The 72,089-nt window shown below is 33.8% G+C and overlaps 1 pseudogene; it reads left to right on the top strand.

The window, feature by feature from the left end:
- The first annotated feature begins 26,360 nt into the window (after window positions 1-26,360).
- Window positions 26,361-70,968, top strand: LOC144371247 (uncharacterized; annotated as a pseudogene).
- Window positions 70,969-72,089: the final 1,121 nt, after the last annotated feature.

Genomic DNA, 72,089 nt, shown 5'->3' with positions numbered 1-72,089 from the left:
TTAAGAGAGAGTGTGTGTGTGAGAGAGAGAGAGAGGGAGAGAGAGAGAATTTTTTTAATATTTATTTTTTCATTTTTCGGCAGACACAATATCTTTGTTTGTATGTGGTTCTGAGGACTGAATCCAGGCCATACACATGCCACGAGAGCATGCTACTGTTTGAGCCACATCCCCAGCCCCAACCAACATCAATCTTAAAGGCTAAAGTACACACAAATTAGATCAAAGTCCATGTCAATATCTTGGTACTTATATATATAAAGTTGTTGATAGACCTTCTATTTTATTTACTTATATATGGAGCTGAGAATTGATTCCAGTGCCTCACATGTGCCAGACAAGTGAGCTCCACTAAGCCCCAGCCCCAGCCCCCTGGTACATATTTATGGGGGATATTGGAGATTGAACTCAGGAACACTTGACTACTAAGACGAATCCCCAGGATTTTTTTAAATTATTATTTAGAGACAGGATCTCACTGAGTTTGTTAGCACCTCGCTTCTGCTAAGGCTTTCTTTGAACTTTTGATAATTCTTCCTCAGCCTCTTCAGCAACTGGGATTACAGGCTTGCACCAACACACCCAGCCCCTGATACATTTATAATACCTGTTTTATGTAGATTTTAACCAGTAGGCTTAACTTTTTTTCTAATATATATTTGATTTGAATCCATAAACTAGAAATCAGTGAAACAGAATCTATTTTTTATCTCCAACACTGCTTTTGGTTATGACTTTGTCTGAGTTAAGATTCTCCATTAAAGAATTTATTATGTCTTGTGATCTCATTCTGATCTCCCATAGGACATAGTTCTGAGTTTTAGAATATCTGAAACAAGGTTCTCAGAGATTCCAAATTTTTTGGAGTATTTATAAAACACCACTTTCTGAGTCTCGCCTTCCAGGGACCAGTTTGAATTTTAAGTGTGTAGCTTTTGAAGGGATGGACTAATTGGATGCTTTGCAGCAGGAAGACATTTTCTGATATACTTTCTATCTAAATGATACTTTATTTGTTTTCTTTTATTAGATACTGTGAATAAAGGTAAATTAAAAATAGATGTGTGGCAATAAATTTAGCAAAAGGATTCCTAATTTTTTACATATATACCCAGAGTTATTATTACTAGATTGTATGGCATTTTTTTTGACCTAGAATTATTATTTATATATTTTTTTATTTATTTAAATACTGGAGATTAACCCCAGGGCAATTTACCAGTGTGCTACATACCCAGTCTCCAACACTTTTATTTATTTATTTATTTTTGAGAGAGGGTTTTACTGATTTTCTTAAGACCTTGCCAAGTTCTTGAGGCTGGACTTTAACTTGAGAATGAATCCGTAGTTTTCTACCTCTTATTCTCCTAAGCCACTGGGAGTACAGGTATGTATGATTTTGCACTGCTACCCCAAATTATTACTAGTGGATTATGTGACATTTTTATTTTTGGCTTTTAAAGAACCTTAACACTTTTATAAAAATATATTTATTAAATTTATATTGTCACCAACATTTTTACATATTTGTGTACCCTGGAATCCCTATTAATTATGAGATATTTGCTTGGTTTTGTATGGTTTGGTGCTGAGTATTGAACCCAGAGGTGCATACCACTGAGATACATCCACATTCTTTTTCATGTTATATTTTGAAACAGGCTATCATTAAGTTGATTGTACCCTTGTTATGTGACTGAGGCTGTCTTTGTACTAACAATTTTCCTGTGTCATTTTCCATAGATTCTAGAATTTCAGGCATATGCCACCATACATGACAATTTTTGATTTTTATAATAGCCATTCCAACAGCACTGCATAGGCTGAATAAAATCTATTTGATTAATGCATTAAATCCCTGAGGCAAGTTTATATGAAGTAGCCAGTGTAGGAGTGTTGTGTAAAGATTAGCAAGGATGGTGAAATGTGATAGACATTATTATCTAAAGTGCATATATGGGGATGGGGATGTGGCTTATGTGGTAGTGCACTCGCCTGGCATGCGTGAGGCTGGGGTTCGATCCTCAGCACCACATACAAACAAAGATGTTGTGTCCGCTGAACACTAAAAAAGAAAAATATTAATTTTTTCTCTCTCTCTCTTTAAAAAAGATGAAGTACATATATGAAGACAGGAATTTATATGAACATAGTTTATATACAAACAGAGGTATAAAAAATTGTCCTCTATGTCTAATAAGAACTGCGATGCATTCTACTATCTTGTATTTAAAAAATAAAACAAAAAAAAAACTCTTTATATGTTTTTCTGAGAATCAAACTCAGTGCTTTGCACATGCTAGCAATGTAGTCTACAACTCAGACACAACTCTAGCCCATGTACCCAGCTTTTTATACTCTCTTTGTAGTAATCAGAAACAAATTTAAAAATTAAAATTGCATTTATATCACTTTTCCTAGTACAGTAATGTATTACTAACTAAAATTATTCTTAGTATTTTTTAAAAAATAATCTAATGGATGACTGTTATTTTTTCCAGAGATTAATTTATCACTTCTTTAGGGCTTGGTGAAGGGTCTTTTTTTTCACAATATAGATGTCTTCTATTATCAAATGGTCCATGCTAAGTGTGTTGAAAATAGTGATTCTAAAAGTTCACACAATCTACACATTTCCAAGACTATAGGGGAAAGGGAAAGACAATATTCACAGCCAAGAAATTATTTCCCATGGAAGCATAGTATCAGTGTCCAACTTGGAGTGTAATCCAGATCTTTCAGTAGTAAGGTTGTTTAAGAACCATAATCATAGGTTTTTGAGATCCTCTAAAGTACACTGAATGGCTTTAAATCACTTATTCTTCTTCAAAATAAAATTTCTGCTACCTACTTAAAAAATAAAGCACTATGAATGAGAAAGGTGAATGAGACTTAATTTCTATGGAGGTACTGAGGTTGACCTTTAATTATAGTTTATAATTAGTCAAATAAGAACGGCCTTAGAGTTGTCTCATCTTTTGCAAGACATGATATGGAATCCTTAGATGAACTGACATGAAATAATGAAAATGCATTTCAGGGAAGTGATATCACAGAAATTTTCAGGGTAGAATTTTGGAAATGTGGGAAAAATATATTCATATACATATGCATTTCTATAGAAAAAATAAGTGATAAGTACATGAGTATGAGGGTAAATTCATTGTGCCTTATGCATTGTAGGTTGAAGGTAATGATAAAGTAGTAACTGAGGAGATACAGAACTCTATAATTGTGGGAGACATTAATAGCAAATTAGAAAAAGAAAATATAGTCAAATCCCTTTAGATTTGCCTATGTCCTCTGTTCCTCTTATAAATTTGATTTTTTCAAATGAGATTATGTGGGTATGGTTCTCTCTGAATATATATTTTCTTTTGTTTTTAGGATTATGTCAGGTAGGTCATGTCTTAAACTCACTTTGGGGGCCCTTTTACCTCCTGTTTTGGACTGCAGAGCAGAGACTCACCTCACTCATTCTGTGCAATGAATTGACTTTTGTCAATCTTTGCAAACAATGATTGGAAGAACAAGCATATTGGAGGGTCTTTCATATCCTATAATATGGTTGTCAGACCCTGTGTGTTAAAGAGTAGTTACTTGCTATATTAGAAACATCTTCCCTATGAGAAGGGCTTTGTAGGAGACCAGCTCCAACAGGGGGTCTCAGGAGACAAACGGATGGTGAGGAGTCGGCGAAAAGGGGGGTGGAGAGACAACACAGACACCAAAGTTAAGGTGTTGATTCCAATCTTTACTTGTGAAGTTTATCATATATACTTTTCATTTTGGCAGGTTCACAGTACTTTGTGGTTACAAAACAGGAATCATTGTTCAAAGAAACAAAATATTGCGTAGCTACAATTAGAAGAATGTATCTTGGCTTATGCATAAGCAAGCATTTGTACTTTCAGTTCGAGTTTTGTTTTGAGCTGTTTCTGCTTAGTTAACTTTTAATAATAGTTAGAAATGTCCCAAACTATTGGACTATACCTTGACTATTCTTTCTTGACTTACTGACTGGAACCTGTGTTTTGAATTTACCTATGCCTGGCTATCCCTTACCAGATAACAACCCTCTCTAAAACCTTACTGGTGCCTCATAAATTCTGGCTCCCACTGACCAAATAACAATTCTCTATAAATCTCAGTGGCAGCTCATAAATTCTAATGTCTGGAGCTGAATTTATTTTCTACCTTGAAATGTTAGCCATGTAGATCCTTAACCTGCTATTTGTCTTTGTACTATGATTGTCAAAATCTTGCTACCTGTACGTACCTTAGACACCTACCTCCTTTGTAACATTTTGTGCTGTAAAAACTTTTTCTGAAGATCATGGGGATGATCTCTAGCATAGAATCTTGTAAGAGACAGTCCTGGCCAGCTTTTGAGCACACAATACAATCTTGATTTAATTTGATTTAAAATTTGAGTTGGTGGTGTTTTCTTTGTGTTTTGGTTTAACATTAACCCTTTTTTTTTTAAACTTCACTGTAAATAAAACCAAAGAACACAACAAAACACCTGTAAATGGGCCAGGTGCATACAAATAGTCATTCTTTTACTGAAAGCACAGTATTCATTATAGAAATGATATAAGCTTAAAAATTAAAAGATATCTCAAATATCAAGGGAGTTTAGGATTTAGAATTTTTTTCTTTCAGTATATAGGTAGTAAAATAGGACAAAAGAGAAAATGTGAAGCATAAATATATTAAAGGATATGTGAAAACATCACCAGAATATTTATTACAAAAAATCTCATCTACAGAAATGGTTCAAAAAAGCAGTCTTTTGTCAGGAATAAACATTTGGACAGGAATGGAAGTTTTGGTTCTGTTTTTAAGTAATTTTACTCCTAGTGAATAATCTTTAAACTATTTCTGCATTTTACTGGTTAGAATTAATTATAATTCATGTATCTGCCAAAAAGGTACTGAATGCAGAAAGATATTATTGCTCATGTTTAAATCACCTACATTATCTGATCTTTCTCTTTTTAAACCAAAAATCTGCATAAAACCATCTCTTAATAAATATCTATCTCTCTATATTAGCAGCAACTGAGTTATAAAATTTGCTATGATAACTTGTCTCTTCATATACTTAAAGACTATGAATTTGCTGCTTAGCACTTAGGTATAATTATCTATAATGTTCTCTAGTTATTTATGTCTCTATGGCAAGTTTTATACCAAGCTCTTAGTATGTGCTTTAATTACTCTGTGTATCAATGTAGGATTTATGTCTTATTTGTGACACTTTGTTCCCAGAACTGTGTCTAAAGGGAAATATGTACAAAATGATTATCCAGGAAAAAAAATCTATCTAATATTATATTTTATTTTATATTTATTTATATGTTTATGTATACATATTTTTATTATTTAGAAACACACTTTGGTATGAAACTACTGTGATACTAATGTATTTTAGCTTGAATTGAATGTGAGAATCAAACTAAAAAGACTTTTCTCTGTATTGGTTGGTGATTTCTGTAACCTTAGTAACCTAGTGAATAATAGCAGAAATAAATAAGTAACTATCTAGTTTGAGGCAGAACCACCAAACTAGATGATGTTTTGCTTCTGCTTTCTATCTTGATTATTAGAAACATACTTGTAAATTTACATGGAAAACTTTTGGAATTCTGTTCTGTTAGTTCTTCTAAAAAAAATCAATGAAAGTGAAAAATAATGCAGGAAAGATAAATAATTAATTTCAAACAATTCATTTCTTAAAATAAATAATTTTTTAAAAATCACCAAAAATTCTGAAATGTTAGAAAAGTTAAAAGCTTTGGAAATATTCTAAGACAATTTCTATTTTGCTCAGAAGAGTAGACTATGTCTCCAACTCATTCTTCTCTAGAATTGGACTGTGTGCAAATATGAAAAAAACATTGCTAAGATGCCCTACATGGCTTATAAGTTTTAAAATCCTGACAGGAGCTCAAATCTGCCATTTTTCTACTTTACAAAATACAAAATCTTAAATTTGTATACCTAACAAACATTTGCAGAAGTATAATTCAAAGTGACCTAAAAAAATGAAAAAAGTTATTGAAGGACTGACACACTGAACATGAGGAACTTATAATATTTAATCCCTTATATTAAATGTCTTTTTATTTTTGTCAAAATTTTCCATGTTTATATTATCAATATATTAATCAAAATTTTTATGCATTTAATAACAAATATCTAATTTCCTATTTTATTCAGTTTTTAAAAAAATTAGTAGTAATTAATATTAATAATTTAATTCTCATACTTGTTAAAGTATGCAACACATATTTTAAAAGCTATGGCCATAGCAAGTAAAAAATCCAGCCTAATTTCCTTTTAAGATTTGGAGCCATCTTATCATAAAGGCATGAAAAGTTAATTTCTGCTTCATTATAAATTACTGTGATTTGTAAACTTGCTTGAAATCCCTACCAGTGCCTTGAACTCACCCATGTCTGGTTTTCCCTGATGAGATAACAACTCTCCCTGAAACTTTAGTGATGACTCATAAATTCTGGCTTTCCCTGACCAAATAACAACTCACTCTGAAACTTTAGTGGTGCATCATAAATTCTGATGTTGTGATCTAAATTTGCTCCCTAAGTGCTAAATCATTTAGACCATTAACCTACTACATGTCTTTGTATTATGCTTGTGAAAATCCTGTTGTTCGTGTAAGTTCTCAAGTCACCCCCCTTTTGTAACTTTTTGTGCTATAAACCTACAGTCCTAGAGAACTGGAGTGCTGAATTCTTTTCCCATGGGTTTCAGGAGAGATTGTTATGCTCAAATGGAGGACCCCCAAAAGACCACCAGAGACCAAGATCAATGTAAGGACCAAAGAGGTTTTTATTGCAAGCTAGGTCAGTCCTCCATACACACAGCAACTGGTGGCTTAGAGGACCTGAGCCCAGGGTTTTCAGCAGGTTTATAACTCTTTGGGGAAGGTAGGTACCCCACATAAATTATAGCATCTCTTAGAAAATCATCACACACCTTGGGAAAATCATAAAAAAATCTCTAAAACATGATTAGCACATTCACTGGTGGGAACAAGTTGGTTAAGGATGATTGGTTAGTACAAGACAGGGATTCATTTGAACAGATTGGCTTAGGCCATGAGCGGAGTATATTCTGCACTATATGGTTTCCCAAAATTTTATCAACCACCATAAACTACTACTGGAAGTGTCATTTGGAATTCCAGGAATTTTCCCTGTCTCATGCTGATTGGTGGTGGCTAGGGGGTTGCTATTGATCCCCACTTAGCCTGACTGAGTCAGGGACACCAGGCACAGCAGATATTTCCTGTTATTTGTAGATAAACAACTCAGCAGGGTGGGTATGAGCCTAGGAGTGCTCGGGTGTGTCTTTCCAAGGATAAGAGTCATGCCCCCTTCTTTGGACAGTCTTTGCTCTGAGGTAGAGGCTGGTTTCTCATTTTTACCTTATGTTTTTTATGTTCATTTTAGCTGTAGCTAGACACAATACCTTTATTTCACTTATTTATTTTTATGTAGTACTGAAGATCGAACGCAGGATCTTGCACATGGGAGGTGAGCACTCTGCTGCTCAGCCACAATCCCAACCCCTTTTGTGTTGTTTTTATTGGGCACTTTTTCTTTAGGGGTTTTCTTCCCAGTTCAAAGTTCAACCTGTAACCTAAAAAGAACAGATATCAAAAAAATATATAAAATTTGATAATTATTGTCATTATTTTATATTAAATCCTGAATAATATACAAGCATATATAATCCATAAACTCAAATTACTTTATATGTAAGTTTAAATGAAAATGTTCTGTTGGTTGGGTTAGTTCCCACTTATGAGAAACAACCTTGTCTTAAAATCACAGCAGCCTGAGACTCTGGGTGGGGTACATTTCTCAGATTAAAAAAAAAAAAACAGCACTCAAAGACCTGATATTCTAGCCTTTATTCATGCCTGGATTGGATAATATTCCCTGTCACTCAAAAAATTGTTTACTTCTCTCAGATTCAATGTTCATGATCTGAAGCCTTTTCCAATCAAGAGCATTTTGTGGGAATTGTCCAATCGTGTGTCATCAGGGAGGGTGGGCTTTTCACTTCTTATCTCCTGAGTCCTCCATTTTTGCCATCTGTAGTCTCACACTTCAGAGTCACATGTTGTTCTGCTTTGCAGAAACTGAGGATCCCTAGTAGCCCTACTTCTGAGAACCAGGAAATGGTTAGTGTGCATTGGCCTAGCAAGGGAGGCTGGTGGAGAAAGACTATTGGAACCACAAGACTGGCTGTGTTGAAAACAGGAGCTAGCAGATTGCGACTCTGGGCAGTCTCTGGAGTCTGCAGGCTTAACTCCTCCACTGGGCCACTATTTCTTCAGTCCTACTGGCCAACCAGGTCGGGAACATGTCAGTGGCAGAGACTCTTTGCTGCCTTCCTTATACTCAAAGGGAATCCTCAGAATCTGCATAAAATACTATGTAGCAGGTGTGTTCCTGCATCCCAGTGTCTTACCAGATGCTGGAGATTGACAGGTGGAATAATTATCAAAATCAAATCTCTAACATCCATTTTCCTGCAGGAGAAGAACTGTCATTTTGAGGTACCTAATTTCCTTTTAAGGTAACTAATTTTCATTTTGACATACTTTTATTTTTAATTTGTTCATTTTTATTATTTTGTTAAAGTTAGGTGAACTCAGGGATACTGTACTACTTAGCCATATCCTTGGTAGTGAAGCCAGATTTATAGATAGGTAGTTAGTGTAGTTAGGCAAATTGGGTCTAATATCCAGTAAAATCAAGAATGAAAACCATATTGAGAATGGAGTCCAGGATAACAAGAATTGAAAATGTCCCCAAGGCCCTGAGCCCATCCCTAGGAAATTTTAATGAAGCAGCTCACAGTTATCATAGTGATGCTAATCCAAAAGCCCTTCCAGCCCAGATTACTCCTTCAGGCCACCTGTCCTCCACACTTTGGGTCTTCCCACCTACATTCCAACACTGCAAGATAACAGAACAAAGGACAGAAATGTCACAGGAATGCGGGATAGCTGAAGGAAGACCTTAGCTATAAAAAAGCTAAAAAGACCTTACTTAAAAAAATCCCTTTCATGGATTTTACCTCTTTGGTTCCCTTTTTCTTCTGGGGAGAAGTCTTTTCTACTCTCCTTTAATAAAGCTTCTACTTTCTACTCTAAATGTGCCTTGGTGCACTTCTCTGGTGTTATACTTCAGCATTGGGGAAGCAAGGACTCTTAAACAGCCCTAGCAGGTTTACATTTATTTTGAGAAAGGCCCTAGCTAAGTTGCTGAGATTATTTTTGTTATGGTTTGATTTATCTAGTATTAGCTATTGCAATAAAGCATACTGTTTTTACATACATATGTATTCATATGGGGATCTTATTTATATTGTGATTTTTTTATTATTGCAATATTATAATTTCACACAATATATGAATAGTAGGCCATGATAAGTTCTTTTTTTGCTCTTATAATTGAAAAGGTTTTTGGCTAAAGTTACATATAACTTTGTAGATAAATTTTAAAAATTTATGCTTTGGTTTCTTACTTCATTTAAAGTAAAGCTTGATGATTATTTTATTATTGCATTATTCTTGTATATAATAGTAAGGTTTATTTTGACATAACCATAAAACATGAAATATAATTTGCTCCCCTTCAGTATCCAATAGTTACCCTTTCCCTATTCTCCTATTTTCTTCTATCATATATTTATATATAGTTTTTTGAATTATTGCTTTATAGAATACACATAAAAGTAGTCTTCACTGTTATATATTCATATTTGTACATAGAAGTTTTAGTGAGATATATTGTTGGTTAATTTGGGGGAAAATTATCACCTTTGTAATGTTGAGTTTTATTATTTACATGGGATGTATAATTCAGTCTTCTATGTGCTTTTTGTGACTTTTATTTTCTCATAAGTTCTATATATTTTGTTTCTAAAAATGTACACATGTGAAATACCACTTGCATAAGGCACCTATGTAAAATTTATACATAGTGTTTTATGCTCTTTTTTAAACTGGATATATTATGAAATGTTACTGGCCCCAGTGACCATTTTTCCTACAGATTATTATTTATATCTTCTAAGATGTATATTGGATTGAGCTTGGGCTTCAAGTGTTTGGATGAGTACGTACCATTGCATAATTACATGTTATCATGATCACATATGCTCTAATTTCAGTAAGTCTCTGTGATGGGGAGTATCATGTATATTTAATAGCAAAATAGTTTCTACAAATAGATACTAATTTAAACTCCTTTTGAGTTAATGATCATTAGTTTGTTTTAAATGTTCATCAATATTACTTAATTTTTCTCATGATGGGTTTTTATTTTTTGTTTCTTAAATTTTTAAAGATTTTGAATTTTTATGGTTAATAAACATATCTCATGTATAAATATGAAGTTCAAACTTCTGTCTTTTATATAATTTTGGCTTAAAAGATGAGAAAAGGATCCAAGAAATGCAGCTAGAGATTGATTTCAAATAAATAAAAAAGTTTAAATTATTTTTTAAAATTGACTTTTCTTTAACTCATCATTTATTATAGGTTTCTTGTATAATTGTAAGGGTAGATTATTTAAAGTTGATTCTTGGGCTTTTCTTTGTTAATTACTACAGGAAAAATAAATAAGAAATTTCTCTACACTATGGCTGCCAGAAAATGAATAAATTTCTTTAAAATCATATGGTAATAAAATTGTTAAATGACATTTACTAAACATCCACTCCTTAAAAATTTTTTTTCTGTAATATTTTTGGCAGTGAATCATGAATTCTATTATGTGGATTTTGGAATTTAATATGAAATCATATGGAATAAAATTTTGCCAATCCTAGAAATATTCATACATAATTTGTTGTTTACCTAATGTGGAGATAGCAACTAATGAACATATTTATTTTTAGAAATAGTTACTTTTTTGCTTTTCAGTTTCTTATAAGCCTTTTAGATTTATTTCCTTACTGAGTCACTCAGGGCCACTGATTTTTTTTTTTTTTTTTTTTGTAATCTTCAGGCATTTACCCTTCTAAGAAATCTGTCTTGTGAACTCTGTTTCTGAAGAGTTTCTTAATATGAAAGAGAAAAAAGTATTTATGTTGCCCCTGAAATGTATTCTCAATGCAGTCTCTTCAAAATGCAGGGAAAATAATATTTCCCCAGACTGACATCCCTGTGTCAGGAGGTGAGAATACATTGATGGTCTTTGAAGAAATTTCATACAGTTCTGTATCTGGGTAGTTTTCTGTGGGCTGCTTAATTGCCATTTAGTATCCAGATACCCATGTTTTTTCATCTGTACAATGGGAATAATTTTAGAGGGCACAGATGAATAATGCTCTTCATGAGGCTATGAATACCTGTATGTTCTGTAGTGCACAACTGACAAAGCCCCTGGAATACACTGTGCAGATTCTATTTGGTTAACAATTATCTGCCATTCACATAAATTTTCTTTCAAAAGCTTGTAATAACCTTCTCACTTTAGGCATCCATGTCATCCACATTCCAAAGCATAAAAGTTTGAATCTTTCTTTTCTGAATTCCAGGTTCCATTTCTCTTGTAGTTCAATGTGGTACAAATAATTATGTTTTTTTTTCTTTCTTTTACACTGTGTTTCTAATAAAAATGTTCTCTGCTCTAAACCTATATTTCCCATGTCCAGCTATGTTTAGAAAATGACATAGATAATTGTATTTGATAATTTATAAAGGAGAGTTGAGAATAATTCTTGGTCGTGTTTCCAATCCTTAGAAACTGAACCAGAAGTGTTCTAGGTACTGAAAAGGGAGGGCCATAACCAATCATATATATTTTAAAAAAATGTTGATTAATTGTATATTCTCTTCTAAAAACTCTCTGTTCAGATCCTTGGCCCATTTCTTGATTGGGTTATCATCATCATCATCATCATCATCATCATCATCATCATCATCACTATTAGTATTATTTGCTTAGTCTTTTGAGTTCTTTATGTACCCTAGAGATTAGTGCTCTGTCTGATATGTGAGGGGTAAATTATTCCTCCTAAAATACAGACTTTGTCTTCACCTCACAGATTGTTTCTTTTTCTGAGAATAAACTTTTTTGTATGATTCTATCCCATTTATTGATAATTTGTTTTAATTCTTGTGCTATCAGTGTCTTATTAAAGAAATTGGGGCCTAATCACACATGATGAAGAATAGAGCCTGTATTTTATTCCATTAGACACAGAGTATCTGGGTTAATTCCTAGGTTCTTGACACACTTGGAGTTGAGTTTTGTGCATGGTGAGAGATGGTGGTTTGTTGAAGAGGCTATCTTTTCTCCAGTGCATGTTTTGACACCTTTGTCTAATATATAATAATTATAATTTTGTGGGTTAGTCTCTGTGACCTCTATTCTGTACCATTCATCTGCAGTATTTTTTTTTTCAAATGCAATGCTGTTTTTGTTACCATTACTCTGTTGTATGGTTTACGGTCTGGTATAGTGATGCCACCTGCTTCACTCTTTCTGCTAAGGTTTATTTTAGCTATTCTTGGTATCTTTTATTTTTCCAGATAAATTTCATTGTTGCTTTTTTTATTTCTATGAGGAATGCCATTAGGATTTTGATCAGAATTGCAGTAAATCTGCATAGTGCTTTGGTAGTACTGTCATTTTGATAATATTAATTGTACCTATTGATGAGCAAAGTAGATCTTTCCATTTTTTAAGGTCTTTTTTGATTTTTCTTCATTAGGTTTCTGTAGTTTTTCTTGTATAGACCCTTCACCTCTTTCATTAAGTTGATTCCCAAGTATTTTTTTTTGAAGTTATTGTAAATGGGGTAGTTTTCTTCATTTCTTTCTCAGAAGATTTTTCACTGATATACTGAAATGCCTTTGATTTATGGATGTTGATTTTATATCCTGCTACTTTTCAAAAATTATTTACGAGATCTAGAATTTTTCTGGTGGAGATATTTGAGTCTTCTAGGTATATAATCATGTCTGGCATTTGCAGGTAAATGGATAGCATTGAAGAAGATAATGCTAAGTGATGTTAGCCAATTCAAAGAAAAATGCCAAATATAAGGAGGCTGACTCACAATGGGGTAGGGAGGGGGAGCATGAGAGAAATAGATGGATTCTCAATAAAGAAGAGGAGTGGGAGGAAAAGAAAGGGGACACGGGATTTGCAAAAATGGTGGAAGGTGATAGAGACTATAAACAAAAGTACATGTACGAAGACACAAATTTGTATCACCATACTTTATATACAACCAGAGATATGAAAAATTGTGTTCTATACAAGAAATAAGAATTGTAATGCTTCTGTTGTCATTTCTTTTAAAAAAATTGTAGAAATATGAAAAAAAATTGTTCATAAATTATATACAAAAATATGTTTCTCCTCATATATGTTTATATATAGATCTAGGGAAATGCAAGTCTCTTTCCTGAATTTTTAGAAATCAATTAATTTATTTATTTCTTCTAACTTGCTAATAGAGAAGAATACATTTCACTTCATAGTACACAAATGGAGCACAAACTTTTATTTCTCTTGTTGTACAGAAAGTATAGTTACAAAACCCATGTAACTCTACTTTGGGTACAACAAGATTTTCGTCTCATTGCACCATCTATACCATCTCCCATCACCTCCCTCCCCTTTGTCTTATTCAAAGTTTCTTCATTTCTTCCATGCTACCTCCCACTTCCCTCATTGTGGTTGTGGGTCACCATCCACTTAGCAGAGAAAACCTTAGGTCTTTGGTTTAGGAGGAATGGCTTACTTGCCTTAACATGATATTCTCCAACTCCATCCATTTACTTCCCAATTCCATAATTTTATTCTCTATTAATGCTCAGTATTATTCCACTGTGTAAATAGACCATATTTTCTTTATCCATTCATCTATTGAAGAACATATAGATTGGTTCTATAGTTTATCTATTGTGAATTGTTTTGCTATGAACATTGATGTGGATATGCCTCTGTATTATTCGGTTTTTAGCTCTGGTTGGTCTAAACTGAGGAGTTGGGTAGCTGGGTAAATTTCGGTTTCTTTCCAAGTTTTCTAAGGAATCTCCTTATTTTTTTCCAGATTGGTGTCACAAATTTAGGGTCCTACCAACATTTTTACAGTGGGGCTTTTTTCTCACATCCTCACCAACATATATTTTTGCTTGTATTTTTAATAACTGCCATTCTGATTGGAGTAAGATTAAATTTTGGAGTAGTTTTTATTTGCAATTCTATAATTGCTAGAGATGTTGAACATTTTTTATTGATTTATTGATTGTTTATCTTCTAAAAAGTGTGTCTCTTCAGTTCCTTAGTCCATTTCATTTAATGATTAGAAAATTTGTTTTTTGGTATTAAGTTTTTTAAGTTATTTATATATCCTGGAAATTAGGTTTCTACTTGATGTGCATGTGGTAAAAATTTGCCCCTATCTCTGGTATCACTTTTCGCCTCACCTTTTTTTTTTTTTTTTTTTTTTTTTTTTTTTGCTGAGAAGAATCTTTTCAGTTTGAATTCATCCCACCTAGTGACTTTTGTTTCTATTTCTTGTGCTTTAGTAGTATTCTTAAAGAAGCAAAATTTTAAATCCCCTACCTGGGATTACATGTGTATGACATCATGATAGCAACACAATTCATCTTCATTTCAAGCTCACTTTCTTAAGGGGATTTCATCCTATAAATAAAAAGAAAATGTTATAGACAGGCCATTGGGTCTAAGATCATGTCATAAAAATAAGAATACTCCATTAGTCAACTTAAATAATAGACTAAAATCTTTGGATCTGGGGAAATATATATATATATATATTACAAACATACACACACCATACACTTTCTGGTGAAATCTTGTTGCCCTGACTCAGGGCAGTTTCTCTCTAGTTTTTTATATCTCAGGAGAAATATTGGTTAAAAAGTAAATGTATCATTCACCTGTAGAATAAAAAGAAGTGATCATGTCCTTCATCTTCTTTACCTGAGGACAAGCATAACTCTCAAATATGGTTCTGTGAACTGAGATTTTCTGGACTCCTGACATAGTTTTGAGGGTGCTGTTCCAAAAATACATATACTTTATTAGTAATATTTTAAATACATAATGGTAATTTTCACATAGTGGAAATTATGGGTTATACTATAAAATTCAATTTTACTATTTTTATATGAATTCTAAAAAAATAATTATCTTTCCACATCATATAATTTTAATGTTCAATCTATTTTCATACAAGAGAAGTTAACTGAAATTTTACAGGATTGTCACTGTATTATTTGCATCCATAAATAATATATTTACATACATAATCTACACATTCAAAAGGCCTCATATGCAAGTTTAAATGTAAATGCTTTTCTGGGTTGGCTGGATTTTACTTCTCCAAGGATATGTTGCCATAAATTTGATGCCGCCTGAGAATCTGGATTTCAATTCCCAGATCCTCAAAATAAATAAATAAATAAATAAATAAATAAATAAATAAATAAATAAATGTGTGTACAGACAAGACCCTACAATTGTGACATCATTTATTTCTGGATTTGAGTTTATCTCCTGACTCTCAAAAAACTCACTAGTTTTAGATTGAGCATATGAAGACATAAGTTATGTCCAATCAGGACCCCTTATATAAACATTGTCCAATCTACACACATTCAGTAAAGAGAAGCAAGTTTTGACCATCTGGTGTCAAGTCTGCCAGAGTGAGTATCCACTTCTAGGCTTCATCACTTATGTTCAGTGAACCTGATTTTTTTTCTCCTGTATAGGTACTTTGTGATTTATAGAGAGGACATGTGGTTCCTAAAAAGAGATTAAATGATGAGTGTGCAGTGAAATCCTGAGACTGGATGGTGAGTCTGGTTGAAACTGGCTGCACTGACTATGGTGGGAACTGGCAATGGTTTGCTAGAATCCCTGGTGTAATCTTTGGTTTCTGCATTCCTGTGTCTTCTTTTGAGAAAGGTCAGCCATGAATTTTCACTGGCCAGTTAACTGGATCATATATTAACAGTAGACACTGGAAGTCCTATAGTATCCTATAGAATATCTTCAGCCCCTATCTTAAATTCTATGTAAGAACATTTGTGGCAATATTTCTGAATCTTCTCAGATTATGTTGTGGATTCTGGAGTGAGGAGATCATCATAATTACAAATCCATGTGTTTTTTCCTCCAGGAGCAGGGTGAGATATTCTGTAGGTATCTCAGGGTTTTTTTCCTCCTTAATTATTTCTCCTTCTTTTTGGAGATTGTGGTATTGTGGATTTAGCCAGAGGTACTGTACTACTTTGCTACATACCTGGTACTTTTAAACTTTTTTTAAATCTTCAGACAGTTGTTGAATGTGATTTTAAATTTATGCCCTTGTATTGTGAGTTGCATTTATATATAAAATGTTAGCTTTCTGTTCAATGACAACTTCCCCCTTTTCCAGTATTATCAGTTACATTTTTGCAGTATTATCAGTTATTTTACCCATATTATATTTGAAATGAACATGGTATACCAAAAACTGGATGAGAATTTAAAGTATTTTTTTTCTCTCTGGGTGCAATTATACATGCATGTTAATTCCAGAGACTCAAGTGGGCTAAGTCAGTAAGATTGCAATTTCAAGGTAAACATCAGGAACTTAGGTAGACTAATTAGACAATTAGAAAAACCTGTCTCATGATTTTAAAACATGGCTGGGTATGTAGCCCAGAATTAATATGCTGCTCTTTCAAATCCCCAGTACCGTAGAAAAAAATCAAAAGCAAAAATTTTTGTTGTTGTTTATAAGCATTTTATATAATTGAAAAGTAAAGAAAAATCACTTGATCTTGGAAAAATCATGTGTTTCTATTCTTCCTTTGTGTCTCTAAAGGCAGACAACCTGTCAGAGTGTCTTTATGCTCATTTGTGAAATGTGTATGAGAGCATTTTCATTCCATACTCTGGTATTTTCCTGGAACTGTGTTTCAGAACTATGTAATATGAGGATGCCACAGCTGGCACATCTAATGCCTCTCATAAGTCCAGACAAGTACTCGGGGATTTTCTTGTTCAAGAGCAGTATAAATGTAGAGAGCTTAGTTTCTCAAAGAAATAACTTATAGAACTCTCAACTTCCATTTTATTAAAAATGTCTTCACTAATTTTATAGTCTATCACAGTGTTTCTTCCATATTCATGGAAGTATTACTTACTATTCCACTTTTTGAGAGTAGCCATTCTAACAGCTGTGTTCATGCAGAAGATCTTATAGTTGGAGGGTGCCTTATGCTCACTGGAAAAAAAAATTGATATGCACCTATTTTAGAAATAAAGAGGCATCTGTGATTGTAACCATTTTTCTTCACTAATATTCAAGATTTTAGTCCATTACAATGTTTGCACACCAATGTGAAAACACTTCTTTTTGTTCTAGGGAGATTTGCACCTGCACAGTTACCAGTGCTTTCAATGCTTTGAGGTTTCAGATGTAGTCCATTGAATGGAAAAAGTTAATATTGGGACAAATTACTTACAGAAAGAATGGATTATGTCTGATGTTATTAGTAAAGTGAGCTGGGTGATAGAGCTCAAGAAGTGCTAAACTGCCACTTTGGCTTTCAGTGGTGGTCTGTATTTCTCTGTTAATATTTTGGTACTGTCTAGATAAAAGTTCAACTGTCAGCAACAGCTATTTGCATTTTTAGAAAATGTTGGCAAATCCCTCTAAGGGATTAAGGGGTTCCCTTAAGATTTAACACCTCTTTCACTCTTGTCTAATGGAATAAAGTTAATGGATATATATGAGATATATATCATATATATATATATATATATATATATATATATATATGAGAGAGTTCTTGTCTAATTTTATATACATTCAACTTTCCAAGAAAATTTTAGAACTTGTTGCTTTAATTTATTCTTTAACAAAAGTAAAGAATGGTAAAATTATGACCAGTTTTTGTTAAAGGGTACCTTGAGAAAAGTGATCATTTGTATAATAGTTTTATCCTTTGTAAATAATGTTGAATATTTGAGTCTTTTATGTTCTTTTCTGTATTTTTATTTTCTCAAATACTGTATATTCTTTTGTAAACATACTTTCATATGAAATGCAACATTCATGTGACATCAGCATAAAATATATATGGTATTTTATTGTATTTGTCAGACTGGATATAATACATCAACAAATATTCTAGCTCCTAGAATTTACATTTTGCAAAATTTAATTATTATTTCTTCCTCTTTATCCATGCCCCTTGGTTTCAACTCTGGAAGAATGTGGCTGTATTCTTATGTACAGTTGCTGTAATTTTAGTCTATGATTACTGTGTGGGTGTATCATATACATATGATTTACAAAACAGTTTCTACAAATAGATAATAAAAGCTTAAATTATTATTTTCCTTTTTTTGTGAATGCATTTATTCCACATATTCATCAATACTATTTAATTCATCTATATGATGTGATTTTATTCAATGTTATCTAATTTCTAAAGATTTTGAGTTTTTATGATTATTGAACACTTAGATATATCCTTTTTAATGTGACTCTTCAATAATTTTTTGTTTTTCTTTTGCAATCTGTTGTATTTGTTCTTCTTATAAGCATTTGATTATATGTGAAGAAATTAGGGTTTTTTTTCCCTTGTCACTTTTGCAGCTTTTAATGTAATCATTTGAATAAATTTTTTGAATTAATATTTTGTAATTCATAAGTTTAAATCTATTATATTATATAATTTTGAAAACAAAAAAAAACTATTTTTTTTCTTTTATGATATTAGGAATTCAACCAAAGTGTCTTAATGCTGAGCATATTCTCAGCTCTGTTTTAAATTTTATTTCCAGATGGGGTTTTCTCAATTACTTCAGTTGGCCTTAAATTTTGAACTTCATGTCTTAGACTCTAGAATAGTAGATATTTCATGTGTGCACCACCATACGAACCCGATTTTTTATATAAACTTTTGATCTTTGTACTTTCTTATATATTTCAGTATTATTTATTAATAACTTATATTCTGCATTTAATGTGTCAAAATATGTTGTTATGTTTTATGAGTGAAGGGATAAAATAGCATTTTATTATCACACTCTTTTCCCAATATCCTAGCATGTTTTAAGAGTTTTGTTGTCAGTGTTTTCTGTAGTTCCACCATTTATATAATTATGAGGTTTACCCTGATTGATTTTACTTCATAACATCAATCATGTGGCATCATGGTATTTTGGTCAGCAGTTGACTTTATGTACAACCATGAATCTAGCAAATATCTTAGCCATGTACTAGTCTATACCATCTAGATTCTGTCATTGCACTCAGAGAATTGGAAAATTGCAAAATATTTTTAGGATAAATTTTCCAGAGTGTATTTCCATAAAGTGAGAAATCATTATATATGCCTATATTTGCAATTACATACTGTATAATTGATATTTTTTTTCTATTTTTGAATTTTCAAATTTGCTAGTGTTTTTTTTAATTGTATCTGCTTTTTAAAAAATTTGTATTGAAGATTGAACCCAGGGGTGCTTAACAATAAAGCCACATCCTCAGTCCTTTTTTTATATTTTATTTAGAGACAGAGTATTGCTGAGTTGCTAAGTGCCTCACTAAGTTGCTCAATACAACATATATAAGAAAATATTATATATTTTTTGATCCATTTTTCTTATCCTCCTTAGTCACTGGAACTACAGTTGTCCATCACTAGACTGGGCTCATTTGCTTTTTAAAAGCACCAACATTGATACTGGTAACTCTGTGTTATGTTTATCTTTAATAGCTTCTAATTTTTCTCTTTTGCTTAGACTTTCTTTACTTTTAGTTTTTAAATTTTACTTTTTAGGGGCTGGGCATGTGGTTCAAGTGGTAGCTCACTTGCCTGGCATGTGTGTGGCTTGGGTTCAATCCTTAGCACCACATACAAACAAAGATGTTGTGTCCGCTGATAACTAAAAAATAAATATTAAAAAAATTAGTTTTTTATTGGGATGAATGATTTGATAATAAATTCTAGTCATTTTATGGCTTATAATTTTTTTGTGTATGTTTTATTTTTACCTCAGTTATAGATTAATTCCACTTTTTCCAGCTGTATAGAGGTCTAAGTGAAACATAATAACCTGTATGAATATTGTTAAAGAAATGGAACCTCAATTTTACCCAGTTTTTTGACTGCATGGTATATGCACAAAGGACATAAAATCAGCATACTACATTGACATAGCCATATTTATGTTTATAGCAGCACAATTCACAATAGCTAAGCTATAAAACCAACCATTCAATGATAAAATGGGTCCATTCAATGATGACAGGACAAAAAACTATTTCTTATGTGCACAATAAACTATGAATTGGCCATAAGTAAGAATGAATTTATGACATTTGCTAGGAAATAGATGAATCTGGAGATTTTATGTTAAGTAAAACAAACCATTTCTTTAAGACCAAAAGTTGAAAGTTATTGCTGATATGTGAAATCTGAAGCTCATAAAGTGGGGAAGGGTAAGAAAAGAAGATCAGTAGATTGCCCAATCGTAAACAAAAAATAAATAAATGAATAAATAAATAAATAAAAGGGAAAAGAATAAAAATATAAAATATATATATATCTATAAGTGAATCCTACCATTGTAACCACAAACAAGAACAGGATTTTAATTAGGATAAGATATATCCCATGCTTTCATAATATCATAAAAATCGATTTTACTAAGTCAGGTAAAACTAGAAAGAACAAATTAAAAAAAAACAAATTATATTTGTTTCAAGAGCTATACATATATTCTATTATAAATATCATACAATATAAACATCAATCAAAGTTTGTATATATATATATATATATATATATATATATATATATATATATAATTTTGTATGTTAATACAAAATGTAGAAAGGATAATTCAAACAGGATTGTTGTTGTTATTTTTTATATTAATAACACACATAAAAAACATAAAATATTTGAACTTAAATAAACTGTTAAATATTTCCATTAAGTGGTTTGTCTACCTTGTTGCATTTCAAAATTTCTCTTATACCATTGATGTTGGAGTTACTAGAGATCTCACTACACATTCAGAATAGCTAGATCTATTAGAGAAATAACAAATAAGATTCTACACATTAGTAAATTTCTGATTAGTGGTTGTACAATTAAAATTTGAGGGTTCCCGTTCTTAATTACCATGATTTTCTCATCTGAAAAATATGTATAATTTAGATCAAGACATAAAAAATGAAAAAAAAATATATTTCTGGGATAATGCCTTAGTTTTATATTGTATTTCATAAATGTGGTGTATGTATACTTTTTTGAACTTCGATTACTTTTTCTGCAGAAGTACACTACCTACATGATAGTCTACTAACTCTTATTTCAACTTTAATTACATTACAGACTGTGCAAATGTTCATGTTGTCAATGTGTTATTTATTTACCTACTCTTATTTTAGGAACTGTTAACATTTATGGATATAGCCATTGATTTTACTGAAGAGGAGTGGGAATGCCTTCAGCCTGCTCAGAAAAATTTATATAGAGATGTGATGCTAGAGAATTATAGAAACTTTGCCTTTCTGGGTAAGTTTAATTTCCCTTTAAAATTATTAACTACTAATTATTATTTAATTTACTTCTGTTGCAGAGTATCTTCTGCGAACTTCTCTATAAGAATGAGTTTCAGATTTGTGTTTCAGTGAAAAAGGGCATAAGGGCATTTTTAGTACAGATATTCTTCACTTTAGATAAATATTACCTAGTATAATTTAGTGATGTATACTATTGTAGACTACACATAGAAGGGGACACAGTTTAGTCATTTAAATGTCAAGGAGAAAACCAAACTAAAAAATGTTGAAAGAGTAGTTATCCAGCAGAAGAAATTTTCAGAAGCTTAGGTTTATTTATTTTGATTGTAATAATTGAACACATACTGCCCTACATTTATCACATTTTCAAATTACTTGTTGTTCTCTGTTTTCTTCTTTAGTGATATCCCAGTTTATTCAAATTAGCCATCAAAACTTACCTTTTGTTTTGAGGGCCAGCATGATCTGTTTCAAATCTTCTTGTAAGTAAACTTTTAAAGAAGCAAAGAGAAGAGAGAGAGACACACACACACACACAGTGAAAAGAAAAAAAGAAAAAAATTACTGGCCACCCCTCTTAACAGCTGCACATATAATAATCCAAAATTACATTACCTTCTGATACCATGAATACATTCTAACCCAGTTTTTCTTTAAGCCCAAGTGCTAGCTATCCAAGATTAGGAACAGTTAATACAAGTATAGAGCCCCTTCTCCCTAAGGACATTACCACAGAGACTAGATAGTGCACCTGTAGAGTTGCCTTAATAGCTTCAGGGAGAAACTATTGGGCATTACAATTTTGGGACTCAGGGTGCCAGTTACAATCACTCCAACACTTTCCTGTCTATTCCAAGGTCAGAATACCTAATACCTCCCCTCTTTTTAAAGGCCTTTTGAATAAATAATATTACTTATCTCCCTAATGCTGGTGGGGGCAAAAAATAGGGCAGACATAGACAACAGGAAGTTCCAACATCAGTAAACATCCACCTATGAATATTTTTGACCCACATGAAATTCAGTAAACATGAAGTTAACCAATCCAACAAGTCCAAAATCCATCATCTTGTTCAACCTTATGAATGATATCTTTAAGGTACTCTAAGTCTTTTGAAATAAAATTACTATTATAACTTAAATTGAAGGAACACGTTATTAAACTTCTGATATTCTTTATGATGTAACAATAACAGACAATCAATTTTAGCATGATTGTCAAGTATGGGTTGACAATGTTGTTTTTGTTCTTCATTAAGCATATTTACATCCATGGAGGCATGAATAATACTGTTCATGATAGCATAGGTGAGTTTCATAGAAGTTTTATAATCTTGTCGAGCTAGTCCAGGTAAACCCACTAAGGAGAATATCGACCTATTACATTCTGCCTTAGAGAGAAGCTTCACTAACTCATCACTGTTTTTATCAAGAGGAATAGATCTTATATGTATAAATTGCACAGGATGGTGACCTATTAAATACTATGTGGATGGTAAGGACACATTATTCTGCTAAGACAACAATGAGACATTTTTGCAGGTATATAACAATTTTATGCAAGTGAGTCAACATATTGTAATGGGTTCTAGAAGTCCAGGATCTGACAGTACTGATTTTCCTAGAGATGGTGTACAGAAACAGACCAAAATTGTTATTAAGACCAAAGCATTTACAGAGTTTTGTGTGAGTTTATCAATCAAAGCAGTAACAAAGTTATCTAGTGTACATTCTAACCCCATTTTAGCCAACACCTGTTGAGCTGAGGCTGTTAATGGTTTTATATTCCCCCGCCCAGTAATTAGAATTAACTAGAATTCATGTATCTTGGGGTCTTATTTTAATGATTCTCCTCTTTTGAGAAGAATGATTATTCTCTTGTTTGGATGAACTCTTATCTTCCAGGGTTAAATGAAACTTAGAAATCAGCTTGTGAAGTCCCTGATGTACATTTATAGTTGCTATTTTTCATGCATGAAGGTAGAGTCCAAACAGGACATGTTGGCATAAGAGTAGCAGTCTATGCTTTTTCCCACATGATCAAAGGCATAGGATCTTGTCTTTCTGGTCAGATGGAACCTCATATATTACATATTTTTTTTAGTAATGGCTGTTTGAGAATAAAATGTCTACTCAATGCAGATGACCAATTTTGTGTATTAACTTTATGTTGTATATTGAACACATTGCCTGTAAATAAAAAAATATTTAAAGTATATAAATATAAGAGAGGCTAGATCTTTCTTTGTTTCTGTTTTAAAAGGAACATATTAGGATACAATTTGCTCACTCAAGAAAAGCTTGTCCAAAAGAATTATGAAAAATTTCATGATTTAAAACTATATCTCATTGATTAAAAATTGTGCAAAAGGATAAGATGAAAAGGCAGGAGCATTATCCATCTCTAAAAAAATAGGGCCTCTAGGAGCAGATCATGCTTGGTTTCTTTCCATGCTCTCTACTGGAACTGACTTGACATTTTCATTTTTTAGATTCGATTCTGTTAGCATTTTTTTCTTTTGTTTTGTGTTTTAAAATAATGCATTAGTAATCATAAATATTTTGAAGTGAATGAATCATTATAATTTTATTTTGTGATATATATATATATATATATATATATATATATTGATTAGTGATTTAATTTCTGGATCATTGTTTTTTTTATTGTGGTATGCTTGGATTCTTTTCACACTTCCTATATATATAGGAAATGTGAAAAAATATATGGAGTCTTTGACTATAATATTAACCCTACACAAAACACTGTATATATACATATATAACACTTCTCTTTATATATCCTATAGATTTTTAATTTTTACAGTATTGTACAAGTTGTTTAGACTTTTCTTAAACTTGGTACTGCTTGATAAGCCTCTCCCATATTGGTAGAATTTCAAATTTGCACACTAGTAATGCCCCTCTAATTTTTTCTTAAAGAATTACTCACATAAACATTGTGTTCATTGATGTTAATATTTTTCAATTTCACTCCCTAAACTTTTTTTAAATAGTTATTTAGTGTTCTTTGAGTAATTCATAACTGTCAATCTCCTTATGTTAAATTCTTAATGTTTTTTTTTTTCTTTTTTTCACTTGGATTTAGCCATGCTTCTCTTTGTTTATATTTGCTGTACTGTTTTTTATTTGTTCATTAAAGGAGCCAGCCATCAGTAGATTATATAGTCCATTTTTGGGGAAAAAAGCATAAAAACGTCATCCTTGTAATATTTGCTAATTGGGAGGCCGTGAAAAAGTATTTCATTTGAGAGAAGTCACAGAAATTTCGAAACGACATGGCTCAAACAATTTTAAAAAAGACTTGTGTTGCAGTTTGTGATATAGAATTTTGGGGGTAATCTCAAGCATTACACATGAAACATTAAAAGTTGGATGACCTAAAGATCCAGAATTGCCAGTACTAAATATGCATCTATGAGCAATTAAATCAGAAAATTGAAGAGATACCTCTACTTTTGTGTTTAGTGCAAACATTTTTCTCAATATTAAAGCTAGGGTTTAAATGTGTGTGCCCATCATTGTCAAATGTGTAAAAATATGTACATATATACTATTATTATTTAGTTATAAAATATTTTGTCTCTTAAAGTGTTATAAGAAATATATGCAGGACTTTGAATTAAGTGAAAGGTGGCAGGCAGATATTAAGTTTTAGGAGCATTTGATTCACATGTGGAACTCAGAAATTTACTGAGCAAAATTTTGCTCACCAGGTACTGTGTTTTGTGTAGGGTTTATATGATAGTGAAAGTCTCCATATTTTTATTTATTCAGCATAATAGGGTCAAGAGTTTTATTTTACCACATAGTGAGTGTATTATGTTCTTCATAAATACTAGTAGAAGGAATATAATACCTGTAAGAACAAAATTGATAATTATATGAAATAATTCTTGTGTTAATTCATTCTATTTATTCATTTTAACTTGTATATATAGTATAAAATACCATGATATATTTATAGATAAACAAAAGATGTATTTGTCAATAAAGGAAATTCTCATATCACATGAATGTAAAATTATAAAAAATCAATTTAATATACTTTAATGTCATGTGCTGAATTCATCCAAATATTATGGCCATAGGCTATGCAAGGTTTTTATAGTCCTTTAAAAAATGTTTTTATGATAAATTTTATAGACATATATGTGTATATTTCTTTGTAAATTTTTTGTTCATATTTCTTTTTAAGAGTCCATTGCCTCTTTAACCTTATTGAGTATTTATGGTATTATCACTCAAAATCTACTAGTTATTTTCATGTCTCTATGTCATGGTAGACAAAAAACATTTTTTGGACATTCTTTAAAAAAGCCAGAAATGTTTGTATATGTTTTACATTTCTCTTGTTCTACTGACAGTGAAGGTAGCTGGTAAATATTTCCTAAATACACAATACTATCTTATGAAGGAAAAAAAAGGCTGTTAATAATACTTTTCTACACTTTATTATATTACTCTTCTTAATGATGTACTCCTCTTGGATACTGTGGTCTCTACAATAATTTTGGTAATATTCTCAACATAATTTTGTCTGTACATTTTATATTCAACTAATATATAATTTAGATTTATGATGACTTTGGAATTACTAATATGCTGCACTCCTGATGTAATTACTTTACCTTAATTTCATGTTACATATGCAAAATATATTTATCCCAGTCTAATAGGTACTGTTTTTATTTTTGTCTATTTCAGCCATGACTCCTAATCATACCCAAGTATATTTACCAGAAAAGGGCCTAGAACATATATTTCATGAAGTGATAAGTGCAAAATGTATAAGTTGTAATCTTGAATATTTACCACAAAAGAAAATTGGGAAAACTCCAAGTGAGAGGGAACACCAGAAATCATATAAAAAATCAGGCTTTGTTCTCCACCAGAGAATTTATACTGGAGAGAGGCCCTACAAATATAAAGAATGTGGCAAAGCTTTTAGTAGAAAAAAACGTCTTATTTACCACAGAGGAAACCACAATGGAGAAAAGCCCTACAAATGTAAAGTATGTGCCAAAGCTTTTGGTCAAAAATCACACCTTATTCGCCACAGCAGAACACACACTGGAGAGAAGCCCTACAAATGTAAAGATTGTGGCAAAGCTTTTTGTCAAAAATCACACCTTATTTGCCATAGAAGAACTCACACTGGAGAGAAGCCCTACAAATGTAAAGATTGTGGCAAAGCTTTTGGTCGAAAATCATACCTTATTTACCACAGCAGATCTCACACTGGAGAGAAGCCATACAAATGTAAAGACTGTGGCAAAGCTTTTGGCCAAAAATCAACCCTTATTCACCACAGCAGAACTCACACTGGAGAGAAGCCCTACAAATGTAAAGATTGTGGCAAAGATTTTGGTAAAAAATCACACCTTATTTGCCACAAAAGAACTCACACTGGAGAGAAGCCCTACAAATGTACAGAATGTGGCAAAGCTTTTGGTCAAAAATCAGATCTTATTCGCCACAGCAGGACTCACACTGGAGAGAAGCCCTACAAATGTAAAGAATGTGGCAAAGCTTTTGGTCAAAAATCAGATCTTATTTGCCACAGCAGAACTCACACTGGAGAGAAGCACTACAAATGTAAAAATTGTGGCAAAGCTTTTAGTCGAAAATCACACCTAATTTACCACAGCAGATCTCACACTGGAGAGAAGCCCTACAAATGTAAAGACTGTGGCAAAGCTTTTGGTCAAAACTCAGGCCTAATTTACCACAGAAGAACTCACACTGGAGAGAAGCCCTACAAATGCAAAGATTGTGGCAAAGCTTTTGGTCAAATATCACACCTTATTTGCCATAGAAGAACTCACACTGGAGAGAAGCCCTACAAATGTACAGAATGTGGCAAAGCTTTTGGTCAAAAATCAGATCTTATTCGCCACAGGAGAACTCACACTGGAGAGAAGCCCTACGAATGTACAGAATGTGGCAAAGCTTTTGGTTAAAAATCAAGCCTTATTTGCCACAGCAGAACTCATACTGGAGAGAAGCCCTACAAATGTAAAGAATGTGGCAAAGCTTTTGGTCAAAAATCAGATCTTATTTGCCACAGCAGAACTCACACTGGAGAGAAGCACTACAAATGTAAAGATTGTGGCAAAGCTTTTAGTCGAAAATCACACCTAATTTACCACAGCATATCTCACACTGGAGAGAAGCCCTACAAATGTAAAGACTGTGGCAAAGCTTTTGGTCAAAACTCAGGCCTAATTTACCACAGAAGAACTCACACTGGAGAGAAGCCCTACAAATGTAAAGATTGTGGCAAAGCTTTTGGTCAAATATCACACCTTATTTGCCATAGAAGAACTCACACTGGAGAGAAGCCCTACAAATGTACAGAATGTGGCAAAGCTTTTGGTCAAAAATCAGATCTTATTCGCCACAGCAGAACTCACACTGGAGAGAAGCCCTACGAATGTACAGAATGTGGCAAAGCTTTTAGTCAAATATCAAGCCTTATTTGCCACAGCAGAACTCATACTGGAGAGAAGCCCTACAAATGTAAAGAATGTGGCAAAGCTTTTGGTCAAAAATCAGATCTTATTTGCCACAGCAGAACTCACACTGGAGAGAAGCACTACAAATGTAAAGATTGTGGCAAAGCTTTTAGTCGAAAATCACACCTAATTTACCACAGCATATCTCACACTGGAGAGAAGCCCTACAAATGTAAAGACTGTGGCAAAGCTTTTGGTCAAAACTCAGGCCTAATTTACCACAGAAGAACTCACACTGGAGAGAAGCCCTACAAATGTACAGAATGTGGCAAAGATTTTGGCCAAAAATCAACCCTTATTCACCACAGCAGAACTCACACTGGAGAGAAGTCCTACAAATGTAAAGAATGTGGGGCTAACAACAGAATTTATACAGAAAAGAACCTTTACAAATTGAAAAAAATGCAGCAAAGCTTTTAATAAGAAATCAATTATTTTCACCACTAGGCTACTTATTCTGGAAAGAAGACATATAAATGTAGAGAATGTAGAAAATTTTAAAATTATATATCATATATTACTAGACATCAGAGAGAACACATTGGAGAGAAGCTATACAAATGAGACCATTACTCTAAGAAAGGGACAACATTTAATCCTCACCACAATAACCATAGCTTAGAGAATGTTTTGAAATGTGAAAGTTGACAATGTGTCAATGCCTCCAATATTTATTCACCAATACTCAGAACCTGTGGCTACATACTGGTTAGAGAAAATACAAATGGAAAAAAAATGTAGGTACATGTTTCTTAAACACTGCTTATTTTGGAAAATTCATTGTTCCCAGAAACCCTAAAAAGTTAAATAATATATCCAAAATGTATTTCAATTTTAAATTCACTGAACAACTGAAAACTCATACTAGTAGTGAAAATTTAACAGATTTTGTCCAAAATATATGTCTTATATAACAGTGTAACATTTATAATAAATGTGAGAGTATAGTAAAGTTATTATCTATATACTACAGGTTGATGTATATGAGGATCAGTAAAATACAGAACTCATTTAGGTTTAGAAAACAAGTAGTTGTATTTAGCTTTTTCTTAAATTTATTAAGCATTATCAAGTTATTTTTTAGAAATATCAGTCATAAATATCATACATGCATAGTGAAGAAACATCATCTTTGAAAAAATATAATTGTGTTTTCTAAATCAAATTTACTATTTTAACTTTTGAATACTGAGAAAAGAATTATATGAAATCTATTTTTGATGTTTAACACTGAAGTGTAATATTTTAAACTTTAATTTTTTGTTGTATTTCAGTTTAAGTTTAGGTATTTTTATTTATACACTGAGGCACATTCTTAAGGCCTCTCTCCACTTTTTCAAATGTTGAGACTGTATTGCTAAGTTGCTTGAAACCACACCAGGTTGCTGAGGCTGAATTTAAACTTCTGAAATGATTAAGCTTTCAAATTTGCTTGGATTACAAGCATGGACCATCATGCCAGGTTTACAGTGCATTTTTTTTTACCTATATTTACCTTATGTATGCAATATGTCTTTATAACTGAATATTTGTTTATATGTTAACACTCATGTATTGCATCCTGTTGTTAAATGACAGATATAATAGTGTCCCACTTGACTAAATGTTCTATGTTACAGTAAAACATACTGTTGAGTAAATAATAATCTAGCATCTGTTAATACTTTTACACATTTTAAATAAATTTAATGTGGAATACAATTTGCTTAAGTCAGATCATTATTTTTTTTCTGTTTGTATTTATGGTGAAATTAAGAGTTATAAGAAGGATATAGATATAGGAAAATTAGCCCCAGATTTTCATATCATGAATTATAAATTTTAAAATTTTAGCTTTTTAACATTTCCTAATGATTTTAATAGACTGAATTTCCACAAACTTAAAGGTAGCTCTTACAGGAGAGAAGAGCTTTATCTTTCTTGTGTGCATAATGGCCTTCCAGACTTCATCCTCATTGGAGACTTTTCATTTTTCTATGAATGAGGTCAATGATCAGTGTTTTCATGTACATTAGTAAATTCTTACATTCTTGTTATTTTATAGGTAGTGTTATTTCAGGGCAGGAATTAGAGAAATGGATGTGGAGTCAAGGTTGAGTGAGTCCTTATACTTATGACAAAATAATCAATGAGCTATGTTTTATAGTCTCATTTTCTGAGGACCAAGTAGTAAGAGGTAAACTGAGAAGGTTGTATGTAAAGATTACGTTTCTTATTATAAAATGTTGACTTTTCAGCTACAATAGGGTAAAAGCTTCTTATCCTCAGAATCCATACAAAAATCATACTGAATATCATTCACAATTTTATAAACATTACATATAATTCATGAAGAACAGAGTTTACAGCAACATATGCTTAAGAACAAGGTCTGAGGGCTGGGGATGTGGCTCAAGCAGTAGCACGCTCGCCTGGCATGCGTGCGGCCTGGGTTCCATCCTCAGCACCACATACAAAACAAAGATGTTTTTTCCGCTGAAAACTAAAAAATAAATATTAAAAAATTCTTTAACAAAAAAGAACAAGATCTGAAGAAATTGTACACTCTCCAATATAGACATATTTATAACAATTTACTTATACATTAAACTACACTAAATGAGGAAAAATTAATTAGATCAACACACAATGATATAGAAATAAAAACTTGTAAATACTTAAAGAAGAGACCAATAGTGGATGAAGTGTGTTTTCCAATGCTAGGGAAAAATGGACATATAATCAGTTAAAGGTAATTTAAGGAAGATAAGTTATCCACTTGGAGCTAAAACATCATTTGAAAGAAAAAGTGTCACAAAGTAAGCAAAGATTATTCACTTCCATTTGTATGCTTTGTAATATTTTCCAAAAGTATTCTGCTTATTTTATTGCAGTCAAATTGGGAAACAATCCAGAAAGTTAAAAAAGACAAGTATTGCTCTTCTGGTTTTAAAAGCAAGAAAAGGAATAGAGTGAGATTTATTGAGGTAGAAAATTTTACTAGTTACAATTAAAAAAAAGAACTGAGATTACAAGAGTCTAAGTATCATGTATTTCAGCCATCCCTGGCTGCACAGGGCATTTTTGCTTAACAAAGAATTTGTTTACGCATGTATGCTTAAAAAACATTGCTGTTTTTAGTCAGTCTTTTTCATTAATAACAATGATGTACCTTTCAACAGTTTCCAGCCACAAAAATACAAAATTTCAGAAATCTTCTGGATCATCCTCCCTATATTATGCCACAATATTCACCAGGACAACATAATATAAACCTTTTGTCAGCCCCATCAAGGCATTCACTTCTGCAAATTTTAAGGCCAAACATATAATACATAGAAAAGTATGATACATGGAACAACATAATTTTACTTAGTAAAAATATTCTTTTTTCATGAAAAATATATCCCAACTCCTTTGTCTTGAGATTACATTAGAAAAAAATGAAGTAATTATACTGTGTATTATGACCTTAGGCTATGAGCCTTAAAATTACCTTAAAATACAAAAAAAACACACTAATGTTTATTTTTAAATATAGTTTTTATATTTTAAATATTCAAATTCCACAGCAATCAATGATACAAAAATATGAGAAAAACAACTGCAGTTTGGTGTCTCATAATGACATTTCAATATCTGCTGTAGATTGCCTGTGGCTTCCACTTTTAATTTTTTTAAAAAATATGATTTTTCCATACAATTTGAGTGAAGTGGAGGACAAAATCTCCTGCATTGTTTTTCTGAGCAAGCCATCATACTTGAAACAACTGAAACCCAAGTCAAAATATGTTTACTCTACATTCTAATTATATCAGTTCTTAACTCATCTAGCATAAAACAAATCCACTTTCTTCTGGTTGAATATCTTGAGCTAAAAATATGTTACCTGGGAGCTAAAAAAAGTATGACCTAAATGAAGAGATCTTTTTTGCATAAGGCAAATTGCACTTTTTGTATTTGATTTTTCTACCTGTGAAAATCTACATTTATTTTCCTACAATGGTATTATGATTGATGGTGACTTGTGTGATTACAGGAGGCTGTAAATATGTGTTTGAGTCCTTTCCCTGGTAAAAAAATACTATAATTTGTACTCTAATAGGAGACTCAAAATGGTGCTAGAAAAACCTATTTTTTAATCTGCCTCTTTATTCATGGTTTTCTAATGGTTTTGATCTAATCAGTTCAGACCATTTCTGATTATTGGGTGTCATCAAGATGTAAATTCCCTATATAATCTTTAGCAATGAGACAATTCTTCCCATTAAAAATAAAATACATTCTCATAGAGTCTTTGCTATATTCTAAGGAACCACTCTTGTTTTTGCTTTACCAAACAATAAATTCCACATATTTGAGTCCCAAAGTAAATGGTATTACATTAACCTAAGCACCATGAGTAATATAAGAAACACAAGATATCACCTTTGAAATATAAAAACAAATAAGAATCAGAAGTGCTAAGCCATTACCATCTAAACTATACCAGAGCTTTTAACATGTAAACTTAGATGTTCTACTCACTCTCATAGTAAGATGCCTTAGACTCAAAGATATTTAATCACTCACTAGAAGTCACTCAGTGAATGCATAACAGTTTTTATTCTAAAGATTTTACAGAATTTTTCAGTAATACATTGCAAAGTCTCACCTGTCTTCTTTAGAAATAAGATACAGAGGTTGTATTAGTCTGTTTTATAATGTTACAGAAAAATACCAGAAACAGTCCAATGTATAAAAAGAGATATATATGCATAAAAATATTTTCTGAGAGGCTGGCAGTGTCACTCAGTGGTAGAGTGCTCACCTGTCACATGCAAGAATCTGAGTTCAATTCTCAGCACCACATAAAAATTAATAGTTAAACAAAATAAAGGTATTGTGTCCAACTACAACTTATAAATAAAATATTTTTTGAGTACGTAGTTCTGAAGATTTAAGTGCACTGTAACAGAAACTTCTCAGCTCCTGTGACAGCTCCTTCACCTGCATTACACATGGGGTGGCATTATGGTGAGGGCTCATTTGAGAGTTAGAACATAATGAGACAGGAAGTTAGAGAAATTCAGAAAAAAGACTTGCTCTTTTGTAACAACTGGCTTTAATAAGAACTATGTTGTGACCCATGAAAATTACATTAGCCCTTTCCAACAGCATCTCGCCCAATGATCTAACCACAATTTACTAGATCTCACTACTTAAACATTCCACTATTTTCCAACTCTCTCCCTTTGAAACTAAGTTCCAAACACATGAGCATTTGGGGGACATACTCAAATCATAATGAAAGTAAAACGAGGGAGACAATGGTAAAAATGAGACATAGAATGTGATTTCTTAGTAGTTATAAAGATTCTAGCTACTACAATAAAATGCTTTAGAGTATAGAAATTAAAGACAATAGGGAATTTAATTAAATTACTTTTTGAAGAATAAATGAATTTGAATGTGACAAGACTAATGGGCTAGGTATATTAAAATAAGGGAAAAGTCTGTGCAAAAACTCAGTGAATGTTTAGTAAACCATGCCTAGGTATAAAAAGAGAATGCTGGGCTTTCTGATTATGCTATATCAAGCCAAAAGTTTACTGGCTAAAATCTGGTGGCCCTCAAACCAGAGCAAATATTCCTATAAAAGATGCAGTGGACATCAGTCTCAAGAGCTTCCTACTTAAAGTATCTGCTTCCAAAGACTACATAATTCATAGTAATTCTCAGGAGTATTATATTTCGTTCAATTTCAATTTTTAGCTTTCTATCTAGTTACCGCACCATCTCTTGGCCAGATCAATATTTTCTTGAATTTCTTAATATATTAATATATACACTATCTCAGATATGTTTGTTTCTATATTGTCAGGGATCTCTCCTAGTGAATTCTGAGATGTGTGAGAGGTTGAACAAGCATAGAAATTTGCTTATGAAATATAAGCCATATTGTAGGTGGGAAGTAAAAGGAGAAAAGATGCAAAAGTCCTCATCTGAATTTGTATGTGCTGATACTACACAAGGTTATTCCAATGATGTCTGGTTTGGGTTAAGGAAGCAACTTTTCTTATACATATGAAACAAAGTTCATCAAATATGGTTGTTACAGACTTTTGGAGAACACCTAAATTTTTCTTAGTAATTTCTACATTGAAAAACTACTGTTACCTTTAAACAAAACTATCCATTGCAATAAATCTGAAATAATTCTTTAATATTGCAAAACAGAAAATTGATGGCATTATTCACTGAATGCCAATATTTTCCAATAACACCTCATACCACAATATATGTACCTTATATAGTTTAACACCTATAGAAATTCTTAACACAATAGATAGATAATTAAAGTAAAGAGTTAAATGAGACTCAGAAACAACTAATTATAGTAAAAATTATTATTACCTTATTTAAAATACTAGTGCACCCTTTTGCATTTTTTCCCAAAAGTTAATTTTTTTAAACTTTGGTATGATATTTCACTTTATTTAAATACCATTATAAATAGTACTGTTTTTTCATATTTACTCTCTGATGCATCTCAAATATGTTTGCATACCCCAAGAGCTTAGCAGATTTTGATACACATTATTCACTAGAGAAACAGTAGTTACTTCTGAAATCTATACTGCTCTTTTCAAATGAGGTCTTGCAGTTTTTTAAAAAATATCTGAAATAATTATAATAAACTTATTTCAAATTAGCATATAGTAAGTGACTGATAAATATTTGTGAAAAGGATGAAGAAATAATAAGCATTTATATAATCTGTACAATATGGTATGTGTTATTTCATGATTTTAGCTACAACTTATTGAATATTATAACAATCTTACTATGTGAGGAAGGTGTGGGTATGATGAACCAATAATAAATAAATATTGCATGCTGCATTGTTAGTAATTCTCCAAATTTGTTTTTCAAAAATAGACACTCTGATGTGTGGTTTTTGTCAACTCATATTATGAATGAATGAAGTTCTGTAAATGAATAATTGGAGCTACATACTTGCATAGGGTGACTATCATTCATTGTTAAAAAAAAACCTTTAGCTATATAAAATTTTAATACTGTATGTACCATTGTGATATAATGGAATTTTGATAAAATTTACATTAATAATGCTAAAGTCTTTTATTGAGTGTTATATCAGTTTATGAAATCAACTTACTATATGTGATTTCCTCAATTCAAAGTGTCTTATGTTTTAAGAAACTGTGTGGAAATGCAAATTAAAGTTAACATTCTAATATCAAGAGCAGAAGCATCATAGGAAAGATAAAAAACAAAGAATTGGGAGATTCCACCACTATAGATGTAATTTTCTCAACATCTTTTCAATGTACCTAACCCACTATTCGTACCAAAATTAATGAGCAAACTCTTCTCATGTTGATTGTGCATGATGCTATTATATAAAATGAAAACAAGCAATTGTGTCAGAGATGCATTTTACAACATTAGTTGAAAATACAATTGATTGATCAGTATCTCACTGACCCCAGCAAATACCTTCTCTGTGTGCAAGATAAATGGGTAAAAATTTTAAAAATCAAGTAAAATTTACGTTAAAGAATAGCAACTATTTTTTCATAAGGAAAATGCTAATGTCTTTTGAAAAAACATGACAATAAACTGTGCCCTATCACATAAGGAAAGCAACAATTCTGGTAAACTTCTTCATTTTATTCTTTGAATATGCCAAGTATTCTTTGGCAAACTTCCACATATATTTTTTTAATTTCACAGGTGTAAATTATATCTGGTTTCCTCTAAATTGCTACTTATTTAATATAAATTTGTTGATAAATTATTTCTGCATGTGCTGATAGTGAAATATAATGAGAAATGGAAGTCATTTAAAGCTCTATGAATTGTAATCCTAGAATGCTGGGAGGAAACTGTATATAATCATGAGAAACATATTGAGTACTATGAATTTGTTCCAGATATTTATTTCCCTGAGTATCCAGTTTTCACATAAACTTGTGCTTTTAAATGAAGCTGACTATTAAATATCATAGAAAAGGCCATCAGAGTAACCAGAAGAAGAAATTTAATAGAGAAACAATCAAATCATAAACATCTGGTTGAAACAAGAACTGGCAAACTGTTGGATCTTAGCTTTTGACTTTACTAAATTTTCTCCTATCATTTTTTTTATTATGACTAAGAGGAGAATACTTCTATTAAAACCATGACCAGAAAAATTTATAGCAATTTGTTTTTCTAAAACATGGATAAAATTGAGTTGCTAACTCAGGATAGAATCTAATGAGTAAATCTTGTTATGGTAATAAAAAAAAGTATAACTACTCAACATAAATATTGGCCTTTTCAAGAAAAGAATATTAGGGTGAAAACCAATTTGGTAAGATAGTATTGGAATATTTTATATCAAAGAAAAGGCATAAGTATTTAAAATAATTTTGATTATTAGATGCATGTAAAAAAAAGTAGTGTCCAAGCCTGATGTGGTGGTACATTCCTGGAATCCCAAATATCATAGAGGCTGAGGCAGAAGGATCATAACTTCAACGCAGCCTTGGTAACGAAGTGAGACCTGGTCTCAAAATAAATATCAAAGAATTTTGTATATATATATATATATATATATATATATATATATATATATATATATATATATATGATAAAGCACCCAAAGTTAAATCCCCAGTGCCATATAAAAAAGTAGTTTTCAAAATTTACACCCAAATCAGCAGCCTACACTCTATCTGCAAGTATGTAATGTTTTAAAAGGAAACTAAATTTAGCCATACCTACTACTAGTTGTCTTGAAATATATACATAGAAGACCCTTCACAATGTTTTATGTATTCCCATTATTTTTTCTAATTGCAATGAGAAAGGGAGGAAAATCAATTTAACTTATGGGGCCACATCTTTTTCTTCAGGCCTAATGAATCAAATATTAAAAGGATTTAGCATTTCATTGATTATCATTTATGATATGTGTTCTGTGATTTCTTGCTTAATCTACATTGGACACTTTATTATTTCTGAGTAACAGCATCTGTACAGGCCACCACACCCCACTCTATTTTTTAATAGTTACCAAGTCCCTGTGTTCATGCTTCCTCAGTTAGTTATTCTCTTTTAAAAATAATTATGTGTTGCATTCTTTGTCAACAGAAAATTTATGAAAGTTAAAAACCCTTAAGCATCTTCACAATTTTGACTTTAAGATAGTTTTCATCACAAAACACACCAGAAGTAAGAATGATTTTTTTTTCTCTAATTTATTAGCCTTTCTGACATCCAGTATCAGGACATGAATGCTACACATGGAGGGATGTTCTTACCATCAAGAACAATCAATACTACTTTCTTCAATCCCATTAAATTTTATAAAAAGTGCACATTTTACTGTATTTCATATACAGAACTTGGCTTTCTATTATTTGTGTTTAGTGTGTTTTAACTTTCTTTTTTCATCACTTTGTTTTTCCTGTATTTTCTAATATTCATTTTTTTTGTGGTGAGAAAAATAGATTATTAGAATCTTCTAACTTTTGCTACATTCAATCACTTGACTATTCACTAGCTAATATTTCTATTAAACAATAATTTTAAAGGTAGGACTGAGGTATGCTAACAAAACTGTTTTCAAGTTCTACTGCAGAATCAGCATAACTTTCTTGAGCTCTGCAGTTAAAACCACTGTTTCTGTCCAAAAACTCTGCTCCCTTTTTAAAAAATTTTTCTTCTATATTTAGTAACTCTCTTTGAAATGAAGCATGGAAAATAGCTTTTTATGTTTTTATTATTTATAGAAATCTATTTTTATTCATCATTGATGGATAATCTGCTTCATTTTAGAATACCAGGTTGAATACTATTTTTCCTTTAAATCTTGAGGTTACTCTGTATTTTTCATCTATAATCTATCATTAAGGATAAATACTTGGGTTTTATTCTTGTTTTCTTGAAGCTGACAATTGTTTTTCATTTCAGGATATTTTCTTTGTTTTAAGCACAGCTACTTGAGAAAATATGGAGATATATTTAGCATATTTAAATTTTATTTTCTTGATTTTAGCATTTAATAGAAATAAAATATTTCCAGACCTAATTTTCTTTTCAGTATATACATGTAGGAAAATGGAAAAAATATGGAAAACAATATATCTGTTATTCAGACACCGAAAACAGGCATAGTAGGTGATTGAAACCATAAGCAATAAGTGCAGACTGGTTAGGTGAACTATAACTTTATTTTAAAAATGGTTCTTAATAAGTGCAGTTTGATAAAATGCTGTTAAAACTTATGGGTAAAGGAGAAGTAAAAATAATCAAAGTATACCACTGTAAGAAATACTTGAGGTCTGGCACCTGAGAGCAGACTGTGGAGGAAACTTCATATTGCGATAGGAAAGAATCCCCCACTTTCTCTTCACCCTCTCACCCACTTAACCTCACCAGAACCCACCATGACGCCCAGAATAAAAGGTCTCAAGTTTAATAGTCACACTCCTTCCAACTACAAAAAGCAGTTACAATTCAACTAAACAAAGAAGCTAATGTGCAAAGTTAAGGGGATCTGAGACATCATATAAAAAGTTAGGTTAAAAATAATTCTGTTTTCTATTTTGTGTGTGTGTGTGTGTGTTGTTTTGTTCCAAGTGTGTGGCTATTCCTTGGTCACCTGAACTCAGCAAAGAAACTGTTATTTTGATGAGGTTTTAGTGGGTGACTCACATTTAAAAAAAAATGTTAAAATTTTTTTAAAAAGCCTAATTACAAAAAAAATGTTGCTACTTTCTCCATCTACATTTTTCTTTTTAAAGTATCTTTTAAAAAATATTCTTTTTTTTCATTTTAGGTGGATACAATATCTTTATTTATGTATTTATTTTACATGGTGCTGAGAATGGAACTCAGTGCTTCACGCATGCTAGGCAAGCACGCTACTACTTGAGCCATATCCCCAGCCCTAAAGTATCTTTTCTAAGTTTTGATTTTTATTTTTAATCCTGAAAAGTAGACAGTAAAACAGAATCTGGAAGAATTTACAACCAACTGCATGAGGGTCTCGGAAGCTGAGAGGCTGAAGCAGGGCTGGGAGGAGCAGACCGGAAGTCTGACTAAGGAGCAGACTTCCCTTATACACTGGAGGCCAAATATAACTAAAAAGAGACAAAAATCAATAAGTGTTTGTAAACCAGGAAATGACACAGATTATCCACTTAGTATCAGTTATAAAAAAATTTATATAATCAAGAAAATAGGGAAATCATGAACAGGATTAGAAAAATAATAGGTGTAAATTTTATTTTTAGAAGCTTATTGGTGATACATAAAAAATAAAGATGAATTTTATGTTTTGATTTTAAATGGAAGGCAGAGAAGTATGGAAGTCATATAGTACTTCACAAACTTTACTTCGGTTACAAAAGTATAATCAATTGATAAATTCTACTTATTTTACTCTCTATCTTCCTTGGCATTTCACCTGAGGTCACAGAGTGACCAGTAACTAAGCAAATAACTAACCAAGAAGATAGTCACTTAAGTTACACTCTTTTTCAGAAAACCCCAATCAACTTCAGAGCAAAGGTGTGATAAAATACCTATTCATTTCCTTCTTTGGGAAAAGGTCCCTTTTGTGAATCAGATAGAAGAGGAAATTGGCCAACCTCTATCAAAATATTACTAGAAATAAATATGAGTTATCTTCATTTAGAAGTAAAGTGAAATAAAATAACACCATTGTACAGTATCTTTCAGGATTACCCTTGAAAAATAAAAAAATGAAAAAAAATCTAAAGAGCAGAATACTTTGCAGCACACTTCATCCTTAATTTCACATGGAAAAAGATGTTACCTCAGGTAAGAAGGTACATAACAAGGTACATAAAATAATAGGAAGAAATCAAGACCTGGTCAATGGTTTAGAAGAAACTTATGAAGACTATGAAATTTGGGGAGTACAGTAATAAGAATGGATCTCTGAGAGAGACAATGCAGTGTAAATATCATAAGATTTCATGCTATAACATACCAAAGCACATACATCATGGACATTGAACAAGAAAACCAAGTTGACAACTTGACTTGGCCAGTTGTTTTTATCCAGCCTCTGATGGTGCACAGGATGAATGAGGACTGAGTACCATCATGTTTCCCAGTCCCTGTATTTTATCTATCAAATGCTTCTTCCAAATGTCTAGCTAGCTAGGAGGAGGGGTCTATCTCTAGGTTCTTGTTACAGCATCATTCTTTTCATCATTCTCTCATAATAAATTAACAAGTGGACATCTTTTAACCCTGAAATAATTTTAACCAAAAAGACCCAAACTTTTTTTTTTTATTTTTGCTTTTACAGATAATAAATGCTAAGCAAGTAACACTAATAAAGTGTCAATACATCATTCCTAAAATTGAATCAGACTACACTTAACAAAAATAATGATATTACTATTGGTCTATGACCATGAGATCCACTGATGATCCAATTCTCTACTTTTTAGTATTCATCTAAAAAAGAAACAAAAAGCTGCTGGCCTGGTAGAATTCTGGAACAGGTGATGGTGTTGCTAACACTTCTTAAATTTCACATCATTATATCAGTTTGTGCTACCAAGAGACACACTATATAGATCCAGGAAACAGAGTGTCAAATTTTAAGAGTCTTAACTCACCATCACTCCTACTAATGCTCTTGGCAATTATATTTTCTTACGCCATGCCTCTGCATCCTCCACTCTTAGAAATCTTAATTATTTAAGAGGACACTTTTTCAACAGGATGTCAAACAAAATTCCAACTAAACTTTAAACTGCACTCGAGGACTCTAAATTCTATGTACTAAGAAAACAGAAAGCAAGAGGAAAAATTACAATCCTAGCTAGGTCAATTCACTATCCTCACCAGAAGGACATTGATTCCATGTTGCAATGCTAAGCAAGTACCACTAATAAAGTGCCAATACATCATGCCTAAAATTGAATCAGACAACACTTAACAAAAATAAAAATATTCCTATTGGTCTATGACGATAGTATCCACTGTAAGCAAATATAAAAATCTATTGTATATTTGTAGATAAAAATCAGATGATTCAATTTGAAAACAGATGATCCAATTCTCTACTTTTTAGTATTCACTTTCCTTACAGGAATTGTAAAAGTATCAGCGCAGGAGTTATGTCTTGAGAAATTATAGTAAGTAGCCTCAAATGATTTGGGGATGAATATAGAGACCAAAAGAAGTATGTTTAGTGGATCTTAGACTGAAAAATGAGATTTTTGTGGTGTCACTATAGGGAACTATGCTTTATGGCACCATTAGGACTGAAGGATTCATTTCCTAGACAATTGCTGAAAGTGGTCTTTTCAAAATATTTTCATTAGTAGAAGATCATTTTTCTGGCTATTACCATTTAAGGCTTCCTAAACTCAAGATTGTTTGGGACTCATGTAAATCACACTCCATGTCTCAAGTAGGAAATACATAAGAGTGCAATACAGATCCATAATTTCACTTTGAGTAAGCAGAAGCCTCCTTTGAGATTAGACTGCAACCCCAGATTCTGTGTGCTCAAATGTGCTTTCTTCCCTTTATTTCCATTGTGCTGATCTGAAGCACACTAACTTATGGACTTCCAAGATGCCTAGTCATGGTCTTAATCCACCTCCTGGGAAGCCCTAATTAGAACTCAAATGCATCCTTCATCTACTTCCAGACTTTCTGTTTTCCAGAAGTTCTTGGATGTCTTTTGTCACTGGATATTACCTCCTCTTTTTATTGTGGATATTTATCTCATTTTATGCTTCTCTTTTACTGTTACTTTAATTAATTGTCAGTAAAATAGACTTGTATATATTTTTTTAAAGAGAGAGGAGAGAGAAAGAGAGAGAGAGAGAGAGAATTTTTAATATTTATTTTTTTAGTTATTGGCGGACATAACATCTTTGTATGTGGTGCTGAGGATCCAACCCAGGCCGCACACATGCCAGGCGAGCGCGCTACCCCTTGAGCCACATCCCCAGCACCAGACTTGTATATTTGAAGATCCAGATCTCTAAATAAAATGGTTAGCTTAGTTTATGGGCTTATAATACACAATCAAAAATTCAATACATTTTAATATGAATTTAGATCCATGAGTAAAATTGGAGGAAATAAAATAGGCTTCATTAGGATGTAATTCTGCACTACAAAATTTCATTATTTTTGACAAAGGATAAGAATTTTGGAAGATAACATGACAACTTGAAAAAGAATCACTATTTTTTATATATAGTTGTGCTTGAAAGAGAATAATTATGTCACCATTAATTGATGATATAATATAAAACAAAAAGCTTTATAACCAAGTTCTGTTTATTTTTGACAAAACATATTTGAAGCAAAAATACCAAATCCATGAATCTCCTCAAAATACTATACAGTGAATAGCATTTCTACACAAATCATATAATTTTTATCATATTATGTAAAATTTCTAGACATAGATGTAGAAGTTAAATACACTAATATTATTTCTCAAGGCATATTTATTCTGAAGCACAGTTCCATAAATCTGCAAATACAATTAAATTTTACTTATTATACACAGATCAGTACCTCAAAAATGACCAAATACCTGGATATATTTTCTTTGACAGATTTCTATTTCCTAGACAATAAGGTCAGCTTCAATATAATATATCTCCTACCTTTTCAGTGACACAGAATTTTTAAATTTTAAGTAAACTGCTCCTATAGGCTCAAAATTTGCCATATAACTATGGTACTAATGCATTAGTGATGGATGTCACAAGAAAATTTCTTAGTTCTTTTAAGAGAATTTTTTGAAATGAAATACTGTATCAACACATGATCCTTCAAACAAATTATGATAATGCATGCACAGAAATAAATTTGGAATAAAAAAGGTATATATACATATATATATATATATATATATATATATATATATATATATATATATATATATATATATTAACTACAGGACTTTGAAAACACATGATTTGGACCTAAAAGACAGTTATTTTACTTTGTAATTGTAGGATTTTTATAGCTGTGTGAGGAGTTTTAGGTCTACGTTTTTGTTTTGTGATCTCATGGGCTTCATTTATTCAGATATATTAATGTAATATATGCTTATATGAGTTATATGCCTCTTTCTAATTATAGAATATATTTTCAGAAACTTGGTAATCATACAGTTTCTAAATTAGAGAGCAATTACTATTCAAGCTAGAAAATGCAAAGTGGCTTAAAAAACTCCTCATCCCAGAGTACAGCCTTAGAGTTTTCACATTGTTGATGATCAATAAATTTATATGTTTCATAAAGTTAAGATCTGTTTAATCTTAAAGTAAAAAAAATAGGAAGCCAGAGAGGTGCTTCTTCACAGATATCAAGCTGTCATTACTGGGAAACCCAAGAAGTCCTAGAGGGCAGTCTGTCCCTCTGATTGAGGTAATTAAGTAAAATTCAAGTCCTGCTTTTTTTCCCCACAACTTTGGCTTTCCTGTGTCATCTTGTTCTTTATGTTTCAGTGACCAAAAAATGAGATAGGTTCACAATTATTTGTTCATGCTAAAGACAAAAAACAAACAAACAAACAAGTGAAAAAAGAACTAAAAAACAGCTGAGTTTGTGAAAACATCAGAAATTTAAGTACAGTGATTAGGATAGGATGAGATTCCACTGACCTAAAAGTTCCTTTAAGAAAAATTAGAATCAGACATTTCCGTTGTGACAGAAATGGGAAAGGGCATATATGTATGTATACAGTCAAATATATATACACACATGAAACTAATACATAAAGAACGAATGAACACAAATATTCCTCCTCTAAACTTGGAAATTATATTCCTGTGTATTTTTAATCCAGAAATAGGAAATTACTAGTACATTCATTGATTTTAAAAAATATTCAGTGTGCTTCCAAACCCTTTTATCATGATCCTCTCATTTGTCATTTCCTAAGTTAAAGAGCAGGGTGTGGAAATTTTTAATCTTTTGAGTTAAATTGGATCCAAAGACTTTATGATAAATATAAGTAGTTTATGGCATTGTGATATTGTCCTCTATGAAATGAAGTTTTTAACATAGAATATCATTTCATTCTAAAATTTAAAAAACTTATAATTACTCAAATTATAGAATTCATATCAATAGTAGTTCTATTTTATTTTATAATATTACAAAAGCAAGTTTATAAATAAAAAATGCTAAGTTACAGATGGGAATATGGCTCAGCGGTGGCGCACTCGCCTAGCATGTGTGAGGTCCTGAGTTTTATCCTCAGCACCACATAAAAATTAAATAAAATAAAGGTTTATAAAATATCAAGGTAAAACTCATGTCTTCTTTTATAATATGTATACAAATAAGTAATTATAAAAATCTCTAGATGACATTCCATATTTAAGTTGTATCACTAGAACTCATTAAAGTTAGAACAAATGGAAAACTAAAATTAATCATTTTTCCGTATTAAAAAATGACTCATTTTAGAGGATATAAATTAAAGAAGCAAACGTTGTTAGAACAAAATATCCTCAGTGAACTATACAGAACACAGTTTTCTGGATTGAGCAAAACCGTTGGAGCTGAAATCTCTCTTCTGAAGAGTTAATAAAGTATCAAAAAAATTTTAAAAAAAGTATTTTAAGAGAGATTTGGAAACTTGAATTAAATGGTAATAAAATAAAATAGAAACTGTAACATCTACATGTAATTTTCCACATTGTTGAATTTAAAGTAGTTTGAAAGCTGCAAAAAAATTATAAGAAATGACAAAGCATGACACCTCCATGTGCAAGAGAAATATAAAAGAGGAGAAGGGCATAAATAATTGAACAAGCATATGTGTGATAAGGCAAGGCTCATATGGGGAGGAGGAAGCCCCGGGCTTCATGTACCATGGAAAAGTTTGTCCTCTAGGCCAGCATTCATCCTGGCCCGGCCACTCCTCTGCCTTTGCAGAAGTGGGTTGTGCCCTATTTCCTTGCATGGCATTGTCCATTGATCACCAAAAAACCACCTGGAATTTTCTCCTCTATATACACTTATTCCCTGAAAGTATTGTGGGGTGAGTTGTGGCAGAGGGGTTGGCTTGTGTCCCCCCAGCTTCATGGAGTCTTGTTTTGTTTGGAGACACCGAGAGCTCTTTGGAGAGTTACACAAGTACAGACACACACCTAGTTTTCCTGTGGACTTGATGCACAACATTGAGCAGGTGAATTCACTCTCTTTGTCTAAGTTTCCATGATTTTTAATAGAAAAGTGATTGCATCCCTAATTATGAGCATTAGAGTCAATTACCCTGATACCTGAACTTTAGCTCCGGTCAATGAAACAAAAATCTTTGGGAAGTACTCTCAAGCATTAAATCTATGAAGCTTGCAGGAGGTTCCTAGATTTTATGACTAGTATAAAATAAATGTTAATGGACCAAGGTCTTGAGTACATATCATACATTTGTATTCTGGCTTTTATATATTTATAGAGGCTTGAATAGTTTCTTTTTTCTTTGGTACTTGGAATTAAACTCAGGGGCACATAACCCCTGAGTCATATCCCCAGTCCTATTTTGTATTTTTATTTATAGACTGTGTCTCACTGAGTTGCTTAGCACCTCAATTTTTCTGAGGTTGGCTTTGAACTCACAATCCTTCTGCCTTAGGCTCCCAATGTGCTGGGATAGCAGACAGGTGCCACCTCTCTCAGCTTGAATTGATCTTTAGTTTCTCTACTATTTATTTATCTTTAAGATGGGGCTAATGCGACTTGCTTCCCAATACTATAGTGAGAATTAAATGAAGTCATAGATAGTTGGCACTTAGTGCCTATTGAGTGCTCCATAAGCTAGGGGCCATGACAGGCCTTTGTATTTTTGCTTTGTGGGCACCCAGCTTTAGCTCTTTTTGCAAAGCCTTGAACAACTTAGCAAAACCCTGTTTCAAAAAAATACAAAAATAGGACTGGTGATGGGGATGTTTCTCAATGGTGAAGCATGCTGAATTTCAGTAACTGGTACCAAAAATGTCATTTAATTTAGGTCATTGTAATTATTGTATTAGTATGTTCATTTGTGACCTAGACATATATGGGCATAACATCATTTACCAGTCTCATTTCTCAGTGCCTGAATCTTCTCTCTAATCCTCTCTTCCATCAGTCTAAACTCAACTATTCTTTCTCCATTTTTTTGAGATTCACTTCTTTTTTTATTCATTTTTCTTTTACTTTTTATATATGAGAGAAAAGACTTGACAATTGACTTTCTACATCTGATTTGTTTCATTTAATTTGATGTTCTCCAGATTCATTCATTTTCCACAAATGATATAATTTTATTCTTGCTTATGGCTGAGTAGAATGAGTAAGCTTGTAAAAATATATGTAGATGCTATTTTCTGGGGATGTCACCTGCCAGCACAGAGAACCTTCAGTGTCGAAGCTCAGCCTGCCATTGTGTGAACCAGGGAATTAAGATGCAGGAAGCAAAAGGTCAATTTTGAGGTCTTCCAATCTGTGGCTCTGACTACTTGTACATGCACCAACCAGCCTGGTAACTTCCAGAGTGTCCTTCATTGTCTGCATTGATGACTAACCTGTCTTAGTGGTCTGTTTTCAGTACAGTTTTGTTCTCAAGAGGAGGGAGTCAATGTGAAGGTAAAATCTCTTGATTCTCTAAGTGTCAGATGTAGGATTTGGCTCCTTCCCTCAATTCTTTCCCTTGTGTCTATTCATAAAACTGCCTTTATCCACTTTACATTAGTCCTCTCCTCATGTGGCACCTTTGTATTCATTCTGCCCTAAACTCTGGTTGGAGGTAGCGAATCTAGAGTCAGAGCAGGCCTGGGCCCACTGGCCACATGAACTGAATTATTTTATTTATTTTACTTTTTACTTTTCAAGGATTCATATTTCCCATGTTGCGAAGTGCGGTTGATAGCTGGTAATGGTGACACTTAATGACATCAGGAGCAATTGATGACCATGTTTTAGACTATTGTTTTTGAGAATTTTATCCCTGACCTCTTCAATGGCAATAAGAACTCCATGAGTTGAAGCCATGTTTATACCCATGTTGCAGGACAGGAATACTCAGCTGTGTTGAGTTAACTTGCTTAAGGCCACACAGCTAGCAAATGGCAGCTTCATTTTTTCTGTGGGAACAGAGGGAAAAATGCAAAGATGAGCATGGTAAAGTGTTGGCACATAATGATCAGGTCATAAAGTAGGAAAATGATGTACAAGTGCAATGGGAGGCCTGGCTCTAACCAGGATACAGGCAGGGCAACTGAGGAGGTGAGAGCAGAGTCCAGAGTGCAGGGTAGAATGAGGCTTTATTCCTATCTTAAAGAGGTAGTTTAGATTGTTACACCACAGGAGGCCTGCACCTGCCTTGCAGGGATGGGGCCAAGTTGGTGGTTCCCAAATTTAACATGTAGAAATACAGAATATCAGGATTAGGCTTGGTGAAAAGCCCCAAGCTCCTTGCTGTTGTATGTGCATGTACATAAGCACAATACATGGTGGGATGCCCAGAGAGTTGATAACCTGTGTAAAATTCAGGGAAGTGTTCATATTGAAGGAACAATTGAAAAGACAGAATTATCACCTTAAATATATTTTAGTCTGTTTGGACTGCTCTAAGGAAATACTAGAAACATACACCTTACAAGCAAAAAAAATTCATTTGTTGACTTCTGAAAGCTCAGATGTCCAAGATCAAGTTTCCAACAGGTTTATTGACTATTGAGAACCTACTTTTTCATAGATAGCTCCAATTTGAAGGTTTGTGTCCCCTTGGGTACCTTGGTTGAACTCCTCTTCATTAAGGTGATTGTATTAGAAGGTGAGTCATTGGAGAGGTGTTGAGGTCCTGAGGCTGAAGTCTTCATCAGTGGAATTAATGCTCTAATGAACAGTGATACAGGCTATCTGGCTTCTTTCACCACATGATGACACAGCCAGAAGCTTCTACCCATTAGAAATGTCCTTTCCAAACATTGAATTGCCTTGTGCCTTGATCTTACACACTGTGAAAAATGAGTGTCTGTTGCTTATAAACCACCCAGTCTACCATAGATTATTATAGCAGCTTGATGAGAGTAAGGAAGTACACCATCTCTGTCCTCACAGGATAAATTGAGAAGTTTCTTGGCAGCTTTCTTTAATAAATGACAATAATTCTATTCCATGACTTAATAACCTGCAGGACCCCACCTTTTTCTGCCTAGGCTCATGATAAACTACCACAATATTAAAATACATACTCACACAGGGTCTAGGACTGGTCATTTTTTCCTGAAGTGTGTATAGCCAAGCTTCTGAAACCTGGACCTGAAAGCAACTGTCAAGTCCTCTCTGTGTTCTTGGCATTAAATTTTCAAAGAATTCTTCAGTGTATATTAATAGTCATATCTGTGTATTCACCAGGCTGCTCACACTAGATAAGAAGTGGCCCCTGCCCTTGTAAACTCCAGTCTAATGGAAAAAGCATAAAACTCATGTTGTCCCTTGCTGTGCTGACACTAAACATTGCACATGAATCCTGTGATTCTTTATTGCCAATTACTGGTCAGTAAATGTTACATCACAGCAAGCATTGCTACTTTAGGTAAACATTTTGTTCACATTGAAGAAAAGATCCTGGAAATCATGAAAGCTTAAGAAATTAATTAGTCACAGAATAGTATGGTTAATGCTTGGATTGTCAGACTCTTAACTGTGTGTTGGGCTTGATATTTGTCCTTTTATTTAACTCTATGTTTTGAACATGGTTTTCATTTATGTGGCTCAAATATAAACCCATGTTAAAATACACTGAAGACTCACCTATATTCCATCCCCACTAATCTTTAAACATTGGCCTTCGTGAACAACTTATTTAATTGTTTCTAGTATATATTCTTACTGTTTCTTGTTCTGGTAGGAGACAATAACAATACTATGTTATTATGTAAATTTCTTTGTTACCCAAAAGAAAGTGCTCCTGTATATCCTGTCTGCCCCTTATTTTTCACTCAATGAAACAACCTGGAAAACACTCCACATAACAAATGATGGACATTTGGGCTATTTCTGAATTTCATTTTTTAACAATATTTTTGCATTGAATAGCTCTGGGAATCTATTTTATATTCTTTCAAATGTACATTCAATGTTCAGTCCTGCAAGAATTATTGGTTTATCAATGGCTATTTTTTTTTTACTTTCAAATAATAAAGCCCAATTTACTGGAGGGTTGCAACATTTATATTTCTCCCAGCAGGTATACAAGTTCATGCTTTCTGTAGATGCCCCATATACAGAGGCCACATTTTAGATATTCTGTGCACTATCACAATATGCTTGTAATTTCTTTTTTTTTCTGAGAGAACCATTTCCTATTTCTGTTATTTTTTTTCTTGTTACGTATGATTGATACCATGTCATGGTTACAGAAGAAAACAGCAGTGTCCTACTCTAAAAAACCCATGGCTTGGTGAGAGTCCAATGCTGAAACCAATAATTTTTTCCCAGTACAAAGATCACCAAGTATACAATGCATTTTGGTATTTTGTGTCTTCCACCAAATTGATCTATGTAATCTAAGTCCTTATACCTATGGGCTGAGAGTTTTAAACATTGTTTATTTTAATGTTCATGTATTTAATAGTGATAACATCATTTATTTTTTAGATTTTATCTATTTATTGACTTTTAGAAAGACCCAAGGACATGAGCCTTAGAAAAAAGACTTCCTGGAACACCCCCAATATTGAAAATAAATGCCTTAGATATTAATACATTGGTACAATTGTTCAGCATACATTAGTAAATATAAGATCATGTTAGGTCACATTGATGATGGCAGTAGAAGAGAATAAGAATCAAGCATTTAAGACCATGCAGAGGGCTGGGGTTGTGGCTCAAGCGGTAGTGCACTCGCCTGGCATGCGTGCGGCCCGGGTTCGATCCTCAGCACCACGTAAAAACAAAGATGTGTCCGCCAAAAACTGAAAAATAAATATTAAAAAAATTCTCTCTCTCTCTCTCTCTCTCTCTCTCTCTCTCTCTCTCTCTCTCTCTCTCTCTCCCTTTAAAAAAAAATAACATGCAGAATACCCACAAGGAACAAGGAATCACAGACTCTGCTGTGAGAATTGATGCTTCAACTTTGCCAAGCAGGAGCTTCTGGGGCTGAAGGTGATGTCATAGAGAACACTCAGTGGGCAGATGGTACAAATGGAGAATCATCCCCCAAGAAACTGTGAAAGTAGATTATTAATTTTTATTTGATGTCATCTCCAAAATGCTGAGACAAAAATATCTGTAACTATGAACCCCGTAATTATCAACATCCCTAGATATATTATGGCCATGATACCAATGGTAAAGTTCTTGGGCTATATCTTGTACTAGAAAAGGAATGTGAAATTTCAGAAGGAAATTATAGTGTTAGCTGAAATCTCCAAACTTCAGAGGAAATGTTTTTTGTTTTTTTTAACTAATGAAATCATATAGTTTGTTAATCTTTTTCATTTTTTTTATATTCTATATCAATAGTATATATCTTATGAGAAAATGAAGCAGAAACCTTTGTTTCAAATAGTGTCATCTTCATCAATCTCACCCTATCCTATTACAAGGGATATATGTGGATTCACCCAACACACATTTTTCTCACTTCAGTTATCAAGTCCCTCTAATATCCTCCAGGTGCCATTCCAAAATTATTACCAAATTATGTCTGAATTATATAATCACAACTGTGTTCCCACTATACATAACTTTCTTATAGATTCAGAATTACCATATATTATCAAAATAGTTGTTGATATAATCTCATGTTGAGGTTTTCTGGGGTAGTATGTTACTTTGATTTCATTTTTATCTTCTTGATTAAGCAGTAGGAACATATTGAAAACTCTACAATTTTCAGTGAATTTAAATGGAAAGATTGCACAAAAGTAAAGAATTGCAACCATCTGAAAAAATGAATCTCAATGTAGTAGGTATGCACACCGATGTATTTTTTTAGTGCTGTCTTTTGACCATTTACTACCCGACCTAATGCCTTTAATATATCATCTAAGATGACACTGAGAAGCATGCCCTCTAAGGTGATATTCTTATTTGTATTTATAATTTTTTATTGAGTTAAAGTGTTACCTTGATGATAAATCTGATCATTTTGTATGACATATACGGAGTCATATTACATATATTCTAGAGGTATTGTGTATGAAAGAAGAACACATATGGATGTGTTTCTGAAATAAAAAGTCCTCAGTAGAAATGCTGGCCATTGTTTTAATTATGCAGTTCCTCATATATGTGATTCAATAGATTTAAATCTTTTATTTTAATAATGGCTACATATGCTTTTGCTTCAAATTGTTTTTATAAAGTTAAAATATTCTAGCAATATGTGTAGAAAGCTCGTTGGCAGTATTTTAGGCCTGCCTTTGAATCCCCAATGTAGCTATCCACCTTATATATATGTTATAATCATGACCAGAAAAAATATCTTAAGTGACCAAATTGCAGCTATTGAATATCAGTAGAAATATTTTATTATTGTCTTCTCTTCAGTCATCTTGAATAAAGGTGGTAATTCAAGTCACAGTTTAGATAGACTCAAAGTCATTCCATTGTAAGGTTTTTAATTAAAGATCAAGAATTCGACCCAAGCGTAAAAGATAAACTTCCATAAAATCCCAATATTCATCTGCTTGAAGGAAGCAGAATGTGTTTCTTCAATAAAGAAACCATACATAAAATTGATACAGAAAATTTGATGTTAATCTGATGGAATATTTTCTATAAAAGGTATGTTGTGTTTTAAGTCAAGTGTCTAAAATAGTAGGTATGTGTTTTAAATTGTTTCAAGCCACATATTTAAAAACACCAGTCATCAGGGCTAAGATTGTGGCTCAGTGGCATAGTGTTTGCCTAGCACATGTGAGAAACTGTGTTCAATCCTCAACACCACATAAAAAATAAAATAATAAAATAAAGTGTAAACAAGGTTTGAAAAAAAATAGCAGTTATCAGAAAACCATGTGGATGAGGCTAAATTGTTCCATGACTCTTTAGATCTCTTAGATATAAAAGACATAACAATAAGAGAAACCAAATAGTGAAACATTTATGAACATAGGATACCATTTTAAAATCTGAGGTAATGTAGATATTTGGTTAAAACATCAAAGTGTTGATTTCTGTTTATTTTAATTTTTAACTGGAATCTACTATTTGTACTTGGATATGAGACCCAGTATTGTAACTCAACGTGTGGATATAGTGTGTAATTATCAGATCAGGGTAATTTTTATCTCATTAAAATTATTCTTTGTTTAAAACCTGCAAATTTCTTGCTATTTTGTTTTGTTTAAGAAGTTATTATAGAACATAATCACCTTATTGTGCTTTAAAACCTAAGACTTACTTTCTGGTCTTAACTTTTTTTGACACTTCTTACACAAAATCAGTCTCTTTCTCATTCTTATCATAAATCTGGTTAGCATTTCTGTTTTCAGTTTCTGTGTAATCAACTTTTCAGCTTCAACACATAAATGCCACATTCAGTGTTTGTGGGAAAATAAATGTCATTACTAGGAAAAATAAAATATTATCCTCAATAAATAATTTGGGAGATTGGCATAATTCTCTGCATTCACTCATTCAGTGTTTTGAACTTGTCTCTAATAATAAATTTGGAAAAAGAATAAAAATATATAAATCAAATATCCATATGTTTTCAAGATTTTATGGGTCACATTTGGTCAATGAGAGTAAGTTTTGTGACATTTATTTTTATAAAAAATGGCATATGCTAATTCTTACAAATTTATTTATAATAAGTGTATATATTATATGTAAGTTTTTGTATTGTGAATTTAAATAGATCCATATTTCTATGGAATAAATAACTTTAAAAATTGTATTAGATTTGGCTCAGTAACACAGGCCTGTCATTTCAGTGAATGTGTAGGCTGAGGCAGGAGTATTGAGAGTTCAAAGCCACATAATTAACTTGGTGAAGTCCTGAGAAACAATTTAATCTTGTATCAAAATAATAAAAAAAAACAAGAATGAAAAGACGACCCACACTCAGTGCTACATACCTGTAATCCCAGTGGCTCAGAAGGCTGAGGCAGAAGGATTATGAGTTCATAGTCAGCCTCAACAATGGTGATAAATTAAGAAAATTAGTGAGACTCTAAATAAAATATAAAATGAGGCTGGTGATGTTGCTCACTGGTGGAATATCCAAGAGTTAAATCTCAGAAGGGTCAAATAAAATAAATAAATAAAAAGCGCTGGGGATGAGTGGGCCTGTGGTTCAGTGGTAATAAAATTGAATTGCATGGCATGTGTGAGGCACTGGGTTTGATTCTCAGAACCACATATAAATAAACAAAATAAAAATCTATCAACAAAGAAAAAATATTTTAAAAAACTGGAGGTGTATCTCAGGGGGTAATCACCCAAATGCACTCACCCTCTACCTCTTCTTCACCTGGGATGCCCACTCTGACACATGTGAAAGAACAATATCTCAGCCTGGCCACCTATCCATCAGTTTTTCTTTAACAGCCCATGAGGACATTTTCCTCACTTGATGCCCATCCTTTCACGCCACTGTGTGACTATGCACTGGGCCTACACTAAGCAACCTGAGCACAACTGTTTGTTAAGGTCCAGGTGCACATATCCCTAATTCACTCCACTGGAACGTTATATTTTATAAAATGGGTTTCTAATAATTCAAAATGACAGGTTTAGGGCTGAAAGTACAGTTCAGTAGTAAAACGAGTGTTTCCCATGTGCCTGGCTCTGGGTTCCTCTGCCACATGACCAGCGTGAGCTTCATGAAAGAAGATTCAGTGCATAATAAATTGCTAGAGAGTTTTAAATTAAAGAGACAGACTCTCATACCTTTAATGCAGCTCTGAGATGGCTTCTCCTAGCTCCCGCCTCCAGTCACCAAATCTGTTGGTGAGGTTTACAGAAAAGACTAGCGAGAGAGGGAGAGCATGCCAGGGAGTGAGCTTTTATTGGGCAAAAAAAAAAAAATTCAAGGGGAAATCCCAGCCAATGAAAGATAAGGGGGTCAGCATCTCAAGGTCAGGGCTGGCAATTGGGTCTTCAGGTCAGTGGCCAGGCACACCTCTGCATGGACAAGCCCTCGGACCTGGGAAAGGGTGGGTAAGGCTTTTTAACACAGGCTGTGTTTAAGCGCCTCTCACCCAGGCAGGGAGGTAACTCAAATCACATGTAAGGATAGCCTCCCACAGGATCCAACTCCAGCATGTAAAAAAAAAAAAAGCCAGGCAGGCCTGGTGCACATGCCTATAATCCCAGTGACTATAGAGGCTGAGGCAGGAGGCTCAAAAGTCTAATGTCAGCTTCAACAATGTAGTGAGGCCCTAAAAATCTTAGAGAGACACACTGTCTATAAACTATAAAAATGGTTGGGTATGGTTGTTTAGTGCTTAAGAAATCCTAGATTCACTTCCCACAACCAAAAAACAGAACCAAACTAAAAATGAAAAACAAACTGTATTTCCCAATATTATTTGCAGGTAGGCGTCTCTATGATTCTGTGCTGGCCAATGAGATATCAGTGGAAGCCCCCTCTTAGATCTTTGTTTTTCTCCTTCTTCCCTTTCCCCTGATTGCTCTATTGAATGAATTGCAGAATGAAAAACAGAAAGGGTTCTGAGGCATGATGGTACAGCTGGATAGCCATAGCAGCCCAGACTGCCAACCACTGGGCTTTTTGATTTTCAAGTAAAAGAAAATCTTTTTCAGTATTTGATGGGTACATTTTGCTCGCAGTGGAAAGACAGATGCATTGATTTTTCTCCTTGTTCTACTTTCTGTTCATTGTCCTCAGGTTCAGGAACAATGCAGGTCAAAAGAACCAGCCATTTTTGTCACCAATTCTTTTTCAGGTCTCTGGGGATGGAGTGTAAGTACAACACAAAACCTCTACAGTACCTAATCTGAGCCCTTGGGACAGAGTTAGTCCTGAGTCATCTCCAGGATCCCTCATCTGTCCCAGAATGTTCACAGAGAGTGAGTATATTTCCTCTTGTTGCCAACACTCAAGTCCAAAATCCCAGGACTCCCATGGCTCTCCTGAGAACTGTTCCACAACAGACTAACACTGGTCCCAATCTCAATTCCTGCACTGATGGGACATTGGGAAAGTGATTTTAAGCAAGCCTTACTGTTCCCAATTTTGAAGTTGGTCTTCTCCAAAAAAAGACTTGAATCTAAATGAACACAGAAGGAAGAAGCCAGGGTCCAAGGACTGAAGATGAACCCTGCCTCCAGAGAAATCTAGGATTTTAAAAGATTTTCAATTAAAGTGAGGTGGCTGGTAAAGTATAGACCTTGACATAAAACAATAGCCTGCGAGCAAAATGTCAGATGTGGGCAAAGACGTATGTGTGAGACTGATGTTTCACAGCCTCCACAACAGGTAAAAATGAATGCTAAAATTGTAATATGTAACATAAGAAAAAGGAACCACATTTTTTTCTTTTTTTTCTTTTTTATTTCTTTTCTTTCTTTTTTTTGTACAAGTGTTTGAAACTAGGGGAACATAACCACTGAGCCTCATCCTCAGATTTTTTAATGGTATTCTTTAGCTTTTGAGACACATTGTTAATCACAATATTGGGATATTCTTATATCAAACAAGAATTTTGATCACAAAATAAATATGTCATGTTAGCAACTACTTCTCTCTTACTGATTTTGTTTTTTTTTCTTTCCATAAATTCAAGTGAAAATGCTGTTTTTTTATATTTAATAACTTTTTTATAATTTTAACCATTATTTTATTTTTTTTTTGTTTTTATGTGGTGTTGATATAACCCAGCACCTCTTGTGCACTAGGCAAGCACTCTCCCACTGAGCCACAAACCCAGCCCACATTTAACCTCATTTTAATCAAATTATTTTCTTTCTTTATACCCATCCTTGTTTTTTTATTCACCCTCCAATCTATGTGACTAAAAAGTTTTGAAAAATGATACTGCCTAATGTTAATTCTGGTGTTTGGGGCACTGGATTTTGGCAAGATTTCCACCTCTTGCCCAGTTTTGCAGTATTCTGCTGTACATTTTGAATTCTTTATAGAAGCCTTTAGCATTTTTGTGGAACAATGATATAAGTTTCCCAAAGTCTGGCACTATTTTTGAAAGGTTTGGAGATATTGAATGACATGATGAGAAAAGCACCTGGCATAGTGTGGTTGTGTGATTCTGAGAGGACACAAATTTCTTTGTGAGATCACAAATGGTGTTCTTACCTAGAATGTCCTTTCCTTTGCTCTTTAGCATACTTTAATTTATCCTTTAATACCTAGTTGAATGTGAAGAATTTGTACTCCCAGCCAGTACTTATACACAGCCTACTGGACCCCTTCTCTTTGTTGTTTTGCAGCAACAAAGCAACAGCAGGAAGGCTTTCAGTGTGCTCATATAGAAATGGGGTTCAGTGAGAACTATAAATGGGTTTTGGCCACTGAAATCACATGGCAAAACCCAGCTCCTGGTTTTATTAAACTTTGCTATCAGATTCCTTGACCTCCCCAGTGTCATTTTTTTAAATAAATCACCTAGTTCAGTTTCTGCAGCTTGAAGCCCAAGTTCCCAACTGCTGCCCTGTATCTACAGCATTGGGTCAGGTTGTCCAAATAAACCATAGTTATACAGAAGTCATTATAAAGAGGCTTTCTCTTCTGAGACTGAACCTTGAGAAAGATGGCCCTGACCAGATACCTATGCTTCCTCATTCTGAAATGCCCCTGGCTGGCTGGAGAAGAGATCACAGATGACTCTTTTTTGCCAAGTAGCTGTGCCCATCCTGTGCTGAAAGGGGAAGAGAAGGTGCTGAAGGCCACAGAGCTTAAAAAAAAGCACAAGGCCATGTCCTTTGAAAACATGCTTTTTAAATATGGCTGGGCTCTTTCACAAATAGGGCAGGGACATTGCTATTTGCTATACAGTACCTCTTCTGCATCCATAATACAAAGACAGTGCTGAAAACATGCTCACATTTATGCACAAAAGTATTATCATCAGTTGGAATTCTGTAAATGGAGATATTCTGTGGTTATCAGAGTGGTTCAAGGTGAACCATTGAAGATGTGGGGTTCAAATGTGACCAGAGCCCAAAGGTAATTGTCCCTTAGACTCAGTGGTGTCACAACCATGGATATCTCAACAAGATCTCTTTCATTCATTTCAGATGGAGTTTTCAAGGAGCAGTGGAGAGGCCAAGTGACAGTGAGACTGGTGTAGAAGTGAACTTGATGAAAAACCATGGCTAATGAAGAAGAGCAGAGCCTTTTTGTATGCTAGTGGATGCTGGTGGAATTGGGCCAAGAAAGACTGCAAAGGTTCCAGGGCTAGAGGGAAAAACCAGCAATCCCAGAGTGTTAATATGTCATCGGAGGATGAGTCATGTGGAAAAAATGAAGAGGATCAAATTGGTGGAGTGTGCGTGGCTCTCAGAACAATGCAGGTAAGAGGCCAGATGCTGGGTGGAGCCTATGAAAAAAAGTGGAGAGGACCTGGTGAGGCAGTCAGGCTGAGTGAATGGAGCCCAACTCCTAAGAACAATGGGTGGGGAGAAGACAGGGGAAGCACGTGGGAGGCAGCACCCCACCCAGGACCCCTTCGTTGAGCACAGCCTAGGAACCAGAAGGCACAGTAATGCAGGAGCAGAGGGCATGGTGGGTGCATCCACAGGAGGCAAATGGAGTCAGGAGAGACATCCATCCGGTAATTCTGTCAGGAGTCACTGTGGACCCAGAGGGGAAGCAGGGTCTTTGGCCTCTGAGATAGTAATTCGACCTCAATGTCTGCTCCATTGGGGGCCACAGTTTCCCCTCTTACCCACTGAGGCAATGGAGGGAGGCTGAAGATGCCATGGCACAGCCTTTCTTTCTTCTTCCCACTCATTGGATGCTGTGCACTTTCTATATTTTCAGGTTGGTTGGGTCCCATGGGGTTTCTTGAAGAGGTCCTTGGAATATCACCTGAGACACTTCGTTTTGGGGGAACAATAATTTTTCCTGTGTGTTCACAGAGACTTCTCTTGGTGCTTGCTGTTTACATATTGAGACCCTGAAGTCCAGAGAGGGTAAGCCTGTGATGCAGCCGACACTTGTTGGAGTCTGATCTGGATCACACAGTCCCCTTCACTCACTCACTCACAGGCAGGGGTTTCATAGCACCTGGGCAATACAAAAAGCACTCTAACACTGAGGGTGAAGGGTACCCCTTCACTTGGTATTTTATTTTGAGATCAGGCATTACTGGAGACCAGACTGGCCTCAAGTTTGTGATCCTCCTGCCTCAGACTCTCAATGAGCTGACACTACAGGCATATACCCACGTGCCCTAGAAAACCAATGTTATTTTGATACCAACCACCCCAAAAGACTTTTAATTATGGGGAAAAATGACTATCAACAAATGTGTTTTATAAATACTGTCTCCAAAAAAATAGGGGTAGCAAGGCTGGGGATGTGGCTCAGTGGTTAAGTACACCTGAGTTCAATCCTTGGTACCAAAACACAAAAACTAGCAAAAATAAAATAAAATGTTGAGTTACCACTGTATAAATGGAAGTTTAGTTCAGTACATACTGTACTCTTCTCCATTGCAACAATGTATTATTTATTAAGATCTATCATTACTCCTAAACTAACATCTGCCTTTGTTTCAATTTTAGAGTGGCTGACACTGTCTCTGACCCAGGGAGAACACAAGGCAATGACTGGCCACTCAGTAGCTGTTAATTTGAAGGACAAGGTGTACTAGACATTTCTGAACCATAAAAAAGTATTATAAATATAAATTTTCTATCAGACAGTAGCAATGTGGTCAGATATATAGGGATATGGGAACCCATATAGCATCAAAGCTAAGAGGGCAGGCTAAGGTTGGACAGACTTGGGTTAGATTTCAGAATTTTACTATTTCTGTAATCATGAGCATATTACCTAGTTGTTCTAGATACTGTGGTATCCTGTACATAATCCTCTCCTAAAGACTACACATCCTTCTTGTAGCTACTGAGAATAACAGCCAGTGTTAGAATACACTAGGATTGTTCTTGGCATTAAGAAATTTCTTGCTGAAGGCTTTAGCATGAAGAAATTAGCTATGGACCCAGGGGGAACTTTCTTAGTTCTGGTCACTTAAAATACAAGCTCTACTTCCAGCATTAGGCAGGCAGCTTGAATATACTGATTTGCCATTGTATAGGGGCGATTGAAGCACAAATATGAGTTCAAATTATTTTTTCACCTAAAACAATTGATATAATTAATGATATAACTTTTAAATTTGTTTCATCATTGACTGGATATAACATGCCAAAAGTCAAGAGGATGAGCATGCAGAAGAGGGGATGCCTTCAGCCTTCACAGAAACAACATTGTATTTCACATTTACCTTTGCTTGGTTTAAGATACACCCAATGAACTATGAACCTCTAATATCCATGGAAGGAAGAGACTTTCCAAAGCCCAGATACTAATGTAGCCTGATAAAATCTGGAGGAGATCAAATTTGCAGAATACCTTAAGCATGACTTAAGATTTAAAGCCTCTTAAAGAAGAACTTCAAATTATGCCAAGTGGTGTATGCCCAGTTGCACTGAGAATGTTTCAGTTCTTAAAGAGAAAGGATATTAAGAGTTTCTGGCATGCTAAACAATAGATAATTGCTAAGGGCCATTGCCAAGTAGGAATGACGCATCGAAATTTTTTGCCAGCATACCCCATGTTAAATGGACTTGCCTTGGAATTTCGCTGTTGTCATTGCATGTGTCTTTGAGAAAGGTGACCCTGCTCAAGGACCAGGGTGGATCCAGGATTAGGGTGTATCCAGCAGGTTTTAGGAAGTATAGGGTTTAAGACAATTTGGGTTTAGGGCGTTCCTGGTTTAAGATAATCCAGGTTTAGGGAAGTTGCAGGTTGAAGGTTATTCCTGCTGGGAGTAGGGCATGCCTGCTGCCTGAGTTCCCGCTGAGTTCTCGTGGAGAGAGAGTATTTGGGACGCGAATTGGGCGGCAGAACTTGGATTTCCCCAGAACGTGTTTGTAGACGGCCAGTGTGAGTTCAGGAATAAAGAATTGCTGTTTGAATCTACAAGGTATGTGGTGGCTCGTGATTCAGTGCCAAGCTGAGACATTGGCAGAATATGTTTCGTTCCTTTATATTCTATAATGAGTGTGTGTCATCCCAGCCTTTCTCTGACTGTAATCCATGCATTCTTAAAAACTTATTACAATGCATTGAATCAGAGCACTGCAGACAACAAAAATAGAGACAACATTTGACAACAAACAAAATAATGTTAGTTTTGTTTTGTTTTGTTTTGTATTTTTCCCCCAAGGCACATGTAAATAAAATGTCAGACACCCATAAGTTTTTATGTAAAATTATTCATAAAGGGAAGTGATGTCTCAGGCTCTGATAAGTTACTACCACAGCGAATTAACTCACTGCCATATGTTGCCTGTGAAGGGTTGTTCCTTCCCTAAGTGTGGAAATGAAGCAGACATAGGGGAACCCCTTGATGCTTAAACCTAGAGAAGAAAAGTTAATCATTAGAAAACAAATAAGTCGATGGTTTTGGACTCAGGGACCAGCTAGCAGGGCTGAATGGTATGACTCTTCACCACTAGAGTGATTAAAAATAATAGTCAAATCTTTCAAGTTAACCACTTGCTATAACTGTAGCACTGGTCCAGGTTTGAAATACGATAAATCAGTTTGAGCGATAGGATAAATGTTTGAGTCATAGCCAACTATTATTAAGCTTAGCTAAGTGTAACAGCTCAAGGCAAAACACAAAATGAAAGTTAAAAGTGCTTACTGCTGCTTAGGATTAATGATGAATTTTGTCTGATTAGGAAACAACTTCCTTGAATAACAACTTTTGTGCTTCCTGCCTTGTAAACACAAAGTATTGTAATCACTCCAAAAAGAATAGCATATATGATTCAAGACATAAGTGAAGATTCAGATTCTGCACCTTCACTTTTGTGTCTGTGTTGTTTCTTCACCACTCCCCACCGACTCCTTGTCATCCAGTTGTCCTCTGAGACCCCATACAAGGCTGGCCCTTGGCAGTTAATTATGCTCCATGCTTATCTAAAGCAGCTGAATTTGAAGATGTTCAGCATAATTGCTCTCCTCACAATGACAGGATTTTGGCCATATTAGAGTAAATGCTTGTGGAGGCTGGACCTCCTTGCCCAGTTGTTTGCTGTTTCCACTACTTGGGAAGTCACTGTGTGATGGCTGTTTGATGGTGGAGGAAGGAGTATAGCTACTTAAAAAATAGCAGTCAGGAAAAAAAAAGCATACATGTGGACAAAAGATACATAAGATCTTGACAAATACTTGCAGATATTCTTGCCCTTAGATGTTCAAGGTGTTCTGCTGAGCTATTAAACTAATTGGCCTGAAAAAATAGAAAGTGACCAGTTTCTAAAAGGAAACAAGAGGAAAAAGAAAAAAATGAGGTTGGGAAGATGGGAATGGAAAGTGAGGAAGAGGGACAAATGAACCTCCATGTTACAAAATCCAAATTTAGAATGACTAAATCAGTGAAGTATATATGGGAGAAAACACTGGAATAGGAAAACATGAAGACCAAGGCAAGCACAAGCTATGCAAGTCCTCTATTTTGATGATGAGCTAAGAACCTCAAATTTAGTTTAACAGATATTTAAAAAAGTGAATGAAGAGACTATGGAAAACTGATCAAGTATATTCTCTTTTCAAGTGATTTTTATCTTCAGATTTCAGAGGAATTCATATACCCAAGTCTTATTGGTCTGGGGTACAAATCAACATTTATATTAATAAGTCTACTATGTTTCCATTTCAAGCATACAAGTGGAGGACCAATCTACTCCTCAACTACAAACTGAATTCTATGTTCATTCTGAAAATACTAAGTAAAATACCAAATAACTAATCTTGTCACTGACATCAGTGCTTTTAGCACTTTATATCTACTTGGGGGCTGCATATCTAGTTCAGCCTGCACTGGAACTAGCTTGTCATCTCTTCCACTTCCCTTTTCTCTCAGCCATCCTGATCACATAGCACCCGATCCAAGGGGTGAATTGGAAGCATTTGGTTTTCCTTTAATTTTATACAGCTCATACCAATTTGAGGCCTTATGACATATGAAGAAACAGCCCAGCCCCTATGTACTATACATTATTCTAACACCCAGGATTTTAGTCTTTCTTTACTAGGCAAAAAGAAATTTAGTTCATTTTTCTTCAACTTGGGAGACAAAATGCTGAGAAGTAGACCCTATGCCCTGGCTTAGAACAAAAACACAAACTATTCAAAGCCCTCCAAAAAACTGCCACCACCAGCTCCACACAACGTCTATTCCTGTGCTGTTTGAGAACTGGTTTGCACCCACTGAGACTGTCCACAGTCTAAAAAGAACAGAAACTTATCTCTGTCATTATGAGGACAAGAGGGTAGTAGTCTTCTTTCTTTTAGCAGTCAACCCTCAATTTTGAATGAGATGCTACTTCTCCCTGAATTATGGGAGTCTCTCTTGAGAAGTTGATTTCCAATTGTGTAATTACTCCCTCTGATAGACTAAAATTAGCATCTGTTAAAAACCAGTAACTGAACAAAGGGAGACAGAACTAATTGCATATTTTAAGTTACTGTGTCTATTCATCCAACAATTCCACTGACTCAAAGCCAAGTTATAAGATTGAAGCAACACAAAAGATATGCTATGAAATTCTAAATTTAGAGATTTTTTAAGCACAGAATTTTATGTGCTACACTTGCAGATATTTTTATTTCCTAGTAATCCCAGCAAACAGTACTAACAGAAAATAGTTTGTCATCCCCTAGAAATGAATATACACATTTTATCATCATCATAATTTAAACATGATTCCACCTGTCCATTCTGGCTCCAATAAATAGGAATTATAAAAAATGGAGTATGTCTAGAACACACACGCACAAAAAAAGTTTATTGGAAAATTGAGAATACATACAAAAACTTCTTTGTTGAATTCTTGTGAAGAAACATTTAAATATTCTGCCATTAAAAAATTGCAAATCAAATCAATGTGCACATAACTGAAATTCTGAAAATGGACTGTCTTTTTAAGTAAAATATTCATCAAATGACACAGATAGGTGAGAAATGAAGGATTTGCTGGTCAAACATACTCACTAGTGCAATGACTCTTCTAAAATTTAAGGAGAGCCTTCAGTAGTTACGTATAGGAATCACAAGAATACAGGAAGCTCTTACTTGGTAGTAAAAACTTTTTCATAATCACCCTTCTCCTGTACTTCAAGCCTTTGAGAGTTAATTCAAACAACAATGGCATAAAAGTGATAACACAACTGTTTTTCAGAGCATCTTAAATGTGCAGAGGTAACTTTGGGAATTATGGAGTGCTCTCAGGTTAAAACCAGAATTCTTTCAGGAGACAGATGCAGGCAGGTGGTTGGTTAAAGTTTTGTCATCAGTGGAGGCCCAGGTCAAGGGTTTAGAACCCTGGCCACAATTTATAAGCTGGAAACACTATGTACATTCCACAGCAGTTTTGAATTTCATGGATTGATGATTACAAAGAATAGTTAAGATTTAAATGATCAGTGTCTCTGTGCCAATAACTTAAAGAAAACTCAAATGTCCACTGTTACTGTGACAGGGACAAGCACTATGTGCAATAGGCTGGTGTATAGGGAGGTGCTCATGCCACCTCAGGGAGCCAGAGAAAGCTTCCCTGAGGAACCTAAGTCTGTCTTGGGTTCTACACTAGATAAAAGGTGTAAAACATCATTTTGAATTTTAAAAATGTACCAGTTAAGAACTTCTACCTAGAAAGATACATGGTACCAAAAAGATACATTTTATTTCACATTTATCCATCTCACAGAAATCTATGACTAGAAATATAAAAGTAGGACAAATGGTTAGCAAAAAATATCAACTAAGAACTCTTTGATTTTAAGCAGTCCATGTATGAGTGTGCATGTGCACATGTGTATGTTTAATTAGCACTTTGATAGCCCATGTTGAAGTTGAAGTGTGTTTGCCCCATATTCTCTCCTCATGCCCAGCTGGCTGCTGGGTCAATAACTTCCCTACTCTTTCTTTGAACATAGAAGTGCTCACCAGGTAAACTCATCTGCCTGCCTAGTGACTACCTGTGATTGCCCATAGTGAACAGGCCAGAGAAGGCTTATGGTGGGCTAGAAATATCTACTGCACAAATTCAGTCATCCCTGAAGGACTCTGGAATAAGAAACCCATAATAATGAGGAATAGACCTTTTAACTCTCAAAAAAGCTTAGGGAGATATTTTATGTGAGTAACCTTGTACAAGTTTGTGCATAACTCAGTTTTTTTTCCACTTTTGGAACTGGGGATTTAACCCAGGGGCACTTTTCTACTGAATTTTATCCCTAGCTGTTTTTCTTGCTTATTTGTTTGATTTTGACACAGGGTCTTGCTTAATTGTTTAGGGCAGAAGTTTCTGAAGCTAGCCTTGATCTTGCAATCCTCCTATCTCAGCCTTGAAAGTTGCTGGGATGACTAAATCCACCATACCCAGCATAACTTGGTTTTTTAAAATGCTGATAAACAAAGTAACAATCACATAGTACAAGGAAATAATAATAATTATAATAGCAGAAGCTAACACTAGAATGCTTACTATGGGTCATGAACAATCAGATGAAATAAATCCCAGAAAAATCAAAACATTTTTATCTTAGTGGTTTAATATAGAATAGCATTTCAATATAATTCCCTTTCAAACAAAATATCAAAACATAATCTTTATTTTGTAGAATTTGGCAAAGATTAAAATATTTAGAAACAATTTAACATAAATATTTCTACTGCCCATAAACAGTGATGTTCAAAAGATCCCTCTCTAGACCTAGAATGACTCATATTCTACCAGCTAGATCTGTTCCATGTATTAGTCCTCAACATATATGAAAAACAACATAAAGATGTGGAAATATTATGCTGCCTTTTCTTTATCTCATACAAAATGTATACACATCTGAATGGCTTAATCAGCCTTTGTTCATTGCCCTAAATTCATAGACAAGTTCAAATAATTAAGTGACAATCTATATCATTGTTTATCAACTCTTTATGGTTTATAGCCAAAGAATAAAAACAGTTTTTAAAAACATAATTTAAAAGATAGGGTAAAGTCAACCAGATACACTAAATACCATAAAAGATTTAGGAAGATTGCAAGATTGAGTACAGCCTGGGGAATTTAGTGAGACCTGGTATGAAAATAAGTTTAAAAAGGACTGAAAATGGTGCAAAATTGTGAAAATACACCATGATCCACCTTTAGTTCAGCTGCTGGTACAGTCCTTTTATACATATTGGATCCTCAGCCCAAGTCAGGGCTGTCTCTCTCTCGCCTACATTTTCCTTGAATGTATACCTACCTTCCTAAATAAGCCTTGGATAATGTCTGTTTAAAAGGAAAAGAAAAGAACTGGGGTATAGTCCTGAGTTCAATCCACATCAACCCACCCCCAAAAGGCAAACCAAGTTCTGAGGTTGTGTGTGTAGGATGAAAGAGAAAAGCCTCATAATTGTGCATAAGAATGGCCTCAGAATTTCTTGCAAGATTTAGCCCCTACCAATAATAAGTACCATCTTTAAGTGCCAAGCTGTCCATCACCTTAATACATTGTATTGCAGAAATGTCCAATCCTACTAAAGGATTTTAGTTTCCATTATCAGCTTCATTGTGAAAATCTCTGAGAATATACACAGCCAAATTCTAGTCTATTTTAGCCTTCACACCCCTTTGAATCCACATATCCCTCACCATCCCTCACACAGCTGTCCCGAAAGACTCAGACAGCTTGGAAGTCACATCCTCACTGAAGTCTCTCTTGGATTCTCCTAAAAGAGGTACTACATTGCCATCACTTTATTTGGATAGAATTTGTTACCTGTTATGGATTTCTTTTTCTTAAGCCTATAAGCTTCTAAAAGACAGTAACTGTATCCCATTCATCTTTATCATCTCAATAAATAGTTGCTGAAGGAATGATGAGTTTATAGTTTATTTCATGGGAAATCCTTTTATAATGAGGATTTTGAAATTATTTTAGTAATATAGTATACATTGTTGGCATAATTCCAGATGATGAAAGCAAGTCAATATATTTTCCCTGAGGAATCACAAGGAAATAATAGTCCAGAATTTATTGCCTACAAAATTTCCTTACGATGCCTCTGCTGAATTTCATCAGTAAGAAATATGTATTTTTTGTTTGCTTGAATACTTTACGTGTTTGCTGCTTCCTGAGAGTATACTTTTTCAAATGCTTTATCGATTACCTAAGAACAATTAATGAAAGGGCTCTGAAAAAAAATTGAGAGCCCACATGTAGAAAGTGTATAGAGCCCATGAAAGAGTATTATTAATTTGTAAGTAAATCAGTATGATAATCTCTATGTCAATGTGAAAAATTTGGAATACATTTTTCAAATATCTATAGAGTACTAGCTTAGAGATTTTTAAATTGATGTTTATGAAATATTACTTTTGAAAAATCAAAAATATTTTGCAAATTATTGGACAGAGTTTATGTCAGAGTTATGTTTTATGTACTAGTATCAGTAGAAAAATCTCACTTTGTAATATCCTGATTTTTTTCTGCTTTACAGCACATTGCATGAGAGCTCTTCTTTGCACTTATCCTTCCTGAATCTTTGATGTGGTCTTTTGACCCTGAACCCTTTGAGTACCTGCTTAACTTTTACTTCATCAGTCCATTAAATTGTGCTGATAACTGATTTCTTTGCCTCTCAGGATCTTAATCAACTCAACATCAGTTATCTTCATCTCCTTTCTCTTTCTCATAATGCAATCTGTGTTTCTCAAAGCATGGCCCTTGGAACAGTAGCATAACCAAACTGGAATTGTGTTAGAAAGGCAAATTCTCAAGGTCCACCCTATTCAGGTTAAATATCAGACCTAACAGAGAGTGAAGCAGCAGTCTATGCTTAACCAGGCTCTGCAGGTCATTCAGACACACTGAACTTTTAGATCTACCAGGACTAAGTATGGACACACCATGGATTATGTACATCATCATCAGTTGAAAACTTTTTACTCCAAAATATCTCTTCTTCATTTTCTTGTCATCACTTATTTCCAGGCCCTTAAATTTGCTAAACTAATATTTGCTATGATCTAGAGGTTAGATTATCTACTGGCCTTGCCCTTACACACTCTAGATCCATTCCATGATGCCTATTAGCTGGCAAATGTCACTTAATTGGTTTTCTCCAACATAGACTTTTGGTAAAAATCTATGAGATTGAGAAATCCAAGCTATTTTCTTTCTCTAGGCACTTGTTGCTTGTTTGTACATGAACTTTCTTTTTAAATTCCTAATATTTCTAACATATACTCTCTTTTTTAAAGACTGACATATCGAATTAATCTTTCACACTGTGGGCGGATGGCCTTGTCTCTGGAAATAGAACAAATTTACACAAACAAGTTCCCTCAATTTCCAACTGCTTGTCTTTAAATCACCTCCACAGAGATGTTGTCTAACACTAAAGTAAAGGTGAGCCTCATTTTGCAGGTTCTGATGCCCTCCTTGTGACTACATTAACCTTTCTCCTCAGCAATAGCAGGGGAATGCAGGGTCTCTAGGAGGAGAAGTCCAAGGCCACATATTGACAGAGAGGGTAACAAGATGACTGATGACAATGATATAGGTGAGAAATAGATCCATGGTGATCCTGAGGAGAAGCTGGTTTTTGGTGGCTGTTTGTAGATAACTGGATTTGAAAAAGAGGTGAGAAGGGAAAAATGAAAGTAGGGCATTAAGAAAATAGTAATAGGGATGCAAGAGTGTGCCTGCTCCTCAATTAAAAGAAATGTTTCTATGCAGCAGAGGATGAGAGTGGCAGACCACTGGTTATTCACTGCCACCCTCTGTATATGGTTGATGTTCTTTTTTGTAAAGCCAAGCATAGGATAGATCCACTCCACAGGATGCTCCTGGCACACATTTTTCCAACATTTCCATCAGAACCAAAAGGATTTCTTCCCATATCCAGTTCAATGCCATCAGGATTCTGATTGGTCCTGTCTGTTTGGTGTCCAGACCTAAGGCTACAGAAAGAGGGATAAGACAGTCTTAAGATTGACAGTCCACAGGAAAAACACAGGATGGTTGGAGAAGCTCTTATTAACTCTCCAACAAAAGATATGTACATTGAACTCTCTGGTTAGGAAGAACTCATATATAGGGACACAGAAACAGTATCACCTAAATGTTGTGAGTCTTGGATGGAAACCACGGCATCTCTCTAACACTGTATATGTGAGTGTTTTATATATGTGTGTATACGCTGTGTATTTTATATGTATGTGTATGTATACATGTATCAATGCATGCCTTGAGTGTGTATGCACATGTGTGGGTTTATATAGACATACAAGTGTGCTTACCTAGGTATGGGTAAATAGTTGTTGAAGTGTGTCATAGGCCACATACTCTGGAAGCAGAGGCTGAGATTGTCTGTGTATAATATGCTCATTGGTGATCTACACTCATGAAAGGAAGAAAAAAGAAGTTGTGTTTGGCAATAGAAGAAGTGAAATTTCAGTGTAGCTTGACATTGCCTGTATAAGATAGTAGAGAGTTCTGAAACAAGTATCACTACTAAGTGTTATCTTACTCAGATGGAAATGTCTAGACCAAAGTGGCCAGGCCTTGATCTTCCTACTTCACTCACCATTGGATGTGGCCTGCCCAGAAAGGCATGATGCTTGGGGAAATGTTCTCTGCAATTGAGGTAGAGACTGATGGTAAAGGCTGCCATTTGCACTCCTTTGTACTAGGCAGCATACCTCCTTGAAAGAGAAATCCAGAAACTGTCTCTGCATGTCTACAATACCTGAGTAGAGGAAGCAGATCTGTCAAATGCCTTCTCAGGCCATACTACCACATGTCTGTGCCAGTCCAGAAGCAATAAACCTAAGCGGAGGATATCTGGGCTCAGATTAGTCTCCAGTGACTCCAGGAAAAGTAAATTCCTAGTTCTAGTATGAGTAGGTATAATAAATTCAAAATGACTACATTGTAAAAATATATCATCAAGAACTGCAGTATGTACTGCCTTTCCCCAAATGCATTGGCCTTTGAGTGATTTGGTCTCTGGGTTATATCAGAAGTACTGTGCTAACTCTAGGTATGACTTAAAAAGTATTTTTTCTCTAGAAGCATTGTGCTACTCTGACTATGTAGAACTTCACTGAGGGAGAGATCACACAAAGGAACTACAAGAGTATGGGGAGATTGAAAAGGACCCATGTGAGCCCAACCACCAGCCATCCTCACCAAGCTGCCAGGCACGTAAGTGATGCTTACACACCAGCTAAGTACCACCAGGTAAACCAGATGATGCCCATTAGCCAAGCCCTGCTGGACACTGACAAAATGGGGTGACATGATAAAATTCAGTTGTTTAATGTCCCTACATTTTCAGGTCACGACAGATATGCAGGAACAGATGACTATAAATGTGGGCAGAAATAGAGCCAAAGATGGGCATGGAAAGTTCTGGATCAGTAAAGATGTAAGGGTCTCAGTGCAAGGACAGCCCAGTGAGGGTCAAGATGGGTATAAATTAATAAACAAGAAGTTGGTGGGTAGATTAGAGGGCACATATGGCACATACCTGACTTCTCCTGAGAAGGACACCACTGGCTTCCAGACTCCTAGAGATGTAATGAATGAGATGAACAGATGGCATTAGTAGCTGAGAGAAAATAAAACTGGCTTGGCAATGAAAAATTTTGGGAAAACTAGAGCAATAATCCCAAGACAAATGAAAATCATGAATAACAGGGTCATCAAAATGAGCCCCTGAAAGTCAGATGGACAGGATTGTGACAGTCACATCGCCAGCTTTCTGAGAATTTATAGTGGAATGAAAGCATACAAATATAAAGAATGTGGCAAAGTTTTAATATTAGGCCAAACACTATAGGGTACTAGAGAACTCACACTGGAGAGAAACTATACAAATGTAAAGAATGTGGCAAGCATTTTAATAAAATCTCAAACTTTATAATTCACCAAAGAATTCATACTGGAGAAAAACCAAACAAATATAAATATTGTGGCAAAATTTTTTACTCAGACACAATAGCTTTCTCAATATCAGAGAATTCACACTGAAGAGATGTGATACAAATGTAAGAATGTGTCAAATCTTTTGATCAAATTTTATTCCTTGGTAAACACCATAGAATTCATACTATAGAGAATCCATATAAATGTAAAGAATGTAGCAAAGGTTTTAATCAAAGATCACATTTTATTCAAAACCAGAGAATTTATACTGGAGAGAAACCTTACAAATATAAAGAATGTGACAAATATTTTAATGTTAGGTACACTTATTGTGTACCAGAGAATTCACACTGGAGAGCAACCATAGAAATGTAAGGAATGTGGCAAAGAATTTACTGTTGAGAACAGCTTTGATGTGCACCAAAGAAATCACACTAGAGAAAAACCATACAAATGTAAAGAATGTGGCAAAAGTTTAGTGTTAGGCAAAGCCTTATTGTTCACAATAGCATTCATAATGGAGAGACATCATATAAATGTAAAGAATGTGACAAAGATTTTAATGAAACATTATACCTTAATAAAAATCAAAGAATTCATACTGGAGAAAAACCATAAAAATGTAAAGAATGTTTCAGGGCTTTTATTTGAAGAGTATGCCTTACTCAACACAGGGGAATTCACATTGGAAAGGTTATACAAAGGGAAAGAATGTGGGGAAAATTCTATGTACAATTCAAGTGTTATCAAGCATGAAAGGATTCATACTTGGGCAAATCTTTACAAATCATGTGGGGTGCATTGCTTTTGTTTGAAATTGATTTGAATATGCACATTTTCCAATCAATGGTCTACTTTAGAACTAAATATCATTGGAGCTTTAATTGTGCATGCATATGTGTGTTTATGTGTGAAAATGGATATGTTTGCTTATGCCTCTGATATGGAGACATACTAGTTTCCCTGTTCTCTCCTTGAGAAGATAAAACAGACATACCAGTTTCCCTATTCTTTCTGTGTGAGACAGAAATACTGCCAGCCTTGCTTGTTTCCTAAGAAATAAACTTGCCTTCCATAAGATCAACGAATGCTTACTATATCAGTCAAGATTAAAACCACCCTTAGTGTGTGGCCATGTTTCTATCCTTTAAAAGGTAACATTCAAAGAAGATTTGGGTCTGATTTTAATCCTTACTGGTGCTGTTCCTCTCTTTTTGTAGAGCAGCCTTGTCAGATCCTGATAATAAACTTGCTTCTTATCCCAGGTGTGTGTGTGTGTGTGATTGTTCCTGCACAACATTTCTTTCCTCAAAAGTCCCCTTGAGGTACACTGAAAAAATTCTCCAAAATACATGCTTTCTGATTTTAAATCATGATATTCTAATTGTGTAGTCTCTACTTTATTGGTAGTCATGGAACATATGAATTTCTCACTCATGGTTTATAACACATTGCTTTTATTACTGTGCACGTAATTTAAGAATAATTTTAATGAAAGAAAGAGGTATTCAGAAATTAGTTTGATTTCACAGGAAAATAAATACAATGGATCAATAAATTTATAAAGAAAGGTTCAATATCTTTAGCAATTAGAGTAATGAAAATCAAACCTACCCTAAAATTCTATGCCACTCCATTCAGAATAGCAATCATCAAGAATATAGGAAACAATAAATGTTGGCAAGTATGTGGGGGGATAGGTACACTCATGCATTGGTATGGGTCTTCAAATTGTTAGAACAACTATGAATAGCAGTATGCAGCTTCTGCAG

This window comes from Ictidomys tridecemlineatus, chromosome 16, assembly GCF_052094955.1.
Source record: "Ictidomys tridecemlineatus isolate mIctTri1 chromosome 16, mIctTri1.hap1, whole genome shotgun sequence".
Taxonomy (NCBI): Eukaryota; Metazoa; Chordata; class Mammalia; order Rodentia; family Sciuridae; genus Ictidomys; species Ictidomys tridecemlineatus.
The sequence above is the reverse complement of the archived record's forward strand: the minus strand, read 5'-3'. Positions and strand labels throughout refer to the sequence as shown.